The sequence below is a fragment of the Episyrphus balteatus genome, chromosome 2 (assembly GCF_945859705.1).
Source record: "Episyrphus balteatus chromosome 2, idEpiBalt1.1, whole genome shotgun sequence".
NCBI classification, from domain to species: domain Eukaryota; kingdom Metazoa; phylum Arthropoda; class Insecta; order Diptera; family Syrphidae; genus Episyrphus; species Episyrphus balteatus.
The window spans coordinates 101318034-101390122 of record NC_079135.1 but is presented as its reverse complement, the minus strand read 5'-3'; the positions used below and the strand labels follow the sequence as shown (position 1 = coordinate 101390122).

The window sequence follows — 72089 nt, the reverse complement described above, 5'->3', positions numbered from 1 at the left end:
AGGTAATAGATAGATGAATGAAATTTATACAGTAGATAGGTAATTGAATAATGATTATGATTGTGCAAAATTTCAATTAATTTCATATTCAAAATTCTGAAATAACGGTGAAAAGATTTTCTTTTTCTAAACACGTTATATCTTTTTATTTAGAGCACATAACAAATTTATTTAAGTTTAATACGCATGCTGATAATATTACCTTTCATTTAATATATCACACATAACGGTACGTGCTCTACAAGTTATATAATCTTTAATTGAAAAACTTGAAAAATACCTCAAAACACCTGTGAAGATTTGTTGCCGATGACCAGCCAGCAGTGGAAGAAGTACCGTAATCTCAGTTTGAAATTTCGACATGGTTGGCTTTAAAATATTCTAACTTTTTTTGTAGGCATGGTAGAAATATGATTGAAGCGTCATATAAAAGGTGAAATAATAATGATATCAAATTTGTTATAGGTTAAAAAATGGATTTAGTGGCGTTAGAAGAGAAAAGATATTGATTGTTTTGCTTTTTTTATGAAAACTAATTGGGTTAAACAAATTCTAGCTCTTTTTGTAGACGTCGCACAGGCATGGTCGATATAAATATTTTGAGCTGAAACAATAAGCTTTCAGATGGTATAAAATTTATTGTAGGTTGTCATATAAAAAAAAAGTGATGGAATAAAAAAAAAGTTATATTTTTTCGATTTTTTTAAAATTATTTTTAAGTTTTCACTTCAACCACGTGTGAATTGCAGAAATGATTTTTTTTTTAATAACTTTTTCTTGCCTGATAAACTTGTGATAATGATCATACGTAAAACATCATATTTCTGGTAACGTTTTAAACACTTTTTATTATTCAAAAAACTTTTTTAAAGTCATTGGATTTCTAAATGTGGAGCTACAAATAGTTTAGCAAAGTATTTGATTCCTTGCAAAATGCCATATACTCCAGACATTTTCAATCTCACAGACTTAAATGCATACATTCTCTTCTTTTTCTTCTTCTTCTTCTACATATAAATCCAAAGACCAGAGGAACGAACGACTCCAATGGAAACAATTTGTATATTGTTTTACCTTGATGTCATCTCTGGAAATCAGATTTGTATTCGCTTTTATTTTTTTTTTTGCTATATTTCTGCATTTTTCCCTTCAAGAATGCAAAACGAGAGACCAGAAGATAAAAGTTTATGATATTGAGTTTTCTGTATGCGCAATTGCTATATCCTTGGGCATAAAATTTTTTGATCCACTTGCCTTGTTATGCATGAGCAATTTGTATAGTATATGTATTTTTTTTTTTTTTTTATTTATATGTATGGTCTTTATATATAGTTCCGGAAAAATTCTAGTTGAAGTGTCAGGAAAAATGGAGAAAAGCATTTTGCAATGTAACCCCTTTGGCTGGGTTTTGTTTATAATATTTTATATTGTTTTTTTCCCTTGAATTTCTGGTTGTATACTGTACTTATATGATGGAGAATATGAGAAGGTGCTGAGGTGTAGTATAGTACTTTGGCATATCCTTCAATGCATATAGCAAAACGCACTTCATGTTTTTGAAAGTTATGCACGGCGGAAGGCCAGGTTAAAAGTCGAGGATTATTCAAGTGGTGTTTGAAAAGAATGACAATATATTATAGTGAATATAAATCTGCGAATGAAAAAGTAGTGACATTAGACGCGGATGTGAAGGAAATGAATGAATATTGTGTGAAAAATGAATTTCCTTTTCAGTTGGATTTAAATATATATTCAAAGTGTTTTCTTTTTGTCATTTTCATTCATCCCAAGTATACAAGTTGATGATTGGCTGTTTTAGACAACATTGCAGCTATTCAATTCATCATATCTTATGTTTTAGTCAGTCAGGATTCTTTTTCTGTCAAGATTTAAGGTTCGCAAAACTTCAGATATGTAAATATAATGCAAGTATGAATATGAAGAGGTTTTTGGAGAACGATGTTTTTACATTCTCTACAGATTTGAGGACAATATATAAACTTTAAAGAAATTATGTTGATGTTGGAGAATGCCTCTATATAAATTTTAAAGAAATTATGTTGATGTTGGAGAAGAGCCGAAACTTAGGGAAAAATATTACGCCTGCAAAGTGAGATATATCAACAAAAAAAAATCATGTGTAAAATTCACACGTGGTAAAAGTGAAACCTTAAAAAATAATTATTCTTGCAAAAAAAAAATCGAAAAAATCTACCTTTTTTTATTCCATCACCTTTAAATATATATTTTTTATATGACAACCTATAATAAATTTTATATCATATGAAAGCCCATTCTTTCAATTTTTATGTGACGCTTCAATCATATTTTTACCATGCTTACAAAAAAAATAAGATTTTTTTAAAGTCAACCATGTCAAAATTTCAAACTGAGATTACGGTACTTCCTACACTGGTTGCTGGAACGTACCGTTATGAGTGATATATCAAATGAGAGGTAATATAATTAGCATGCGTATTAAAGTTAAATAAAATTTGTATGTGTTCTAGATCAAATTATATAACGTGTTTAGAACAAAAACATCTTTTTACCGTTATGTCAAAATTTTGAATTGATTTTTCCTGTCACTGTTTCGTTTCATCTTGTTTCAAATCACCACGATACTATAGAGGTTTTCACTTCAAAAACAAAAAAAAACTTTCGGAATTCTATAAAAATCATCTGTACCAAACTTGAAGAAAATGCGTCCACGCGTTTAGGCATGGAGGGAATTTCTAGACCCACTTTTTCGGAATTCTCCATCATAGTAATAATGGTTTTGATTAAAACCTCAATTTTTTTCCACCCGAAACCAATACTAGTTAAAATAAGTTTGAAATAAGTACAAGAGTGCATATTAAATTAACTTTGTAGATAAAAAGTGGTTGTCTGTAAAGCCGGTTTACAGACGATGATTTTACGTGATAACGTAGTAAGAACACAGGTTGTATGCAAACAATCATAATTTACAAGAAAAATATAAAAAAATTAACTTTTTTTTTCTTTTCTCATTATATTATTTTTTTTTATTTGTAAATCTTACAAAAAAAATTATACCATTAAAAAGCAAAATATTTCTTCTAAAGAAAAAGTATTAAAATAATTTATTTAAAAAATCATTTCTTCTAAAAAAAAGTGAAAAAATCACTTCCATCCTATTATAAATTTTATACCATCTGAAAGCCTATTACTTCAGCTCAAAATATTTATATCGCCCATATCTGTGCGACGTCTACAAAAAGAGCTAGAATTTTTTTAACCCAATCAGTTTTCATCAAAAAAAAAGCAAAAATATCAATCTTTTTTATCTTCTCACACTATTAAATTAATTTTTTCTTTAACTGCCTATATTCAATTTTATATCATAAGAAAGCTTATTATTTCATTTTTCATATGACGCTTAAATCATATCTTTATGATGCCTACAAAAAAAGTTAGAATTTTTTAAAGCCAACCATGTCGAAATTTCAAACGGTACTTCCCACACTGGTGGATGTTCATGGACAACAGATCTCCACAGGTATTCTGAGGTATTTCTAAAGTTTTATAATTCAACATTGTGTATCTAGCTTGTAGTAAATGTACCGTTATGTGTGATATATCAAATGAAAGGTAATATTATCAGCATGCTCAATAAAGTTTTGTTAAATTTGTATCTGCTCCAGACCAAAAAAAAAGAACGTGTTGAAAAATAGAACTTTATGTTATCGTTATCTCAAAATTGTGACAGCAAAATTGATTGAAATTTTGCACATATACAGTGCTGCCTATTATCTATCTACAGTATAAATTTCATTTATTTATCTGCTGAAGAAAAATAGATAAAAATAAAAAACGGTTAAAAACGGTCAAAAAACTTGGAACAAAAATACTTGTTTTTCCTGTTATTCAGATATTTGTCAAAAATCATTTTAAAATACCAATGTTCTGCGCATGCATGCGCACGGTTATAAACTACATGTTTTATAAGCTTGCGATTATTTGAACGCTACGAAAAATTAAAAATAAATAAAAACTCACCCAAAAATACAATAAAAAAAGTAGGATTTAAAAAAATCTATATCAGACTCCATTACTCTTTTTTATAATTGTCTTTCGAATGACGTTTTTAAAATTTTCCAAAAAAATGTCCCCTACCTATAATAACTACCTACTTTGTAAAAGGTCTACCTCATGTTTTAGTTTTAAAAAACCATTTATTACTTGGTTTTAAATTTTTTCAAGATTTTTTCAATACTATTGTCAACCTTACAATAAATTTATCTATCGATTAAAAAAAAATTCAATTCGCGTTTAGAAAATAGCCACTTTGCAATTTCAAGTGCAACTGGAGAAAATGGCGTCACTTGTGCGTGGTGGCTGCCATGGTTCATCGATTTATAAGACACGTTATCACGTCAAAAGAACACCCTTTAAATTGATAATCTCTTCATAACGCAAACATGCAATTCAAAATTATAAAAACTTAGCTTTCAAAACCTATTTTTACTTTTGTAAATGTACCATGATAGGTACCCTATTTAAAACCAATTTTTACATTTTTTTTTGTTCAAGTTGATGTTAAACACTCATTTTCCATAGTGGAGATTTCTGTTTATTTACAATAAATATTGTTGGATAGTAACTTTGTTTAAAACAAAACAAAAAAAAAAAACATTTAATTGAAAAATTCCTCATCGATTTCATAATTAAACCATCAATTATGATTACAACACCAAAGTTGTGTTGGTTTTTATGTATTTTTTTTTTCTGTCTCGTTCTTTTTTTTTTTTGTCATTATTTTTATTTCGATACCTACTCGAAAGTATTTTTATTGAAAAATTTCCGGTCTTGTATAATTTTGCTGTGTTTTTTAAGTACAATAATTACAAAAGCAAAATGTCCACTTCAACCAACAGCTAAGTGTGGTTGTTGTTTTTTTTTTTGTAATTTTATAAATTCTTTTTTATGCACAAAATAAAAATCTTATCTCACAATGGGGCGATTCGTGACAAAAAAGAAAAATCAAGACAAAATTTCTGAAAATTACTTAAAAAAAACTTTTAATATAAATAAATAGTTGAATGAACTAACAGATAGTTGAAAGTATTTTTGATTTAATTTTATAATTTCAATATACTTGTAATGAATTGTCCTTTTTACTGACTTCCAAAAAGGAGGAGGTATTCAATTCGCCTGTGTTTTTTTTTTTTTTATGTTTGTTACCTCATAACTTTGGACTAAGTGAACCAATTTTGATAATTCTTTTTGTATTGGAAAGCTGGTCGCTGAAATATGGTTTTATTTCAATTTCGTTCCGTTATAGCCATATGAACTATTAGAAAAACCATAAAACCCAGTTTTGATCCATGGAAGTCGGTTTTGTTTTTTGATAAAAAAGATTATTACCATTTTATTTGTTTGCTTTAATTTTTGTTGAATATTTGGTACCACTGTTTTTTTTGCACTGTCATCAGAAATGCTATATAAAATGTGCTATGTCCTGGTGTAGAATGACATTGAACAAGAATGACGATAGGTAGTTCCTACATTTTTCGTTAATTTTTTTTTCTCCATCAAGGACGATGAACAAGAATCTCATTTAATTTTTAAAAAACAACGGCTCATATATTACATACATGACACCATTAATATGTTAATAAATGAATCGTATTTTCGATGTTTTTCTTTTTTTTTTTTTATATAAATTTGTTTTAAGTGGAACGTTCGTCCTCATCGTTGATTTTTTATGTTGGTAGGAAAATAACAATATTAACGAGAAAAATTGAATCATGAGTTGATAGTGTTTTTTTAATTTATTTTATTATAAGAGTGTCTCCAATTTTAACACATCCATATCATTAATTATTATTAAAAATTTAAAAAAAAAAATGAGATTTACAAAAAATTACTCTTAAAAACCTCTTGGAAAATTTTAACATTTCATATTTCTTGGAGGATATTTTAATTTATTATTTTAACACGAGTTTTTCTGAAAAAAGAAAAAACAGTAAGTCGGAATAATTTGAGGAATAACGAGAGGTAATTCGCAGTATCAGTCATTCCCATCAATGGTTGCTTGATTTTTAAGAACTTTTTATATAGAAATTATAAGTAAATGCAATTATTGTAGGATGTATGTATATAAAAAGAAAAAAACACAAAAATCGTTTTTCAAAATAATAAAACCACATCTTAAATCAAATTACCCTCCAAAAAAAGTATGTAATTTCATTTGTTTTATTAAGATCCATTAAAAAAGAAAAATTCAAAATCGTTAGAGCCGTTTTTTAAAAAAAAACTAATTTTTTATAAATGATTTTTTGGAAAAAAAGTTTTTAAATAAAATTGGTATGTCATTTTGTAGAAATCACTAATCAACATCTAAAACCAAAATTTCAAAAAATTCAATCTCCCGTTTTCCAATTTTTTTTTTTTTTATCCAAAAATAAATTTTTTCAAGATTTTATTTTTGGCTTATATTAAAATTATATAAATGCTTTCTTACAAAAAGTTTCGTTGAAATCGAATAAGTGGCTTCGGAGCAAATCGGACTAAAAAAAAGGTTCTATGGCAGGTACCGTTAATAATGATTTTCAAAATTTTTTTTTTACATTAAAAGATAGACCTTGTATAAAAACTTACATTTGAATTTATTAAACAAAATCGTTGGAGCCACTTTCGAGCAAATACAACTTTACTAAAATCGATATATGATTGGTACCGTTATTTTTAATCCAAAAAAATTGATTCCAAAAACTCCTCGGGAGAGTCGTTTGATGTTAATCGGTTAATCCGCTTAGGCTGTAGCTGTAGACAGACTGACTTTCGCGACCCACTTTTTTGGCATTCTCTATCATCGTAATGTCATTGAAATCGCACAGGTCGTTTGGGAGAAAATCAGATAGAAACCAAAATATAAAACTTTTCCCCAATAATTTTTAAAGAACGGTTTTTAATTTTTTTTTTTCGGAAGCACACATGCATTTTTGCATACAAATCTTAGGCAGGTTTTTTTTTAATAGAGAGTTTCAAAAAACAGTCAGTATCAAATTTGAAGTGGATCGGACCATAAACAACTTAATTTGGTAAAATGTGATTTCTATGCAATTCATAATTTATTCTAAAAGAAGTAGTACAAATCGACTAAAATAGCAAGTATACACCCGAATGAACAATTTTTATCATTAAGTTTTAGAGCTGACCGAGGAATTGTTTCACAAGATGATAATTTGTGTTAAATAAAAGATTATTTTGTATTGAAAATGCAAACATAGGATTGTTCCTAGATTTTAATAGACTCTAGTTGACTCGTATTTTTTATAGAATAATTTATTGTTTGTTTTAATTATTTTCTTTTTTCTTTTAAAAAATTAAAATGAAGACAATTCGTCTGACAAAAAAAAACTAGGACAGAAGAGATTAGAACAGCACAAGTTTGTTAATACTGTCCAGAACAAGAAAGAACAGAAAAGTTAAACTTCGTATTTAACAAGATGGACAGTTGTTGTCTAAATCAGTTGTAAAATTTTAATTTCAAAAATTATTTCTTGAAATGATTTCTATCTAAATAAATTATTTACTAGCACTTCTAATATTCCCATTATTTTTTTTTTATTTTTTATTAATCAAAAACTCTTAAGAAATTCACTATTTCAAATCTTATTTTCTCTTATTTTTTATCACAACCAAACAAACAGCTGACAATTGATACTTGCTCACCTGCTCTAACCCAAAAGTAAGATTAGAAAAACTTGAACTTTTCTGTGCTGAACAACTTCATGGAACATAAAATGACAGATTGTAGAACAAGTTGGGGCGAGTTATTTTTTTTAATGAAACACAAAAACTTGTACTTTTCGAATCTTTTCTGTGGGGATCTGATTCATTAAACAGACCTAATAATACCTACATTTTGTAGCAAAAATCTATCAACATTTAAAATCAAAATTTCAAAAAAAAAGTAATGGAAAAATTGAAAAACTTCTATTGTCAAATATAAAGGTTAGGGCGTTCGTTATTTTTGAATCAAGTTCCTAAGTAGAAAAACTGTTACTAAATAATAAAAAAAAATTCAGATTTTTATTTTGGCGCTAGATGGCCCTAAGAGGGTTAAATGCCCACTGATTTCAATACTTTTCTTATGGTCCGTATGCATTGCGACTTGGATTCGAATATCTTTTAAACGGTTAAAGCAACCAATTTGAGGCCAAAAACTTTTTTGTAGAACATTTAAGCCCCTACAATAATCCATCTTACTAATTTAATAATAATGACTTTTCAGTGAATTAGAAAATTTTGAAAAGTAAAAAAGTTTTTATATTTTTGTTTAACTTTGACCTCGAATATCTTTCAAATGGTTAGATTAATAAAAAAAGTTAATAAGACCTTTTTTGTGGAGCAATATGTTTCCTACAAGAATATGTCATGCGCGTTTGATTATTATAATTTTTCAATTTGTTACAAAATTAAGAACAAAAAACGAATTTTTAAAGATTTTCTCGATTTTTGGACCTCAAATATGTACTAAACGGTTAGATAATTCAAAAAAGTGTATTTAACCTTTTTTGTAGAGCGTTCAATTTTCTACAAGAATATGTAAAAAAAAATTGGCTAAAAATTCAATTAATAAAAAAAATATTTTTTTTTTTGTAGAAGCTTGATGTAAAAATGAAAAATTGAAAAAGCGGAGGACCTTCCCATTAAGATAAAGAGCTCATATTTGGTGAGTATATTCTAAAGGTGTCTAGCAATCGAGTTTTCAAGGTACCAAATCAAAAAAACGAATTTTCTATTTTTTTTTACCCACCCTAATACCCATACAGTATTGCCAAAAATGGTAAGAAGTTATGGTAAATTGAAAATACCTTAAGGATTTTTGGTATCATCAGTCACCTTGCTGAATCTCATAAAGCATGCCATAAAATAAAAAAAAAAACCTCTTAATTCATACATAATGGTCGCTTTCACTCGCCCTATTCCCCCCATTACACCTCTTCTTTACCTGAAAGACAATAGTAATTTGAATGAAATCTGACTGCAAAATTTAATTCCACTGTTGTCTCTGTCAAGCGATAGTAATTTATGTTCCCGTTTCCATTCCATTTCGATAATAAATCAATCATATATTTAGATTTATGCTCTTGACAAGAGTCCTTCATCCTACAGGACATTGGTATTCTAAGACAATACTCGCCTGGAGCGAGTATGTAATGTAAATAACACAGGTGTATGTTATGTAACTCGTGTCTCTATACACTGCACAATTCAATGATATTATTGAATCGATGTCATAATGATGGAAAAGGATTTAAAACTCATTGATGGGGTTGACATAAAAAAGATTGCAGGAGGGATTTTGAATCTGTCTACTACCTGTATACGTATTGAAAATGATTCTCTGCATTATATGTCATCTGGTTCGAATGCCATCAAATAAATCTTTAAAATGTCAATATACACGAGACAATGGATCGCATTACAACAAAAATAAATTTACAATAATTTAGGATAGTAGTTACCATGTCGGATATGACATTTTATTAAAAACTTCACTATCCGAGACTTTTACATAAGGAATTGTTTATGTGGGTATAATGGCAAAGAGATGTTTTATGGCAAGTTCATTTTTTGTGGAATGGTTTCTAAGTCCTTGCAATTTTTGCCAGAGTTCTCTGCTACTCAAATCTGCGACTCGAATCTGCGACTTGAATCTGTGAATCTTGAATCTGTGAATCGTAGATTCGATTCGCAGATTCGATTCGCAGATTTGAGGAGTCGCAGAATTCAGAAAATATTTTTTTAATTTTCAAACACTTTATTTTAAGATTAAATTTTTTGACGTGAATCCACGAAAAAGTGAAGCCGTTTTCTCCCGTTCCAATTGAAATTTTTAGCAGTGCGGCAAAAATTTCAAATCAAAATTAAAAATAAACTATTAAAGATACAAAAATCTTCTATAGCTTATTTGAAAGATATTAACCTAAAGTTAAATACAAATGAATGAATTTAAAAAATTCTGTCATTTAATAGGGTAAATAGGGGTAAAACAATATTGACTATTTTCTAAAAGCGACGTAATAGAAAGTAGAATTTTCTTAATCGATAGATAAATTTATTGTAAGGCTGACAATAGCATTGAAAAAATTCTTAAAAATTTCAAAACCAATATATAGATGGTTTTTTAAAACTAAAACATGAGGTAGATCTTTTTTTTTGGCAATTTAAAAAAATGCGATTCAAAAGATAATACAAAAGAAAGTTAGGGGTCTAATATGGATTTATTTAAAGTCTCTGCGTTTAGAAACATGAATTTTTGAAAAACACCTACTTTTTTTCGGGTATTTTCGGGTGAGTTTTTATTTTTTTAAATTTTTCTTAGCGTTAAAAAATCTCAAACTTATAGAACATGTAATCTATATCCGGTATTAAAAAAAAAATTTGACCGAATAACGGGAAAAACAAGTTTTTTTTTGTCCCAAGTTAACCGACCGTTTTTAACGTTTTTTTTTTTTTATTTTCATCTTTTTTTCTTCAACAGATAAATAAATGAAATTTATACTGTAGATAACAAGCAGTACTATATTTGAGCGAAATTTCAAAAAAAGAAAAAAATTGATTTAATGGCGTAAAAAGATAAAAAAGATTGATATTTTTGCTTTTTTTGATGGAAACTGATTGGGTTCAAAAAATTCTAGCTCATTTTGTAGATGTCGTGCAGACATGGTTGATATGAATATTTTGAGCTGAAACAATAGGCTTTCAGATGGTATAAAATTTATATAAAAAAATGGATTTTATGGTGTTAGAAGAAAAAAAGTTTGATTTTTTCACTTTTTTCATTAAAAATCATTGTTTTCAATAAATTATTTGTATACCTTTTACGCATTGTAAAAATCTAAATATGGCTTTATTCTTTACAAAAAATATTTAACTTTTTAATGGTGTAATTTTTTTGTAAGCTTTTCATATAAAAAAATTAATATAATGAGAAAAAAAAGAAAAAAGGTATTTGTATTAGCTTTTTCTTGTTAATTTATGATAGGATTCAAAAAGTTATTCGGTTTTTCTTCAAATCATACAGGTATAAATATGTTAGGTCATAATCTTTTAGCTTAAGTACTTTACTATAAGATTTATTATCTTATAATTTTTTTACAAGAAAGTTGAGAAATAAATAATTTTTAGATCATTTTTTTTTTTTTCAACAAAAGCACACGACCTTTACTATAACATTTATTATCTTATAATTTTTTTAAAAGAAAGTTGAGAAATAAATAATTTTTAGATCATTTTTTTTTTTCAACAAAAGCACACGACCTGTTTTCTTATGACGTTATCACGTATAATTATTATCGTCTGTACATCGGCTTTACAGACAAGCGTTTTTTTTTTTATTAAAATACCTTATGATCACGCAGAGTTTTTTTTTGACAGTTGCATGAAGAAGATTTAAGGCTTCCATGAATAAATTTGATGTGAAATTTTCTCCATACACCCCTGATACCCAAAAACGTAAAAATTAATTTCAAACTGTCCATTCACATTTCTGTGGAATTTTAATTTTCTGTAAACTGCGAAAATGCCATTTCATGTTACTTTCATAAATGAAATCTAGAGGTCGCCACCGGTCACAATACTGTACCAGAACCCAACTTCTCTAATATAATAACTCATTTTATTTGACATTTTGTAATTTCCTGACCGACCTCATTCCAGCAGAGCGGGAGGAAAGATCCATCGTTCACATAATATGAGAGACAGAAACTCCTCCAAACCGTATATACTGGTCCTTTTGGTGCAGTTAATGCGGTCTCTCCAATATATTCACACATACCAACAACAATACACTTGGCAGGCAATCACAATTCATTGCAGCGGAAAATCATAAAATATACCCGCACAAAACTTTCAAACCCGCAAAAACCCATAAAATATAAACTCTGCAATTGTATTCATTTAAAAAAAAAAAAAAATAAAACTGCCTGCCTGCCTTCATGATGCTTAATTCAACCAGAAAAATGTCAGATATGATATGCAACTTCGCGCGTAAAGTGCTGCAACTTGACCACAAACGCACCGCATCCTGTCCACGCAGTATATACAATCACGCTTCGGGGGGCCCCGGCCCAGTTCGGATTCGGACGGATATCGCATAGAGGTGCAGTTGCAAACTACTGACCAGGAGTGAAAAACGGAACTGATCACCTTTGAAACCACTGTGAAGCACTCCATTCTCTGGTTGCAGCGATAATACAATGTCATCAAGTTTTTCGCTGCCGACCATCCATCCCCAATTTTCAACTTCCTTCCAAATGACCCCCTACAAAAGTGATGTGGCAATACATTCGACTCGCCCCCCATTCAACCAATATTTTCCATTTTTCAATGAGTTCCGGGGGCAAAATGGGTTAAAAGTAGGAGCAAGTATATCAGCAGAGCCCCTCCTGCAGTACGTCAAGCTCTGTCAACCATGATGGCATGTGAATGTGACTTTTGAGCTTCCTCTGTGGCAATTGCAATTCACATTTTATGCACACTTAACCAAAGCAAAGTGTGGCGGTGCGGTGGCGGGTGTGGGGAAATGATGAAAATTCGATTCATTTAAATTTAATTATTTATATTAAAAATATATTCGAATGGAAATAATTTTGCAGGAGGGCGTAAAACTATTTTCAACTTTTCCATCAAACTCATGAGTGTTATTTTACTTTTTTTTTTTTAATTTTAATTTTCCCTCGGCTATAGACTTTTTTATGAGTAGTTATTCATTTGGAAACAATATATGTACATGTGAGTATTTTATGCATGTTTGTAAGTTTGTTTCAATTTTCAATTATGGTTATTAAATTAGCTGACTTGGTTTTAATTGATGAATATTGAAAAAAAAAACTCTGATAAAGTAGTTGAACATCGTTAAAATTATGTTTAGCATTTATTTTATGTTTATGAAATGATACATGTTGCATGTTACAAGCTTTATACGTGCATTTGTTATCTTTTTAATGGTGTAAATTCATGTGGAATAAATTTATTTTAATATGATATTATTTTGAAAATAATTGTAGTCATTGTCATTTTGTTAGATCAACAAACAAATTGAACTCAATATTTACTTTATCAAAAGATTTACACAAACAAAGCTTCGAAGAATTTAATTCGGAAAAACTTATAAAATTAAGTGTTATGGTATGTCTCAAGGTATACTGAAAGTCTACAATATATGGAAGGCTAAGAGCTGAAGTGAACCTAGTCACAACAAGTAAATTCGGAGATATAACGAGTTTTTGACGAAACTAATGACAGATCTTAATAGAGTTAAACCTTCCACAAGTTTTGGTGCTATATTCATTTTTTTGTTTGTTTGAATTAGAGAATTAGCTCCTTAGCTGACGTTTAGGGTTGGCGTAAATTTTTTTCTGATTTTAGTCCAATTCGGAATTCTTCAAATAATTTTTTTATTATTTTGACGTCGAATTACATCACCGTAAAATTTTGCAAAATTGCCTATGCAACCTCAAAACTGAGTATTTTATCGTCTTAAGTATATTTACTTTTTTTTTCAAAAATAATATTTTTCTCAAAGATATTGGAAATAGAAATTTTTGATATTCCAAAATTTTAGTGGTCATTCACTTGCCGGAAGTAAAATAAGGTGTTCTGCATTTTTTTACTCATTTACATTTTCTGATGGAATTCAATTCAATTTGTTTCTGTTTGTGAATTTGATACTTTTTTCAATGAATCTAACTTAACCTAATTCATTTTTCTTTTGAAATTTGCAATAATATCGCCCATGCTCTGCATTTCACATACATATTAGATTTGTCTCGCAAAATGTGTCTTCTAATTTTTTCTTTTAAATTTTACTTTTTTTCCAATAAAATTGCCAATAAAATTTCATCCATGCTCAAAGCCGAAGTAATTTCACTTTAGAAACAAAATAGAAATGGGTGATCTCAACTCCTTGTGGTAGCCGTTTCTGTGAAATGTTTGGAACTTTGAAAAAAAACAATAGGATCATTTAATATAAAAGGAGGAGACAGTAGTACGAAGCTGTCGAGAACAGTAAAATGCTACTATAACAGTTTCACTACCGCAGCACAGCGTTTCACTCGCGATCAAGAATGAATAAAAAAGACAGACAAATTTTACGTATAGGTAAATTTACCGTCTAAAAAATGTTTGAAACATTTTCCAGCCCCCTCCAAATTTTTTTCTGGCTGCAATGTGCTTAGAATTAATTTGTTGCTATCATTTTTGAATTATTCTAATTCAACCAGCTTTTGACTCAGACAAAATATTTATCATTTCATATCATTGTCCCTTAAAAAATCTCAATTTTTCTTTGTCGAAACGAAAAAGCTGAGCAGAAAACTTGATTAATTACTGAAACAGTTTTGTTTTTATTAAATATTAGTTTTAATAATAAATATAAATTAATTAAAGAATACACATAGTTGACAAACCTTAATTTTGTTTCCATTAAAATTTATAAGTAATATCTCTTACGACTTATTTAAGGTTATATAATTTTCAAAAAATTTGTTGATATTTCTGATCATTGTTTTGGTCTTCGACCTCGTGAGTCAATTACATACATAGGTGATATCAGTAAAAATAATTGTACATGAAGCATTTTAGCAATTATTACTTTAAAAGTTGGGAAAGAGTTTTCATAAAAAATATTTTTGGATTGTTTTTTTTTTTTAATAGAAAAAAAAAAGATATTTCGATTCCATATGTATTTCGACCGATAATTCTTAGCTAATTAGCTATACCTATAACAAATAATTTTTAAATTTATGTTTTCTAATTTTAACTACACATTTTATTTATAATAGCCGACCACGCCCTCGAAATTCGAGTGCCAATTTCTTTATTTTTTTATTTGCACAGTTTTAAACACAATTATACCAAAATACTTTCATTATTTTGTATAGTATTTGTTGTTGTTTTCTTGGGATTAACTACACTTTTTGAAGACAAAATACACTTATATATATAATATACATACTTTTTGATATTTTTTAAACCTGATTTAGATATTGTTGAACTACGTTTTAACTACGCTCAACTAAGTAAAAAAGTATCGAAAAAGAAAATGCAAAGTGTAATCGCTTTAATGTATTGTGTTTGCACCTTGCATTTTGCGATTCAATTCAACCTGTTTCATGTTCCATTCGTTCAAATTCCATCATTCAACCTCCACCAACTTCACTCAAATTTGTCATTCACACCATTGTATGTCTTTGTAGGTTCTCGTCTTAACTTAGCTTGTAGAAGTTTAAATTTCCGGAAAGGAGAGGGCGTTATTTATCCCACTTCAAGTTGAAATGATATTTGTGAAAATTTTAATGAATGCGTTCAGATATTAATAAGAGATTAAAGATAGGTTCACATTTATTAAAGGTGCGTTCAGGTGTTGATCTTCACAGTATACAGTAGTAAAAAGGTAATCCATGGCACTGTGTGGCAGTGAAGTTTTAAGCAAAACATCCCTTTGAAAGTTAGAATCGACATTTTTTAATCAAACAAATCAATTCTTAAGGCCTTACCATACCAACTGCGTCGCACGATAACGTTTTTTTATGTTAAAGCCACACCTACAATGACCTAAAAAGTGAAAAAGTGGGAAATTTACAAAATTAATTTTTTTATTTCTTTCTAGCGCTATTTGTTTTTGAAATAACTACAAAAAATTTGTTTGAAACCAAAAAATAAGCTTTTTGCATCATAATTTTTAATTTTGTGGTCGTAAAAACTGTCACAAATGAGTTTGAATTTCTATCACTTTTTGACTTTTTGCAAAAAATGGTTTTTTTCTCTTATTTTTATGTATAAATAAACTTATTTTAATTTAAACTTATTTTAAAAACAATTTGTTAACTCTTTTTTAAAATTACTCTAGCGAGAAAAAACTCATTTTTTGACAGTTTTTCTTACCTTAAAATCAAAAATAATGATGCAGAAAGCTTAATTTTTGCTTTAATAAACAAAAACAAATAGCGCTAGAAAGAAATAAAAAAAAATTAATATTGTAAATTTCATTTTTTTTTATTGTTATTGTAGATAAGAAACAAAAAAGACGTTTTTGTTAGTTTTCCCTGAACCTCATGAGAAAAACGCTTTGTCATGCGGCATTTGGTGTGCGATAAAATATTAGTGCCTTTTATGCAAAAATGTAAACGTCTAAAAGTGAAAACTTGGTAAAATGGTAAAGGAACTGTCAAATTCTCCCAAGTAACAATTTAGCTTTCATAAGGGTCAATGCAAGCTATTTGTTGGCTTTTATAACAAGAAGGACAGGTCTTATACAAATCATTTTGGCGCATTTTACCGAAATTGCATAGGACTTTCCTTCGCAGGTAATCCACAAGCTAATAGCTTGTGACAAACAGCTTAAAATTGCCTTACGAAGGTCTTCCTGCAGAGGGTTTATGTAATGCACAAACCGGATTACTTGCGTAGGATGTTATAATAAGGCCTTATAGAAGGTGTTGTAGAAAATGTTGTATTTATGCATAAAAAAAAAAGAATTTATTGAATTTTATTTAATTTTTTTTATTTTCTTTTGATTTTTTCTGTTTTGCATTTTCTACATTTATTATTTTATTTATTTTAATTTTTTCCTATTTTGTTTCTTTTCTTTTTTTGGAAACTCCACTGCTTTTTCTGTTGTTCTGAAATGATGAGAATATTATTTTAATTGAAAAAAAATACATTTTTTTATTTTCATCACATGGCCCGGCCAGGAATCGATCCGACGCACGTACCTCTGTATACCAAGCCAGCACCTTACCACTAGACCATGCTCGAATATAAAAGATGAGTGGAAAATTGGGAGCTAATTGAAACCTCACATTGAAATGCAATGTTTTTTTCTAAACAAACATTGCATATCTGCAGGATAAAAACTTTGCATACTTACAGGTGAAAACATTGCATACTTACAAGAACCTCTTGGAACAGGTCTTATAGAGGCCTTCTGTCACTTGAAAATACAAGGCTTCTTTAGAACGGTTCAAACAGGTCTTATAAAGGTCTTCTTTAACTGATATTTACAAGGCTTCTTCTGAACACTTCTAGATAGCCTTAAGGAGACCTCCTTTCTTTCCAAAATGGATGACTTGCGTAAAAAAATGGACCTTATGCAAGTAAAATTGTTACTTGGGCTTGTGTTCTTTCAAGAGAGAAAAGGACGAAGATAGATTTCATTTGTATCAAAAGTGTTTACAAAAGATTGGACCTTAGTATCCTACTAACAATTTTGCTTCTATAATGCTTTATAGATACAACAATGGCATCTGTAAAGCTTTATAGAACCAAAATTGTTTGTCGGGTAATAGACTCGATTTTAATAGAATTCGATTTTAACAAAAAAATTCATGGTAATAAAACAAACATCTTACTTCTAAACTTAGATAACTAAAACAATGAAGGTTAACCATAGTTAACATGCGATCTTAAAACAACGCACGAATGTGAAACCACCTTAATGTTTTTTTATTTTCGCTGAATGCTTTAATTCATTCATTCAGTCATGAATGACATTTCATTCCATTCGATTGGAAATTTTCCAACAGATATTCGTTGTTTTTGTTTTGGTTTTTTTTTTTATATCGAATTTTAATTTGTTTAATTTCAATATTTCGGTTTAAAAAAGTAAAAATATAAATAGATTCTGCACTTATAGAGGCCATTCTCTATCGTTCAGTGTATAATTTATGCCCCTTCGGTTTTTGTGGGCCCGGTATTTTGTACCACAAAAACCATGTTCGCCGTTTTATTATATGATGATTTTATTTTATTATTTTAAAAATAAATTAAAACTAGACCTTTGCATTAAGGCCTAATTTATTCACTCTCCATTATATTTAAATTCTCCATTAAAATATAGAAAACTGTTAAATCCCATATAATTTTAAGGATAGCCTCTCTAAGTGAGTACCTTAGATTTTAATGGAGTGTGAAAAATTTGGAAAAGCTTTTACATTGTAAGTAACTTTAAATCTTTGACTGTCAATTTTTTTAATGCTCTGATATTTCACATAAGGTGCCACCCAAAAATGATAACCATGGCAGCCAAAGGCTTCAGACTAAGTAAATTTGAGCTAAAAGTGCATTTTATTTGCTTTTGTTTTTGCACGCTAAAATGTAAACTAGGCATATAAGAGTTTTATTGCTTTAAGCAATGCACTTTTTTATATGTATATATATATTTTAAATCATAAAATATGTTATTTATTCAACAAGAACTTTCAAATAGCGGCATGCTTTGACCTCAGCATACATACTTTTATTCTTACTACGACTCACTTAAAATTTGCATTGTTGTTTGCAAAATATTTTAAAATGCAACAAGAGTAACAAACTTGATGTTTTTAAGTGATGGTTCATTCTTAAGTTCCATTCAAAGTACAAAGTGAATAAATTTCACATTATTCTGATTTAGTAAAAAAAAAAATATAATTAAAGCACAGAAATAGGTTGCATGTACTTGCTTTAATAAATTAAATTAACAAAAATGCATTGGTAAATAGGTTTTGTTTATAAATTAAAATACAAAACTTTTTGTATTTTATGACAGTTTGAGGGAAATTTAAACAAACTGAAAGAAATTTGAAAAAATTTTGTTTAAAGTAAAACTTCCCAAATTGTTTTTTTTTTCACATTTTTCCTATCTTACACAAAACCAATACTTGCTCCATAAAGTAAGTATAAAAAAAAAACTTAGCAACTTTCAGGTTGCGAGTTAAAAAATTCGCACCTTTTCTCTCCTTTTTGACACACAAAAGTGAATTCACGTATGCGCCATTTTATTTTATTAAAAATTCAACTACTTTTGTATAGCTTGATGCAGAAATGTGTCAGAGCATTAGTATTCCTGAATAAAAGGGGTTGCAAGTTGGGCAGGAAGTTGTGTTAAGAAAAAAAAAAAAAAAAAAACAAAAAGAAAAGAACTCAACTCAGAGTATATTTTTCTCGATGCTCTGATGATGATGATGACAGTCAACGTAGGAAATGATATGATATTCCTAATGCAGTGCGAAAAGTGGTTTCAAGAAAACTGCAAGCAAAAAAAAAAAAATTTGCTGAGATTGCTACGAGAAGGGCATAATATTCATGTTATTCATAGAGGGAATTCTATTATAATATAAAGGTGATGTGTTGTGTATTTGTGTAGAGTTTTGTATAGAAAATGTTATTCTTGAACTCATATTATATAAATGAAATGCATAGAATATAGAATAGGTATATAAAAGATATGGAAGAGTTCATAACCGACTTTAAAAAAAAGCTATTTACTCCATTCCTTGTGTTTTGTGTCATCCTTTAGGTTGCGATCGTATCATTCATGCTATGAAAGTGAATAGATATATTTTGAATTAATTTTTTTTTGTTTTTGGCTTGTCCATTTGCAAAATGGGTTCAATGATTTGAATGACTTGTTATACCATTAAAAAAAAAAAAATAATATCGAAAGTACAGAATTTTGAAAAATTCATGAAATTCTTTTAAGAAACTCAATTTAGTTTTTATAATTTAATCAAAAACTTTTAAAATGTGCTATATCATAATTGTCTAAGAGCTGACAAACAATGGGAATGGGGCTATGAGAAAATTTAAGTAAGTATTTCTTAGTCATTAGCGGCCTAGCAAAGGTATTTCACTTGTACCTGATGCTCTGACATTCTTTAGAATTGCATTCTGGTATCTTTTGTGTTGAAAAATAACATTTATAATGCAAAACTATTATTGTAATCGTCGAAACAACGCCAAAAAACAACAAATCTGCATTTTTGGACATTTTCACTTTAATGCGTCATTTAATTTGTTATCGGTCCCTCTATTCACTACAATCGATCCCAATTCTCCATCTGTTGTCTAGAAGCCTAAACTATCAATTTCCGTTGCACGAGCTTCCATAAGATTGCTCAAGTTTCCAAAATTTTGAAGTCGTTTTTCTCAAAACTACAATTTTGCAGATTCGTGGTTTTGGCTTTGTGCCCACGATAAGAGCTGAAGTGAACCAAGTCACAAAAAGTGAATTCGGAGATATAACGAGTTTAAGTTAATACAATACTATTGAATCTTATGGGCCATTTTTTTTTTTTTTTTCAACAAATGACAGTTTGACACACCGGCGGATCCAGGGGGGGGGGGGCACGGGGGCACGTGCCCCAATCCTAAAGAACTGGTTCATACTTAAATCAAATCAAATTATAAGAGTTGTTAAAATATATGAATAATAACTGAAAGAACTTGGGTGAAACTCTTGTCTATTTCTGGCTGAAAATGCGAATTTTATTGTTTGTTGCATCCCTTTCCATGAAAAGCTCCACCTCACAAATAAATAAACGACTATTTGTTGATGGGTAAACACGAATGTTTTTTTTTTTTCGATTTAAAAAAAAGTGAATTTTCTAAGTGTTTTTTTTTTAACTTCAAAGTGATTTTGGTGAAAAATTTTGATATGGACATCGACAATCAAGGTATGAATGGTATTCTAAAAAAAAAATTAAATATATATGCAACTCTATTTTTTTATACGGAGGGATTGAATTTCACACTTAAAAAATTTGCACTTTTTTCGTTTTTTTTTTTTAACATTAGTGTTTTTAAAATAGCGCAACACTCCACAACATTGCCTATATACTATCGAACTGCTGGATATGTAGAACAAACTTGCATTTCAGAAGTTTGCCCAAAATTGCACCCCAAAAATAAAGACCCCTTGAAAAAAAAACTCCCCAAAGCGACCCTTACTTATAGATTTTTATAAACATTATGTTATTGAAAAAATTTCTCCAGGGATACCTTTAAAAATATGTAAAAAAAATAGTGTTCCAAATTTCAAAAGAATCGGTGCATTAGTTTTGAAGTTATGAGGGGCACCGGCTTTGAAAACATTAGTTGTGGGGAGAACGAATTAAAGTTATGAACTCTGGACTAAAACGTTCGTAAGCAAAGTATTAAAATACCCATAACTTGGTCAATTTGGCTCCAATAGACCTACAATTTGAACACAATATTCTTGAGATATAAAAAAATTTTAATGCAAATAAAAAAAAAAAAAAAAACTGGGTTTCCCGGGGAAAAATTATGTTTCAGTTTTTTTTGTTATTCTTTTAGAACTTTAATATTTTTTTATTAGAATGAAGATTTAAGTATTTGACTAAAAACTACTAGGTCATTAAATAATGGTATAAATATGTCCATGATATTGCAAAATTTTATACAAAATCAATTAAAAAACGTAAACATTTTTTTTTTCTAAATTTTATCTTTAAAACTCAATTTCTCAAAAGCTATTTAGTGAAACAACTTAAGTCAAAAAATAAAATAAGGAATAGATGATCCCGGCTTATCAAGAGGTAAGTAGGTAAGCTTTTACTGTAACAAGAAAATGAAAATTTTTCCTTCCGAATAACTTTTTTGTCATTTGGTACTAGCCCAGTAATTTTAGGCATTTTTTACCCCAATCTACGGAAAAATTCCTACTGGGCTCGATTTTGGTATAGACCTTCGTTACGGCGTTGTTATGAAGATGTGAAAAATCGACATTGATATCGCGTCCGCGTTAGAAGTTATAGAGGTCAAAAGGTCACGAAAATCAGTTTTTCGCATATATCACGTGACCTGTTCCTTGGAGGTCAATAGGGGTCTATGGAAAATCTGTTCATCATAAAATTATCTACAAATATTGTCTTATGCATTTTTCTGTAAATCTAACCTTTTGTGACCTTTTGACCTCTATAACTTCTAACGCGGACGCGATATCAATGTCGATTTTTCACATCTTCATAACAACGCTGTAACGAAGGTCTATACCAAAATCGAGCCCAGTAGGAATTTTTCCGCAGATAGAACCTAAAATTACTGGACTATACCTATTTGATGTAGAAAATGTGCCAAAATATTTTTGACCAGGTTTTAGACCAAAATAGCGCACTGTGCGTCGTTAAAATTTGCTGCTTGTCAGTCAGTCGTCATTTTATTTCTAACTCTTATTGCTGATTTTTTTTTGCCAATCCGTCCCTTGTCTCTTACATATACATACAAAAAAAAAAAAACTCAACATTTAACATATTTCACTATCTTTAAGTTGAAGGAAATATTAAAAAGAGTAAGGGGTCAAAAATCCAATTTAAATTTTTTTGGTTGGTACTCCTGTAGGTACATGAGTTAATGCCATCAGGCTTACTAACTGTAGAATTACCGTGCAAACTGCAACTAAAGCTTAAGATGTTTTAAAGAAGTATAGTGTTAATGTTTTTTAACATTGATTCAATGATGAACGTGTTATATTTTACTTTGCTTTTTTTCCCTAACTGAGTATAAAAACATTTTTTTTGTTCTAAAAAATATTAAATTTATGTTATTTTTAAATTTATGTTCAGTTAAAAAAAAAAACTAAAACATTAGTAATTAATAAATTAGTACCAATAAATCAAGTTTTCTGCTCAGCTCTTTCGTTTTTTTTTATTGCTTAATGTTTCTATAAAAATATTATACAAATCGTTAAATAAGCAAGCATTAAAAAAATTAATTCGTGGAATTGTATGTTGGGTATCTTCGCAGAATTGCACACTCAATTTCAGTTGGATACAATTCAGAATCCCCAATGGCCAACATTTCTTTCCTTTTTGTATATGAAAGCCAGTTACATTCATATAAACAAATGAAGATTCGATAAATTAATTTACTACCACATTTCCTCGTAGCTCATAAATCAACTCGAAAATAATAATATTACAAAACTTATAGAGATATAAATTCTGATAACTATTTCAATCCACGAGTACTTCATAATAACACAAGTACCAGCCCAGCATAAAAAAAAATGCTAGCACTATTCAAAACGTTATTTAATGTCTTATACACATCAATTGAAAAATCTTTCAAAAAACTTTTATCCTTTTGAGTGTAACATAACAAAGATTACAAGCGCCTCGATAAGTAAGGTCAATAATTCAATAAAGTCTTCTGTTGAAAGTTATAGTAGTTATTCCCTTTCTTTATCAAAAACGAAATAGCAAAGCAGACATTTTGTGTAGAGGGCTTTTTACTTCTTCAAGAAATATACTACCTACTCTCTGGTATAGTTACAAAATACAAAGTGAACAAAAAAAAAAATAAAAGACCAAGAAAGAAAAAGGAAATTCTATAAGGACTTTAAAAAAAGTTCTTCTTTATTCTTACTTTACTATAAAACTGCTGTGCAAAAATTGCAATTCTGCAACATTCTTGAGTTCACATCAAATTTTCCATAAATTATTGTTCTTCTTCTCAATTCATGAGAAGTGTGTGTATGGTGTTATCGACCCTTGTGTGCCAAGTAAAAAACAAAAAGGAATCAGGCTTCTTGCTTGTAGCAACTTCCTCAATCTTTTCTCTCCATCAAAAGACCTCTCATCCAAATTTCGTCCATAATCGATTCATATTCAGTAAAATTGAAAATTCCTTGAACCTATGCCAACGTATGTAAGCCATAATGCTTTACAGCTACACGAAGAGGATATCCTGCAGAGTGCATAACAAGTTGCAAAGAAAAAAAATATTGTTTTTTTTTTACTTCAACGAGGAAAAAAGGTTAGAAAAAAAAAACTAGATAACCTTACCGAATGAAAAATAAGTTAAAAAAAAAGATTTTGAGGATATCTTCGAGAAAGGTACATATACACTCCGATTTCAAATGTAAGACACACCTTTGGTACCAAAACTGAGAAGTTTTTTTTTTACGGAGACGGACACAATACCGAAATTTTGAATCCAGAAAACCCAAAATCCCGAAAAATCCAGAATCCAAAAACCCAAAATCTCGAAAATCCAGAATTTCGAAAACCCAGAATCCCGAAAATCCAGAATCCCGAAAGCCCAGAATCCCGAAAACATATTGGAGATGAAAGGAACTTTTCTTAAAGAACCTTGATGGATAGGAAAACCGGTTGGGGTGAAAATCCCATAAACCGAAATCTCGAGCACCCGAAACCCCGGGAATCCAAAATCCCAAAAATCCAGAATCCCGAAAACCCAAAACCCCTAGAATACAGAATCCCAAAAACCCAGAATCCAGAAAATCCATAATCCCCAAAACCCAGAACCCCAATAATACATAGTCCCAAAAATTCTAAGTTCCGAATATCCAAAATCCCGAAAACCCAAAATCTCGAAAATCCAGAATCCCGATGAAATTAAATCCCAAAAACCAAAAATTCAGAATGACCAAAATCCCGAAAGTAAAACAGAAAAAGTTTAAAAAAAATCTTCAAAATCGTCTGAAACTGTTTGAAATCCCTAAAAATTATAAGTAATTTGTTCAAATTTTTCAATTTAAATAATTTTTTGAAATTTTGGGTTTTTGGGATTCTGACTTTTTTGGATTTTGGGTTTTCGGAATTTTGAAGTTTCGGGATTCTGGGTTTTCGGGATTTTGGATTTTCGGGATTTTGGACTTTCGAGATTTCGGGATTTTGACCCCAACCCTTTTTTCTATCCATTAAGGCTCTTTTAGAAAAGTTCCTCCCATCTCCAATATGTTAATACCTCCTTAAAATTTTCAAAAAATTCACTCAAATCCAATCAAATAACCCGCAGTGTATTCAATCATATATATAGCAATCTAAATAGGGAGAACCTGAAAATCTTGAAGAAAATTATAGCTGGGCTATGGAAGCGTATGATAATTTTCGGGATTTCCCAGGATATCGATTAATGCATATACTCGTAGCTATCTGGCTTCATTTGTTACAACTTATATACAAACACACAGTCTATAAGTTTGAAGAACGCGGTAAGAGCGCGAACAGTGTGGAACAAAACACACGCTATTGCTGCTACTGCTGCTACAGCTTGTTTGCTTGGCTTAAAATTATTGCCACATGAAAGGAGAGATATAAATTTTCGTGTCGGACGAAAAGTTTTGTTCTTACATGGGCAATTGGTCTTGTGCACTTTTGTGTGCATTATATCCTGGCCAGGATTTTCGGATAGCTCGAGGAAGGCAAATTTACATAGATTAATGACTTAAGGGGGTAAATTAAAATAGCTTCTCTAAAGATAGAAGAAAAGGAGATTGATATACACATTCAAAAAAGTGTGAGAGAGATGGAGTAAAGAATCAACAAATTTTCATTATAATAGTACTCTGGTTGTTACACACCAGCTTCAATGATGTCCTTGAACACATTTTATACTTATAGTACAACATCACATTGAAATTAATTTGACACAAAATTTCTATGGGAATGGCAATTTAGTAGGTGGCCATGGGAAGTGTCCTTAAAAGTGTTGTTAAGTGAATTGTGTAAGTTTTGGGCGGTGATAGTGGTGTGAAGTTTGGGGGTTGATTTGGCCTGAAGGGCAATAAGAGTGAAATCGAGCGACACCTAAAACCCAAACTATTGTTTGTTGTTTGACTATAGACGTGCAATGTTATGCACACACACACACACCACCTGGATGAACTTTGGGCTATTGCTATGGCTGATTGGTGTGTTGGAATTTGATCCTTTTCTTTTAAAGAGTTTTGCAAGCACAAATAACCTCGAGGCAATAAAGCTTTTAAGTCTTGCACTGATTGGTTTTTATCACCCAGTTTCCTGGTAAGTTTTTCAAGGCAACCAATATTAGAATGGGTTTTTTGTTCATTCATAAAAGTGGTAGGTTTTTTTCTTGTACCTGCTTTGGTTCGTGGATGATTCAACTTTCGAAATACGTAAAAGAAGTTTTTCGGGGAAATATTGATTTGGTGGGACTTTGGTTTGCCAAAATCAAACAGTGGATCCATCGTTTCCAGAAACTTCTGGGAAAGGATATACCAATGCTGGTCATCAAAGAAAAATCTATTGACTTTGTGAAAAAATCCCAGAATCTAGCTTTGTGGGCTTGTGTAACCAACGAATTTTCAAAGCGAACATTGGTCGTAAAACAAAAGTTTACACTTTGCGAGAAATTCAATAATAAACTGAAACAAATTAACAGAATTTTCATCAGGAGTGCTGATGAAGAAAAATTAGAATCCGAAGAATCTTCATCAAGCCAGTGGAAGATTGTCTTAATATGAACAATAAACAAATCTAATATCTGAATTAACACCGAAATAAGACTGAAAGAGATAAAATAATTTTTATGAAAAAAACTAAAACGATGGATAAATGGATCAAAACTGGGTTTCATGGTTTTTCTTATAGTTTTTACCAGCTTTTCAATACAAAAAGAATTATAAAAATTGGTTCACTCAGTCCAAAATTATGAGGTAACAAACATAAAAAAAAACAAACAAATTAAATACCTCCCCCTTTATGGAAGTCGGTAAATAAAAAACATAAAATATCAATTTTTATATGATTATCTAATATAGCCAATATAGGTGATATAATTATTGTTATGTTATTTTTTTCCAAACTATGTGAAGTAAAATCTTATTGCCGATCATACATTTGACTTCGAAAAAACACAAAGCGCCTTTAAATTAGTACACATTAAGAGTTTTTTATTTAATATTTATCAACAGTTTGGAATGAGGAATTGATATGAAAAATTGATAATAAAATATCAACAAAAATTTACAAAATGTGATATTTAAATATCATCCTGATAATAAAAATATTGTTTTGATATTTTAATTATCCTAAAACACATTTTATACAGCTTTTTTGTTGATATTTAAAAAATGTTAATTTGATATTTGAAAAATGTTAAATTGATATTGTTTTTTTTTTTTTTGGTGTAGCTTTCGTGACCTGTCCTATCTCACTGGTGAAAGTTATATAGTAAAGTCACCTGTGTCACTTTTAAAGAACGTTCAATTCTAAGTAATTTCATTTTAACTCGTTGAAATGGCATAACATTCAGCTCAGCTGTATAAATTAAAAAAAAACAAAACTTCGTTCAAACTTATGTGCATTTTGTATGGGAAATCTTCAAATGCGGAGGGCGAGTGCTGAATTGTAATTTAAGGGCCCAAATTTTTAGGGAATTTTTTGTTGGGTATTTCCAACTTAATTTTGAAATGAGAGTGACAAAAATCGACGGTCGCCTTAAAAAAAAGCACCCTAGGATGTATGTTTAGATTTTTAATAGAATTTCCATCATTACTTCTAAAATAAATATCGTAATTTTACAAATGGAGTATCGCTGGAATAGTCTCATTAACACAAATTAGGTGCCCTTCGGAGAGGCAACAATCATGAACTGTAGCTCTGAAAATATGAAATTATAACCAGAAAACCAGAAAAAACGACTTATGTCGACGACTTTAATCGAAGACTTTTGTTGACAACTTTTGTAGACGACTTTTGTCGACGACTTATGTCGACGACTTTTATCGACGACTTTTGTCGACGACTTTTGTAGACGACTTTTGTCGACGACTTTTGTCGACGACTTTTGTCGACGACTTTTGTCGACGACTTTTGTCGACGACTTTTGTCGACGACTTTTTTCGATGACTTTTGTCGATGACTTTTGTCGACGACTTTTGTCGACGACTTTTGTCGACGACTTTTGTCGATGACTTTTGTCAATGACTTTTGTCGACGACTTTTGTCGATGACTTTTGTCGATGACTTTTGTCGATGACTTTTGTCGATGACTTTTGTGGACGACTTTTGTCGACGACTTTTGTCGACGACTTTTGTCGACGACTTTTGTCGACGACTTTTGTCGACGACTTTTTTCGATGACTTTTGTCGACGACTTTTGTCGACGACTTTTGTCGACGACTTTTGTCGACGACTTTTGTCGACGACTTTTGTCGACGACTTTTGTCGACGACTTTTGTCGACGACTTTTGTCGACGACTTTTGTCGACGACTTTTGTCGACGACTTTTGTCGACGACTTTTGTCGACGACTTTTGTCGACGACTTTTGTCGACGACTTTTGTCGACGACTTTTTTCGATGACTTTTGTCGATGACTTTTGTCGACGACTTTTGTCGACGACTTTTGTCGACGACTTTTGTCGACGACTTTTGTCGACGACTTTTGTCGACGACTTTTGTCGACGACTTTTGTCGACGACTTTTGTCGACGACTTTTGTCGACGACTTTTGTCGACGACTTTTGTCGACGACTTTAGTCGAAGACTTTAGTCGACGACTTTTGTCGAAGACTTTTGTCGACGACTTTTGTCGACGACTTTTGTCGACGACTTTTGTCGACGACTTTTGTCGACGACTTTTATCGAAGACTTTAGTCGACGACTTTAGTCGAAGACTTTTGTCGACGACTTTTGTCGACGACTTTTGTCGACGACTTTTGTCGACGACTTTTGTCGACGACTTTTGTCGACGACTTTTATCGAAGACTTTAGTCGACGACTTTAGTCGACGACTTTAGTCGACGACTTTTGTCGAAGACTTTTGTCGACGACTTTTGTCGACGACTTTTGTCGACGACTTTTGTCGACGACTTTTGTCGACGACTTTTATCGAAGACTTTAGTCGACGACTTTAGTCGACGACTTTAGTCGACGACTTTTGTCGACGACCAATTCCCTTTGTAGGTATCTAGATATTTTAATTCAAATAATTTGTTATTGTAAAATGGGTTGGAAAGGAAAGGAGCTAGAAAACTTCTTTTGGATTCAATTTTCCATTCTGGCAACGCAAGCGGAAAAAATTTTTTTTTTGAAAACTGGAATAATAGTATATGTATAGTTGTATATACAATACAAATTACCTTTTGCCCTTCTGAATAACAATATTTAGCTATGGCATACAAAATTTAAATATATGTAAATTCACATTTTACGAAAAAGTTTGAAAAAATGTCGTATAAAATTTTGAGTCTTAGGACCATTAAAAAAAAAAACACTTTATTAAATTTATTTGATTTAAATTTAATGGTTAGCATTTCAAAAATGTGTATTTTAATATTGTTGTTATTGTCGTTGTGTTCAAAATATTTTTTAAATTAATTTGTGAGAAAATCTGTGGAAGATGCTCTCACTTCCTTTTTTTCCCTTATCATAATCTTTTGGTATCATTTCATTTATAAATTTTTTTTTTGTTCACAAAATCAATCGGCATGAGTCGTTACATTTGAAAGTTATTAAGTCACATTTTGCATTCTTTAGTTAAAAAAATGTCAATTTTTTCAATGAATCGTAATAATTTAACCACTTTCGGATACCACTCCAATGTCCAATGAGTGCAATTAACTATGAAGACTATTGGAAAAATTTCTTAGGAAATGCTTTGTAAGAAATCGAATGTACCTACTTAAATAAGAAAACATCAAATGAATGCTTAACAACGTTTTTTAAAGTTTAAAAAAAGTTAAACTAATGAACAAAACTTCTACCATCAGCTGAGTTTTTTAAATATGTCTGCGTTTTTTTTTTCAAATCCTGTACTAACAGTCTTTTTATACGTAAGAACAGGTGCAAAGGTGCACGAATACGTACATTCCTAAGTACCTTCGTCCTTGAAACGAATCAGGTAAACATTTTTCAAAATATATTTTCGAGTGTTAATTTTTATTTGTTTGCATTCAACAAAAATTATGAGAGTATTATCAAAGTCTTGAAACAATTGAAAAAAGAATTAAAGAAGGCAAGCAAAAACACCAAACCAAATTTTTCATAAGAAATATCCAGCTTAATATAAAATTAATCCTGCTGTTGTGTTCGAAGGCACGTAGGTAAATGAAAATTCCTTTATTTTGTCTGGAAACTTTTTTCATACAGTCGAAGAGTAATCGCTTTGTTTCTTGTGGAATTTAGGAATTTCAAAAAGAGTACACATCCTTAAATCATGTGCTGACAAATCCTATAGCTTTATCGATAAAAATGAAAAAATAACAACAGACGAAGAGTGCATTTCTTTGTTTAGTTAATTTATGTAGCTGGCACATCATAAAATGTTTAGACATGTTGGTATGAATTATTTATTAGTTACTTTAAAATTAATTATGAAACAATGCCGCCGGAGGAGTTGAAAATAAGAGGCGCAGGTGAAGGTCACCAGTCAGTAATCATAGACATGTATCGTTTACAAGATTTGGAGATTTGATGTCACTAGACAAGAGTTGATTCTTGTTGAACTGACAAATTTTCATAAGACTAAATCCATCTGAATTTATTTTGTTCAAATGGCGCCCAACAACAATCCTTGTTTACCCATTGAAAAGTTTAAAAATAACTTTGCTTTTAATTTTATTAAATACTTTAAAGTGTAATCTGTTGAACTCATTTACCTACACATTTCCCAAAGAGGTGTTGTAAACTACGATATTCACACTCAATTATATCAATTAACTAATTTTGAAACAACCAACACGTGGTTTGCATTACAAAGTCCCAAGAGTTTCTGCATTAATAATGTACCTACTACTTAAATGGCTCTGTTAACCAATAATGAATAAAATGCCTTTATAACACTGATTTTAAGTTTCAAGTTCATGATGGCTTCAATTTCGTATTTTAAGATCATTCGGATTCCTGTAAAATTCTACAAGACAATTAGTATACAGTCAAATAAGACAAAAATTCGGGGTACATCTCACAAATTTTGTTGTTATGTTATGTTTTTTTTTGAAGTTCTAGAATTAAGAAAGAATTAAGGTTATTCTAATCTAAAAGTTTAGTAATAAAATTACAAACTTTAGATACAATTTAGTAAAGATAAAACTAACTAATAAATTTGTAGGAAACCTTCCCTTTAAAAATGTTTCCCATTTTTACTTGCTCTATAGGGCAAGTATTGGTTTCGTGTAGAAAAAAAAATCGAGGTTTTAATCAAAACCAAAATTACGATGATGGAGAAGATCAAAAAAGTGGTTTTCGTCATGCCGTCCGTCGGTCTGTGCGTGTGTGCGTCTGTGCGTCTGTGCGTCCATCTGTACATCGAGCTAGGGCCTAAACGGGTGGATGGATTTGCTTGAAACTTGGTACAGATGATTTTTACGTAATTCCCTAGGTCCGTTTTTTTTATTTTTTTAATATCTCCAATTTAACGCATATCTCCCATATAACGTTTTCGAGGTATTTCAAATTTCTCGAAAACGGCTCTAACGATTTCATTTAAATTTGGTGTGCGCAGTACTCTTATTGATTCCAACAAAACTGCGTTTTTAGTTTTTCTCAAAAAATGCCAAGAGCGGAAATATGGCGTTGCCGTTTTTCAAAAATTGACATGTTTTTTAAGTTCATATATTTCATCAAAGCATAAGTCAATTTTTTCAAAATTTACAGACATCATAGGCATTGAAGTGTAAAATGTAAAAAAAAATTTAAAAAAAAAGTTTTTCAAAAAATTTTTAAAAAATTAAATTTTTTTAACTTTCGATTTTTTTTTTTGTTTTTATTTTTTTTTTTCACAAAATCTTAAATTTCCAATAAATATTTAAGATAAAGATGCTTTGAACTACAAGAGCAAGTACGTGCGACCCAGTCGTGCATTTTATTTAGTATTGGTATGAAAAAGAATGAGTTTAAGATAGCAGCTATATACTGCCCACCAAGGCGCTCCCCGACAGAAGATGACTATACAGATCTATTAAATCTTCTTGGGCATAACTTTCTTCTTTTTGGAGACTTCAATGCGAAACACACCCATTGGGGTTCAAGACTTATTTCAACAAAAGGCAAAAGACTTTTCCAAGCAGGCCGTAAATACAATTGCGAATTCTATTCCTCCAGGTCGCCTACTTACTGGCCTTCCGATACTAACAAAATACCAGACCTTATTGACTTTTTCGTAGCTAAAGGAATCAAACGAAATCACATTAGTGTCGAAGGTAATTATGACTTGTCATCAGATCATACTCCAGTGATTCTAACACTAAGTGAATCGGAAGTAATAGAAAAAAGTAATCCAAAGCAAAGTAAACTTTTTGCTTTGTGAAGTCCTAATTCGTCATGAAGACTTTTTTCCTTTTATTCATTCGCATCTTAAAAGAGGTCTTAAAGTCTTTTTTTTTTTGCTTCTTGCAATCCTTATTCGGCATGAAGACTTTTTTCCTTCATAAATTCGCACCTTAAAAGAAGTTTAGAGGTCATACTCCTTGCTTCGTGAAGTCCTAATTCGTCATGAAGACTTTTTTCTTTCATAAATTCGCATCTTAAAAGAATTTTTAAGGTCATACTCTTTGTTCGTGAACTTCTTTTTCGTCATGAAGACTTTTTTTTTCATAAATTAACATATTAAAAAAAGGGCTACATAATATGTAGCCCTTTTTTTAATATGTTAATTTATGAAAAAAAAAGTTTTCATATGATATTATCATACTTTTTGCTTACTGAAATCCGAATTCGTCATGAAGACTTTTTTCCATCATAAATTAGCAAAGAGGTCTTAAAGTCATACTTTTTGCTACGTGAAGTAATAATTCGTCATGAAGACTTTTTTCTTTCATGAATTTGCATCTTAAAAGAGGTATTAGGATCATAGTTTTTGTAAATCCATGGATGAATCCATCAACAATCGAACCTGACAAATCAAAGGGTTTTTGCTTAGCTAAAAACAACAGTCTTTATATGTACCTAGGTACAATTAGTATTTGAGGTAATCGTACGCTAAGTATTTTAGTAGAAAGGTATAGTATAAGGAAATGTAATGCTTACGAGCTTAAAAAATATTTAAAATGGAATATTGATATGGTTTGAAAGACCTCATACCCTCACTGAAATATTTGTTCCGTCTAAAAAAATCAAATCAAGGTAAAAAATTCGTTTTCTAAATGATTCCATATGAAATCGAAAAATATAAAAGTTATTTTTACTTTAAACGAAAACGATTTTATTAAATTCAAATTTTAATTCTATGCTCGGTTAAACAACACCCCAACATAAAAATTCCGTAAAATTTTTCAAAACTTTAAACAGATTTTAGAAGAAATTCAATAATTTCTGTCTAACGCTTCTATACACAAAAGTCAACAAGTCAACCCTGGGGTTGGAAAAAAAAACAAAAAATTCTTTGAAGATGAATTTTTTAAAGAAGTCCTTAAAGTCTCATGCAATGTGATTTTTGCAACATACGACTATAAAAAAAAAAGCTTGATCCTTTGCATACACTATACTGGTATGTAGGAATCTCTGTAAGGGGTAATATTGAAAGACTTTTATTCCGATGGGAGAAGTTTAACAAATACCTCCGCATGCTAAACCTGGGAAAAGTCAAACCAGAAACCAAATAGAGCACTTTTAATCCAGAAAGTATAGTATGGTATGTTAGTGTAACGCATATATAGTTTTTTGCATGTGTATAACTTTTTCAACATGTGTTGTGTATAGTGTATCCTTCAAAAGACTCTGGACCCCTTTCTGACTTTAAGCCCTATTTGCCGATTTCTTTGGTTTCTTTTTTTTTTTTTTTATTTTTTTTTTTGCATCCATTACCATTTACGTACATATCTCGAACTTAGGACGTGCAGTGTTCTACATATGCACGTATCCACCTGCTGCTGGCTGCTGGGGCATCTGTTTAATTACTGTAAACAAACACTGGTCATGCAGCACACCTTGTTTCTGGGGTTTCAATATTTTAACGAAGAGGTGTCCGTTTGAGCAAGCTACTATAACTTTGGATATATGCATGTATAGGATTCAAGTTGGGGTGCACTTTTACCTATAGAAGATTATTTTAATGGCACCATTGGTACCGTATGAATAAAGCAAGAGATTACATTGATGATGCTTTTCCATGAAGGATGCTAAAAGGGATCTGTGTTAAGACTGGATGCTGCAGGCTAAAAGGAAAGGAAGGTTAGAAAATTGACAAATGAAATTGGGTTTGGAATCAAATCTTTTCATACGATAGTATCAGAATCACAGCAATTTTTGTTAGAAAATTTGTGGTTTTTAGAGAATTGGTTTTGAAATAACTAAAAGACTGAATATGAAGTTACTTTGTAAAAAATATTCATTGGAACTGGTGTTTTTTTGTGGTATCCTGGTTGTTGCAGACATCAGGTCGTAGTTAAAATGATGAGAAAATGTTCTGAAAAGTATGAGATGAGAAAAGAGCAAATAATAATACAAAAGAAACAGGAAAGTTCAATTTTATTACGGAGATCTACGGAGATGTTATGCATTATGACGTTTTACCTTTTTACTCATTGCTTTATTTCCAGTTCCCAGCTTCGAATGTTCATATTTAAAATGTTGAAATCTTTTTAAATATCGAAATATCAGCTCTTCCATGGGCCTACGCCAGTTGCTGTTACATCAAAGGCAAAGCATTTATTTAGCTTATAACTACTTATCTTCTGAAAATGGTACCAAAGAGAGTGTTTCCACTTTTAAAATGGAAATGTCCATGCGGCAACCCTATTCAAAAGGAAAAATTATCAAATAACTAATTTTGTCACATCTTTGTAGTTCGATCAAACGTCAATTAAGAATATATGTTTAAATGCCAACAAAAACGTAAATAGTGAAAATAAAATGCACGATGTACATACTTGCTCTTATGATAAAAATTACTCTAATGTCAGAACTTTTTATTGAACAAAATTAGGGAAAATTTTATATTTTTAAGGAATTTTATAAGTAGTAAAAAAAAATTAAATCTGTTCTTATAATTAACTAAACACGCTTTTTAATGATGATTTTAAGCCTAGTATACCATTTGATTTCTTGTAGAAAAAAAGAATTTTTAGAAAAAAAAATTTCGAAATCGTTTAAATCGTTGCGATTAACGCAACTCTCGATTTACGCAACTCCTCGATTTGCGTAACTCCTCGATTTTCGCAACACCTCCATTTTTATCATTGTTGATGCATGTAATCGCAACTCTTCTACAAAAATTGACTCGATAAGTGCAACTTTCAATGCTAAAATTCGATGAACTGACCAGAACTTAACCCTTATTGAAAAAGTGTTGATTGTTCAAAAACTGAGAGATATGTCAATTTTAAAATCTATAGCAAACTACAAAATCCTAGCAAAAATGTCAAATTTATTCGAAATAAAATAATTAAAGTTGTATAAAGTACTTAACATACGTAATTACGTTACGTTGGTTTTCTGATAATTTCGCTTTTCGTTTCAAAATGAGCCTAAAATTTATTTACTCTGTCATTGCAACCAATTAGACCGGTTTTCAAAGGGCAAAAGTTGAAAAAATTATTAGCAGCATAAGGGTGGTTGAAAAAATTTAGGATAAATGGTATATGAAAGGGGAAAAATAAATTGCCCACAAACAAATTGGGGGAAAGGGAGTGGGTGGGCGTAAAAGTGGGGTGGGTGTCAAAAATCGTGGTTTTTTACGATTTCTGTCAAAAGTAGACCTCGTATCGAAAAAAGGTAAAAGCAAAGTTGTAGATAATATAAATGTCTACAACTTCTACTCAGACCATTTTTTTATATAACCTCAAAAATATGGAAAAAATGCAAAAATACGTTTTTTTTATTTTTTATTTTTATCTTTTACAAAAATGGTTGGATTTTAACAAAACTTGGTTTAAAGTTTTTTGAACGTAAAGAAAAATTCTATCGCATCACGTTTTTGAGATATTTACATGCCAAAACATCACAAAAATAGTGTTTTGGACATTCAAAATTCAATATCTCAAAAACTTTACACGTAAGAACTATTCTAATGCTAGATTCAAATTGAGAAGTTGAAAGACCATTAGAAAAGTATAATTTGGTTTCTATGGAAAATTATTTCTTGCCAATATTACTGCCTTGACGGAAAAATCAATCTTAAACATCGTTTTTTTTATTTTTTTCAATTTTTCTCAATATTTTCTAAAACAAAATTCCACAAAATCTTTAATAAAAGGTTTCAATCTAAATAATTTCATTCCAAACTTTTCAAAACTCAAAAATTTTTTCGGTAACTTTTTTGATTGAAAAATAGGCTATTTTTTTAAATTAATTTCGTCAAAAATCCAAAAATTAACTTTTTGCTCAAAAAAACATTTTAAATAGATAGAAAATAAAACAAAGTAACTTTAAACCAAGTTTTGTTAAAATCCAACCAGTTTTGTAAAAGATAAAAATAAAAAAAACGTATTTTTGCATTTTTTCCATATTTTTGAGGTTATATAAAAGTTGTAGACATTTAGAAATCGTAAAAAACCACAATTCTTGACACCCACCCCACTTTTTCGCCCACCCGCCTTCTTTCCCCCAATTTGTTTGTAAGCAATTTATGTTTCCCCTTTCATATACCATTTATCCTAAATTTTCCCACTGCTAATAATGTTCTTATTTTCAAAAATTATTGGCACTGGTCTAAATCTTGTTTTAATTAGTTGCGTTAATCGCACATTTGACGTACACAAAATGTAACTTAAAACGGTCTCCGAATTCTAAAAAAAAACGTTGAAAAAATGTTGTATACTTTGAGATTCAGTCCATAAAATCTACACCCAATTTAGTGCTTGAGCAAAATAAAGAAAATATTTTCAAAAAGAACGAGTACTCGTCTGTTTAAAACTGTAAGATAATCTGAAATTGACCAAAAATAACTGAGTAAAAAATCGTTGACGATAACTTGAAATTTTGAGGGTCCATGAAAAATTTCAAGTGCCGAAATATGATGTAGGTACTCAGTAATGCCTACAACCTCTGCTAGGTCACTTCTAAAGTAATTAACATGATTTTTATTTTGTAACACAGTATTATTATTTATTTATTTAATTTTTATATAATGATTTTTTTAACGTTTCTGTATAATTTTTTTTTTTTTTGAAATCGGCTTTGTTTACGAGAAATTCATAAATAAAAAAAAAAACGTTATATGAAAGGTACAAAAAATATAATTTTTATTTTAAAATAAGCTCTATAGTCCGGTCAAATTAGACTAAAATAAGGGGGTGAGGTTACATTAATTCCCAGCAAGCTGAAAATTGGTAGGATTGTTGGAAATACCATCATAAATTAAATCTAAAAAGTCCTCATCGATCCGAGGCGTGGAAAAAAATTTATGGGGGGTCAAAGGTCACAAAAACTGGTTTTTCACGATTTTCAGCAAAACGGTAAGTCTTGTCAAAAAATTTTCAATGCAAGAATTGTAGACCAGATCATTATATATAAAAAGTGTCATGACACTTTTTTTCCTAAGACCCACCGTTTCTTAGGTATAACGATTCAAAAAGTTGAAGTAGAGTAGTAATCGTCATAATCTGGCCTATTCTGAAAAAAGAACTCCCAACTGAAAAATTCTTGAAATTTCATTATTTTTTTAGCTTGAATTTCGTTCTTCGATGGTTAAGAATATGAGGAAAGCAAAAAAAAATGAAAATTTTCACCATTTTTCCGACTGGGGCCCTCCTCCCGAAACCATTTCTCTGGGATTTTTTGTTTAGAATAGGTCTGAATATATACAGGGTGTGCAATAGAGAATGGACAACCCTAAACCGGCCGATAGCTATACTTATGACTGTTCTAAAAACAGAAAGAAAAAAGTTCTATCGTAACCAGTTCATAAATTTTGGCTTTTTTTCGTTCAGTGTATTTTAAATTTTATCATCTTATGTTTTCGTTCACTGCAACCACGAATGAATGAATTTTTTTTATTTCTTTTTTTTTATAATTTTCTACACCAATTGTATGAGTACATAAACGCTTTAAAAACTGCATGGCTATTGCACATTTTCGTAAAAAAAATTTTGAAATCTGTTTTTTGATGCAAAATGTAAAAAATGTATTTTATGAAAAATTTTAAACACCTGTGGTATAAAATAAATCTATAGAAACCTAAGTGGCCAACTTTCTTAAAAATATTCCCCTTAGACGAGTATATTTTTAAGAAAGTTGGCCACTTAGGTTTCTATAGATTTATTTTATACCACAGGTGTTTAAAATTTTTCATAAAATACATTTTTTACATTTTGCATCAAAAAACAGATTTCAAAATTTTTTTTACGAAAATGTGCAATAGCCATGCAGTTTTTAAAGCGTTTATGTACTCATCCAATTGGTGTAGAAAATTATAAAAAAAAAGAAATAAAAAAAATTCATTCATTCGTGGTTGCAGTGAACGAAAACATAAGATGATAAAATTTAAAATACACTGAACGAAAAAAAGCCAAAATTTATGAACTGGTTACGATAGAACTTTTTTCTTTCTGTTTTTAGAACAGTCATAAGTATAGCTATCGGCCGGTTTAGGGTTGTCCATTCTCTATTGCACACCCTGTATATATTCAGACCTATTCTAAACAAAAAATCCCAGAGAAATGGTTTCGGGAGGAGGGCCCCAGTCGGAAAAATGGTGAAAATTTTCATTTTTTTTTGCTTTCCTCATATTCTTAACCATCGAAGAACGAAATTCAAGCTAAAAAAATAATGAAATTTCAAGAATTTTTCAGTTGGGAGTTCTTTTTTCAGAATAGGCCAGATTATGACGATTACTACTCTACTTCAACTTTTTGAATCGTTATACCTAAGAAACGGTGGGTCTTAGGAAAAAAAGTGTCATGACACTTTTTATATATAATGATCTGGTCTACAATTCTTGCATTGAAAATTTTTTGACAAGACTTACCGTTTTGCTGAAAATCGTGAAAAACCAGTTTTTGTGACCTTTGACCCCCCATACATTTTTTTCCACGCCTCGGATCGATGAGGACTTTTTAGATTTAATTTATGATGGTATTTCCAACAATCCTACCAATTTTCAGCTTGCTGGGAATTAATGTAACCTCGGATGTCTAAATTGACCGGACTACTACACACAAAAATTTTAATCAAAATCTTAAGAACCGTTTTTTAAAAAAAAGTTAACTTCACTATTTCCATTATATTATGTATAATATACACCATTTCCATTATTAGTTTAGGTCCTAAGAAAAAAAAATAATTTGTCCTTTAAAGAATCACTCAAAGCTGTCATGTCTGATTGTTATCTGGGAAAAAACACTACATAAAGATCATCTTTTTTTTTAAATAAGTATAATTTTTAACACACTAAAAGGCTAAAATATACAAATATCTTTAGCTGATACTATCTTTTTTTCTAAAAAATGTCATCTTTTATACTTAGGCTTCAAGGAATACCTAATAAAATACAAAACTAGACCTGTTAGTAAATTTTGTGATAACGAAAAGATCTGAAGTCACCTTTTTAATAAAAAAAAAAAATCATGTGTGCAATTCACACGTGGTAAAAGTGAAACCTTAAAAATTATTTTTTTTTTGCAAGAAATAAAAACGAAAAAATTTACCTTATTTTGTTCCATCATCTTTAAATCCATATCTTTCATATGACAACCTAATAACTTAAATAATAATTAAATTTTTATCATCTGCAAGCTTTTTATTTCACCATGTTTCTACCATGCCTACAAAAAAAGTAAGCATTTTTTAAAGCCCACCATCTCGAAATTTAATATTGAGATTACGGTTCTTCTTCTATTAAAACAAAAAAGTTATAATCAATTGATTGTTCCTGCCGCTTTTTCGTTTCATCTTGTTTCAAATCACTACGATACTAACAAAGTTTTCACTTCAAAAAATTACGATTAAAAGCTTATAAAATTTTCTGAAGAATAAAGCCATACTTAAATTTTTATAATGCACAAAAAGTATTAAAATAATTTATTGAAAACAATCATTTTCATCAAAAAAAGCGAAAAAACACGTAATTTTATCTTCTCACGCTATTAAATGCATTTTTTCCCTAACAACCTATAAAATATTTTATACCATCTGAAAGCTTATTGTTTCACCTTTCATATGACGTATCAATCTCATTTCAAAGATGCCTACAAGAGAAGTTAGAATTTTAAAGTCAACCATGTCGAATTTCCAGACTGAGATTACGGTACTTCCTACACTGGTGGCTGGTCATCGGCAACAGATCTCCACAGGTGTTTTGAGGTATTTTTCAATTTTTCCAATTTAAGATTGTGTAACTTGTAGAGCACGTACCGTTATGTGTTATATATCAAATAAAATTTTATGTTATCATCATGCGTATTAAAGTTAAATAAAATTTGTATGTGAACTAGATCAAAAGATATAACGTGTGTAGGAAAAGAACATCTTTTTACCGTTATCTCAGAATTTTGAATATGAAATTAAATGAAATTTTGTACAATTACAATTTATTTAATTACCTATCTACAGTAGACCAGTGCCGATGCCTTCAAAAACATTAAAAAGTACAAAAAAATCATAGTAGGATGAAACCCATTGGAAAAGGAGGTGAATATGATAAAAATGGAAGGAAAAATAAATTACGGGCGAACCAAGTTCAGGAAGTGGGTGGGTTGAGTTTTTAATGGTAAAAAATGGTATATCTCCATTTCCGGCAAAACTACAAATCCTATAGAAAAAAGTTGTATGGCAAAGTTGTAGGTAATAAAAAGATCTACAACATTTGTATGAACAATTTTTTCACATAACCTCAAAATTTATGTGAAAAATTAAAAAAACCGAGTTTTTGGTTTTTTATTTTTAAATTTTTCAAAAACAAAAATTTTTCTACGAAATTTGGTGAAAACTTACCTTATTATGTCCAAAATACACTGTAATTTATTTGATTTAAAATATTAATTTGTTTACCTTATTTTGACTTAATACCAAAAAAACACCCTAATTTTCAATTGAAAATTCACGTGTCAAAATATCAGCTTTTTTCAAAAAGTCGGTCTGCATTTCGTTCGTTAAAATGTCTATTTTCTGATGGTGTAAAAAAAATTTATATTAGTATACTATAGAACATGTTCTAGTAAAATTCAAAAAATGAAAAAAGCTTGAATTCGAAAAAAAATTTTTATCATTGTTTACAATTTTGGCCTATTTATTCAAATTTACACTTTAATTACTCAAAAAACGTAAGATTTCATGTTACATTGATAAATCTTACGTTTTTTGAGTAATTAAAGTGTAAATTTGAATAAATAGGCCAAAATTGTAAACAATGATAAAAATTTTTTTTCGAATTCAAGCTTTTTTCATTTTTTGAATTTGACTAGAACATGTTCTATAGTATACTAATGTAAATTTTTTTTACACCATCAGAAAATAGACATTTTAACGAACGAAATGCCCACCGACTTTTTGAAAAAAGCTGATATTTTGACACGTGAATTTTTAATTGAAAATTAGGGTGTTTTTTTGGTATTAAGTCAAAATAAGGTACAAAAATTAATATTTTAAATCAAATAAATTACATTGTATTATTTATTATTACATAATAAGGTAAGTTTTCACCAAATTTTGTAGAAAAATTTTTGTTTTTGAAAAATATAAAAATAAAAAACCAAAAACTCGGTTTTTTTAATTTTTCACATAAATTTTGAGGTTATGTGAAAAAATTGTTCATACAAATGTTGTAGATCTTTTTATTACCTTCAACTTTGCCATACAACTTTTTTCTATATAATTTGTAGTTTTGCCGGAAATCGAGATATACCATTTTTTACCATTAAAAACTCAACCCACCCACTTCCCGAACTCGGCTCGCCCGTAATTTATTTTTCCTTTAATTTTCACCATATTCACCTCCTTTTTCAATGGGTTTCATTCTACTATGATTTTTTTTGGTTTCAAAAATTATCGACCCTGGTCTACAGTACAAATTTAATTCATCTATCTATTAAAACAAAAAAGTTATAACAAGTTGAAGTCGTGTCGCGTTTTCGTTTCATCTTGTTTCAAATCACTACGATACTAAAGAAGTTTTCACTTCAAAAACATATCCTGAAAACCTCTCCAACACGGAATTCTGCATCCACTACTAAATTAATTACCTACATACATTTGAAAAATCCAGAAGCTTTTTAATGAAATTTTTTTATTGAGTTCACTTGACAATATCCTGTTCCAACTGCACATCCGAATTGAAAACTAAATTTAAATTTTTTTGTTTTCAAGAACAAAATTATTAAAGGAAACTAATACCTATAATAACATTTTCATTGAAAATTCAACACAATGCCCTCCTAACTTACATGTTTTTATACAAAAAAAAAAAAATCAATACTTGAACATCTCATCTGTGCTCCCAAGTAACAACACCTGTCCATGATCCAAAGAAAGAAATGTATTATTAAATATACTTCTTTTTTATTGCCAAATCAGTCAATCCGATACCAAAAAAAAAAGAAGCTATTCTAGAAACAGATGGACTGTCAATCAAATATCAAAAAAAAAAACAAAAACATAAAAAAAATTATTTCCCAGCTTTTCTCCTTTTTTTTCTCTCATTCTTCTTCAATTTAAAAGAGAGATATAGGAAGTTTCCTTCAGCGAAAGAAAAAAAAACTTTCTCAATATAAAAACCAGTTATTGGTACCTATCCCCAGCACAAACCATCAAAAAGAAATCAAACAGTTATTGCTAGCCATTTGAAAAAGAGAGCTATATAGGTACTATTGGGAAATGCCTCGTAAAATGAATAGATACCTATTCGTACTTCAGACTTAAATTACACCAAGAAGAAGAACTTTTTTGGTCTATAAGTCGATCAAAAAAGTTGAATGAATTTCTATTTTGTTTCGACTAAACGACCACAATAACAACAACAATAACAACCAAAAACCAGAAGTAGAAGAAATAAAAATCGATTTAACCTCAAAATCGAACATGAAATGCCTCTTTTATTAACATCCCAGGATTGATGTATTTCAAGTTAGTAAAGTGTCCTTGCTGCCCCCCTCAAAAGAACGACAAACAACAATCTATGCTTATCCACTCTCCAAACCCAACTATTTATCCATCTTGGATGCCTTGTCTTTATGGGCTAAAGACAATTCCGAATTGAATCGACTGTAGATGAAGATTTACGATCCACTGTTTTGAGTTTACAGGATTTTGTCGCTCTCGTTGGCTATGATACTGGCCCTCGATTTTAACTATAGATACGCACATATGAACTAACTGTTGTAATGTGCTGCAGCTTGAAAGGCTGATTCATATACAACTCTCTGCTAGGCCATCACGTCACCGAGTGACCGAGGAATAAGGAGCAAGCACACATCAGAGGAGAAGGACTAAAAGGACAAAAGCAAGAGCTAAATTCTATACTCATTCTATGCACATCATTTATTCAAGGAAGGCAAAAGCATCACCCTGTGAATTCCTAATATTGATGTCATGGTCAGACAGCCAACACAACAACCGCATCCTTTGCTCTTCTCTTCGTTCCATCCAGATCGCCCACCATTCACTCGTTTTACATATACCTACTCTGAAATCACCCTAGATCTGGTTCTAGAGATTCGAGATGGAGACACTGGCTTTGGATTATACTATAGCTGTGTCCTGTGTGTTGTTTTGTTTTGGAATTTTAAGGATATAACAAAACAAAAAATATAACAATGCATCTTCTTTGGGAAAAGTTCGAACTCATTCAGGTTCGATTCGGTTTGTCAAGTTGTCAAGGAGTAGAAGAGGGCTATACAACAACGACTGGTTTCCATAGTTTTCCAATCCAACCAACCGCTGTAAATAAGAAATGATGAATTATTGGTATGTCCTTGAGGGACGATTTGTCTTTGCCATTGCAAGAGTAAAAGAGGTTAATGCCAGGGTGAGAGAGAGAGAGATGCTGGCTGGTTGGATGTGTATGTGTGTACTCAAACTAATGATGCTGCATCAGCATTATGGGCATAAAGAAGCATGACGTTTTTCGTCCTGGCACAAAAGAATGCTTGTCATGTGGAGAGGAGTATATTTGGCAACAACGAGAGTTTGTATTTTTAATTTTCTGTTAAGGTCTTTTTACCCCCCATTTGACACCCATTAGAAGAAGTTAAAGTCATATTCACTCTGTCAACGAGTGGTCAGGATGTTTAGGGGCTTTTTTTATCAATTGGTATTTACCACATTCGAAATTTTTTTTTTTTTTTTCAGAATATGCAAAACAATGTTAACTGTTTTTGCATTGAATACATTTCTTGTAGGTCTTATATTATATTTGATGTATTACTTAAATAAAAGTTTGAAGGTTGGGATTTGGGAATAAGCTCGGAGGCCAATATCGAACATATTCGGACTCACGAGTTTCTGCTGGAACGAAATTCGCATTCCGTGATTTGTTAAGGAACTTTAGAATTCAATACATCTTTTGCAATATTTTTTTTTTTTTCAGGTCAATCTAGATAGAGTAGACCAATTCATCATTTCCTTAATACAGTGGAGGAATCAGTGGCGTAAGTTGAGTCGCCAGGGCCCCGGGGTAAGACTAAATTTTGGGGCCCCTTTGATATTTGGGGCCCCTTAGTTAAAAAAAATTACGTATACGCTATAGGTTTTTTTTGTATGGCTTATTTATTTTTAGGTTTATTTTAATGTTTTAATATGTTCGTAATGCACTTTGCTATACTTACTTAAAATGTCTCTCATAAAAGTAGTAAACACTTGCACTAGAGGCCCCCAAAATTAATTATTTAGAGAACCCTAAAATAAAATTTTTTTAGCTTAGAATTGATAGTTCTTGGGTCCTCTGTTCTGAAGTAATAAATACATATTTTATTTTCCATCATCAGATATATTTTTTTTTTATTTTGGGGCCTCTGAAAAATTATTTTTAGAGCCTCAAAATTAAGTGCTTAGAGGCCCCTAAAATATAATATACTTTTTTTGGAGCCAAGAATTAATGTGTAGGGGGGCCTCTGTTCTGAAGTAATATTCGGAATGCCACCAATAACGTAATGTTTTTATTTTGGGCCCTGATGTATTTATGTTGGGGCCCCTGAATTTATATTTAATTTTGAATTTGATTGTTTTGAACCACTTTTGAAGATTCTCAAATGATTTTTTTTTGCTTTTTTGGGGCCCCTAATGTATTATTTGTGGTGGCAAAGATTTTTCAAGTAATATTTTTTGGGGCCCCTGGGGTAACTTTTTTTAAAATCAATATACATATACATTAGACTGATTCAAAAAAAATTTTTTTTTCTTTTGTTCAAAGCATTGTTGAAAATATTGTTGGAAATGACGAAAAAAAAATACTGTAAAAGTTTCAGCCCTTAATGTTAACATTTAGTACCGCCGCATCGCAAATTTCTATTTCCCATACGATTTGTATGGGAAAGATTGTGTATTTGTGTTTAGAATTTTTTATCTTTTTACTGGTTCATCAAAAAGGCTAGATTTAATAATTTTCTTGTATAAAATTGAACGCATTTATAAAATTAAAAAAAAAAACCGACGCGAAAAATTAATTAAAATAATTTTTAGTTAAAAAAATGAATAATTCGAATTTATTGAAGAAATCTAATATGATAGTATTAGGGGTTTGAGAGTTATATTAAAGGATCTGTGAAACCAAAACACAACATAGAATACAAATATTCGAAAATTTTGCCAATTTTTTTGAAAAAAACTAATAAAATGAGAAAAAATTACTTTTTATATTTTAAAGTTGAATAACTTCGAAACGCGGGGGTAATTCAAAAAAATTATTAAGAGCTTTTTTGTAGAGCGAACAATTTTATAAAAGAAAATGATTTTGTCAAGCCTTTTGGATGAACCATTAAAAAGATAAAAAATTCTAAACACAAATACACAATCTTTCCCATACAAATCGTATGGGAAATAGAAATTTGCGATGCGGTGGTACTAAATGTTAACATTAAGGGCTGAAACTTTTACAGTATTTTTTTTTCGTCATTTCCAACAATATTTTCAACAATGCTTTGAACAAAAAAAAAAATAATTTTTTTTGAATCAGTCTAATATACATATTGTGTGGCTACCATCAATGCATTATACATTACACTGAATGACATAATTTGTCTCCCTGTTTACTTCGTAACTCAATTTATGCTAACAGTTTTTTTCCCTGCATTGTCTCCAGTGGGGGCCTTGGGGTCGGTCGGGGGCCCCGGGGCACCGCCCCGCTTGCCCCAAGGGAGTGTACGCATCTGGGAGGAATAATTAAGACTTAGGGTTTCATTCTTCCCGACATAATTAAAAAATTTAGTGATAAAAAATAGTGAAATCGGCCGAAAACCTAATTCAAACAATATGAGAACCAATGGATAAATTGATAAAGTTTTATATATTTAAGACATGCATTACGACTAATTTCAGACAAAAAAAGAGTTTGTCTGTAAGGCCGGTTTACGGACGATAATTTTACGTGATAACTAAGAACACAGGTGAGGTGCTTTTAAAATAGTCAATTGAAGCGTTTATTTAATTCAAACAATCATAATTTACAAGAAAAAGCTAAAAAAAAATTACCCTTTTTCTTTTCTCATTATATTAATTTTTTTATTTTAAAAGCTTACAAAAATAAATTGCACGACTGGGGTCGCACGTACTTGCTCTTGTGCTTAAAGTAACTATAATGTTAAAGCTTTTTATTCAAGAAATTTAAAATTTGATATTTTGAAGAAATTTCATAAGTAGTATAAAAAAATTAAATCTGTTTTTATAATTAATAAAACTCCGTTTTAAAATATCTTAAAAAAAAAAACAAATATGCCATTTTATTTCTCGTATAAAAAGGTATTTTAAGAAAAACAATTTTGAAAATTGTAGGAGCCGTTTTTTAAAAAAATAATTTTTTATATATAAAATTTTTTAACATTTTTCAAAAAAAAAGTTGGTATGCCATTTTGAAGAAATAATTAATTTACACATAAAAACTAAATTTCAAAATTTTTCATTGATCCGTTTTCAAAAAATTGATTTTTCAAAAAAAAATTTTGAAATATTTTTTAAAAAACCAAAATTGCGTTTTTTGAAAATTTTCTAAATTTTTAATATTATCTTTACTTACACACGTTTGTATAAAAATTTTCATTCAAATCGGGTTAATGTTGTACGAGATATTCAGAAACGAAAAAAACCGTTCTATGACAGGTGCCGTTAATAACGGTACAAAAAATATTTTTTTTATTTAAAAAGTTGGCTCTTATGTGTAGTACTACACACAAAAATTTTAATCAAAATCGTTAGAGCCGTTTTTGAAAAAAATTACCTTTTCTATTTCCGTTATATGGCAGGTACCGTTAGTTTTGGTCATAAAAAAAAATTTTAATTTCCCCTCTAGGGAATCACCAAAAACTGCTAACTACCAAGTTTGAAGAAAATCATTTCCATCAAGCAAAAATTCATTTTTTTTATAAGACAACCTATAATAAATTTTATAGCACCTAAAAGCTTATTGCTTCAGCTTAAAATATATATATCGACCATGTCTATTAGGCATCTACAAAAAGAGCTAGAATTTTTTGAACTCGATCAATTTTCATCAAAAAAAAGCAAAAAAACATTTAATTTTATGTTCTCACGCTATTGAATCGATTTTTTTTAGACAACCTATACAAAATTTTATATCATGTAAAAGCTTTTAATTTCACCTTTCATATGACGTTTCAATCTTATATCTGCGATGCTTAGAAAAAAAGTTAGAATTTTGTAAAGCCAACCATGTCGAAATTCCAAACTGAGATTACGGTACTTCCCACATTGGTGGCTGTTCATTATCAACACATCTCCACAGGTGTTTTGAGGTATTTCGCAAGTTTTTTTAATTTTACATTTTGTAGCTTGTAGTGAATGAACAGTTATGTGTGATATACCAAATGAAAGGTAACATCATCAGGATGCTCAATAAAGTTAAATCAAAATTGTATTTGCTTTAGATCAAAAGATAGAACCTGTTTAATAATAAAACTTTATTTTACCGTTATCTCAAAATTGTGACTGCAAATTGATTGAAATTTTGCACAGATATAGTCCTGTCTATCAACAGATAATAAACAGATATAGTCCTGTCTATTAACTATCTACAATCTTAGTTTTATTTATTTATCTGTTGAAGAAAAAAAAATATAAAAATAAAAATAGGTTAAAAAAGGTAAAAAAAAAACTTGGGACAAAAAAAGTAGTTTTTCCCGTTATTCGATCAAAAACCATTTTGAAATATCAATTTTTGGCTCATGCATGCGCACATTCATAGACTACATGGTCTATAAGCTTGGGATTTTTTGAATGCTACAAAAAATTTTAAAAAAAATAAAAACTCACCCAAAAATACCCCAAAATAAGTAGATGTTTTTCAAAAATTCATATTTCGAAACGCAGAGACTTAAAAAAAATACGTATCAGACCATTAACTTTTTTTTATTATCTTTCGAATGACGTTTTTCAAATTGTCAAAAAAAATTCCACTACCTATAATCACTACTTTGTCAAAGGTCTTCCTCATGTTTTAGAAAACCATTAATAGCTTAGTTTTGAAATTTTTTAGAATTTTTTCAATACCATTGTCAGTCTTGAAATAAATTGGTCTATTGATTAAAAAAAACATCAACTCTTTACATTGTCGCGTTTAGGAAATAGCCAATTTTTTGAAATTTTGTTTTACCCTATTAAAAGATAGATTTTTTTTAAATCCTTCAAATGTATGTAACGTTAGGTTATTTTTGTATCTCTAATAGTTTATTTTTAATTTTTAATTGAAATTTTTGCCGCACTGCGAAAGTGCGAGAGTGGAACGGGAGAATATTAATCACTTTTTTGTGGTGGCTGCCATGGTTCATCGATTTATAAGACGTTATCATATCAAAAAATGGAAGATGAAACAAATCCTCGCTTTCAGTGAGCAGATATATCGAAAAAAGCATTTTTTTTTTTGGGGTTCCGATACGTTTGGCCAAGGCTGTATTTTTGAGCAAAAAATAAATTTTTGGTTTTTTGACGAATTTATTTTGAAAAAATAGGCTATTTTTCAATCAAAAAGTTACGGAAAATTTTTTGATTTTTGAAAAGTTTGGAATGGAGTTATTTAGATTAAAACTTTTTATTTAAGATTGTGTGGAAAAACAATCCTTTTGTTTTAGAAAATATTGAGAAAAAAAAAACAAAAAAAAACGATTTTTAAGATCGATTTTTTAGTAAATAACAGTAATATTGGCGAGAAATATTTTTCCATAGAAACCAAATTATACTTTTCTAATGGCCTTTGACCTTTTTAATTTAAATCTAGCATAAGAATAGCTTTAACGTAAAAAGTTTTTGAGATATTGGATTTTGAACTAACAAAACACTATTTTTGTCATGTTTTGGAATGGTAATATCTCAAAAACGTGATGTGATAGAATTTTTCGGATTCAAAAAAAACTTTTTGACAAGTGAAATCGAGCAGGGCAGAAAAAAACATTGCGATCAAGGACTCGTCTGTTGGGTGTTTGGGGGCAGGTAAAATGTCTGTCATGGGTTTTTTAAAACTCGCCGTTAAAAAAAAAAATAATATACAGTTCAGATTCGGATTGGTTTTAAATCAACCAAATTTTGCATTAAATGACAAATAAAATGGAATATTTCTTATAACACTGGTCCGCAAGGAAATCCTCCTTTGATAAAACTATACTTTTCTAAAGTATAGTAAATTTTGGTAAGCTCTGGTTTGTGAGATATACACTTAGGAGCAAAAAAATGGAATCAAACTGGGTTTTGTAAAAACGGTAATTAATCAGGATGTAGTTGACACACATGAATGTTAATGGTACCATTGAAAAGCTTGAAATAAAAGCTTTAAGTAAATGAACTTAAAAATCTGTTCATTTTATAAAGATCCAATCAACATAAATGAATCATGTTAGGAAAAAAGACTGAAATTGAAACAGAGTGTACTTAATCTTTAAAATTTAACATTAAAAAAATGAAGTGCAATTTATTGACAGATAACGCTAATACTATCGTAAGGAAAAAAAGACTGCAATTTGAAACAGACAGTATCTGGAAAATTAACTTTAAAAAAAAAATTAAGTGCAATTTATTGGAAGATAGCGCTAATACTATCGTATGCATTTTTATATTTTCCCCAACAATTCAAAGTAAGAAATTCAAGCTTTAAAATGAGACCATGAGACTTTAAAGAAAAAATATTTTACCATTGGAATTTTTGTTTTTAATATAAGAATTTATTTGATTCCGTTTTTTTGCTCCTAAGTGTAGTAGTTTTTTTTTTTTAGATTTTCTAAGAAAAAAATTGATTTTGTGATACTTTAATGCGAATATCTCAAAATCCTGACGTGATAGAATTTTTTCTAACTCAGCACATCAAAAACTATAAAAAAAAGTATACTTTTGTTTCTAGGAGAAACAAATCTGAAGCTTTACGAGGCCGTTTATCCAATGGTTTATTACAAATAAGATATTTCTAAATAGAATAATAGTATATAAAATTACAAAACACGTAAAAATTTTGTTTAATGTATTTTATATGTCTTTCTTTACATATTTGACTTTTTAAATATAATGGGCGTTGATATTTTACATTTTCCTTTATTAAGGTGTTTTTGTTCATGTAGGATTTAGTAAAAACTGAAAGATTTCGATATTTCTGCTTTTTTTGTCAATCAGTATTTTAAAATATGAGTACATTTTAATGTAAAAGGACATATTTGGTGTTAATCGATAGGCCATATTATGACTAATAAGTCCTCAAAATTTGAGCTCAATGCTACAAATAGTTTTAATAGTTTTTTTTTTGCACAAGTTCAAATCTAAAAGGGTGATTTTTTAAAAACTACCCACATTTTTCAAAAATCATTTTTACAAAAATGGTACCTGATAGAATTTTTCTGAAATCATATTTAGGTTCAGGAAAGTCTAATCTTCCATAATTTCAAAAAATTATTTGAAGGAGAAAAAAAACGTTAAATTTTGCAGACCAGTGTAATACTAAAGAGATATAATTGCATCATAAAAAATACTAATAAGACTCAAAACAATTTTGTCATCATAAATAGAATTTTAATCACAATACGATTAAAATATTACACATACGCCACCGTGACCATGTAAATTTGATAAAAAATTTGTACCGCAACAGAAAAAAATTCATCTTTTTAGGATTTCTTGACTGTTCTTTGTTCAATTAATTGATATACTGTGTCTGTGTCGGTGACGCACGTAACTATTGCAAAACTTCAAATTAATTTTCAAATTTGTATTTCAGTAAAACTGACAAGAAAAGTTCAAAAACCGCACACCTCTAGTCGTCTCGTAGGTCTCTCACCCCATGAAAGAGAAAAATCCTTTAATACCAATGAAGTCATGTTAGCAGGTGTTTATCCACCTTCTAACAAATAAAAAAATATTTGATAAATAAAAATCCTAAATTCAATTTCATTTAAAAATACATAACTCGTCTTTTTCCATTTACCTTTCTCAAGTCAAAAAGGAAAGAAACTCATTCTTCTTCTCAAGGTTTTTGCATGATATTTTTTATTACTATTTATGGGATAAGTCTTCAAGTTGAATTTAAGTAGACATGATCCGGTCTATACACAGGCGCGCACATAATTTACCTCATGAAAATTTATACATATTTTTCGTTTTGTTGACATATTTCAAAGCCAAAAACTTGAATATGTCTTTTCGGTTTGGGAAAGTTTCTCTCATAGACCAAGTCATGTGTGGTAGATGATTTTTTTTTTTTTGTGTGTTATGATAATAAAAATAAATTAGGTTAGTGTCTAGACTTTCACATATAGCATAACAGGCATATGCTGCCATATCAAAATCCTTTCAAAGGCACTACTCTACACAATACCTATTCGTACATAACATCATCATCATTTATGCTAGCAAACTTGGCCTACAAATAAATTCAAAAGGAATAAAAGATGCAAAGAATCTTTAAGATGAAACCAACAAAATTTGTGAAAATAAAATACATAAATGTGGAATTTGCGGTTTAAGAATCCTTTTCCTTTCCTTTTTTATTTTATTGCCTTGTTGACTGTGTGACTATCATATCTGAATTTTCAGACTTTTCAACAGAGTCCTGACTCCAACGCACATGCATCAAATGGACAGCAAAAATGAAGTTGATATTGTTGATATAAAAACAATCTATTCTGTTTGGCTTATAAATTAAATTTTGGAAAATAAAAAAAGAAAACTGTCCAAACCACCAAGTGAGGGTGATTGTTTATTCTGTATATATTGCGGCTTGCGTGGTTGAGGGTTTTGTTTCTATTGTTTTGGGTGACCAACCATAAAAATGGGTTTTGTTTTTGTTTTAATTTTTAATGTTCAAGCTTGTTTACGCATCCTGATTCGACATGGCCAGCATATGGTTAGGTAAAGTGGTTAGGAAATTGTGTTTGAAGTGGTTGAATTAGGGAAAACGACATCTGGGCTGATATAAATATATGGTTTATACCTGTAGCTTAAATAATAAAGAACAAAAATCATTAAAAAAAAAAAAGAATTTTGAATCTGAAATGAAATTTTGAGACATTTCAATTTTTAAGTAAAACAACGTATTTATGTATATAGACAGACAACAATTTACACGTATACAAATTTTAAAAATGAAAATAAATTAAGTTTTTCAAGTTTTAATTGCTTTCAAGACACATCGAAACATTCATTTATTTGCAACATCATGCTAAGTAACGGTACATCTAAAACAGAAAAACAACATTTCTTAAATATCGAATTTCATTCAAAATTATTAAGTCAGTAAAAATTCTCAAGAAATATTTTTCACAATTTACGAATAGACTCAAAATGCCAAAAAGTAATAGAAAATACAAATTATTTTGAACTTAAAAACATGATTGTTCTGTTGTATACAAATGTGAAAAAAAAAATTGTTCCTAACGAAAAGTAGAGTAACTAAAGCAAATTATTATCGAACCCGGCAGCTCTGATTTTGACGATTTTTTTAATTATAAATAATTAATTAAAAATACTTTAAAGTATATAGATTAAAAATTGCCGATGTTGCCGTATTGTTTTTTTTTTTAATTAAAATTAAATTTTTTTTTAACAAAAGAATTTTTTTTTTTTGCTTAAATTTCATAAAACAAATGATAGCAAAAAAATTCTCTAGGTAATTTAATGAAAAAAAATATAAGGTAGTAAAGGACAATCTTCCATCCTTTAAGCGATAAATGCAATTTTCTCATAATCTGACTTCAAACACAAAAAAAAATATTTTGAAAACAACGGCAACACCTAAAATATTTTCAAATACATTTTTAAAAAGCCAGAAGCTCATTGCTATCTCTTAAATTTAAATCCACTAAATTTAATTAAGAGTTTTTGAAAAAATTGTCCTCAAACTCAGAATTAAAAAAAAAAAAATGTTATTACAAAAATTTAATATGACTCTTTTCCAAACTTTTTCCAATAAAATATGAATTTATTTTTAAAAAATTTATGGCCATAAATATTATCAGTTAAATTCCGAAGCAGAAAAGGTAATATATACTTTTGAAAAAAAAAAATTAAAAATTACTTCAATTACTTCATTGAAATAATTAACTTTCTCAATGACTTTGGCAAATAAGAACTTTAAACTTTTGCTATCTAACTTTCAACAATAAGGGTATTGAATGAATAAAAATAACTTAGTATTTAAATGTTGAATTTAAAAAAAAAATCATGTGTGCAATTAACACGTGGTAGAAGTGAAACCTTAAAAAATCATTTTTCTTGCAAAAAAAAAATAAAATAGAAAAAATCTACCTATTTTTATTCTATCACCTTCAAATCCAAGTTTTTTATATGACAAAATATATAAATTTTATATCATCTGATAGCTTGTTGTCTTAGCTCAAAATATATAAATCGATCAGGTCTATGAGACATCTACAAAAAGAGCTAGAATTTTTTGAACTCGATCAATTTCCATAAAAAAAAGCGAAAAAACACGTACTTTTATCTTCTCACGCTATTAAATGCATTTTTTACCTAACAACCTATAAAAATTTTTACACCATCTGAAAGCTTATTGTCTTAGCTCAAAATATCCAAAAAGCAAAAAAAACATTTATTTTTATGTTCTCATGCTATTAAATCAATTTTTTTGTTTGACATACTATAACAAATTTTATACCATGTGAAAGCTTATTGTTTCACCTTGTATAATGATGTATAAAACTTATTTCAAAGATGTCTACAAGAGAAGTTAGAATTTTTTAAAGTCAACCATGTCGAATTTCCAGACTGAGATTACGGTACTTCCTACACTGGTAGCTGGTCATCGCCAACAGATCTCCAAAGGTGTTTTGAAGTATTTTTCAATTTTTTCAATTTAAGATTGTGTAACTTTTCGTTTCGCGTTTTCGTTTCATCTTGTTTCAAATCACTACGATACTAAAGAAGTTTTCACTTCAAAAAAATAAGTTAAATTTTTTTCAAAACTTCTATTAACAAAAATTTCTTCGAAAATTAAATACTTTTTAATTTTTTTCATAAACCGTAATACATTTTGACATTTCCTTTTGTAATTTAAAATCATAATAAATGTGGCCAAAAAAATTAAAAAAAAAATTCATTTTATAATACCAAAAAAATTTTAATGTTAAATGTTAAAATTTTGTCCGTACCAAAAAAATTTTAAAAACGACATGTTTAAATTTTGTCAATAATTTTTTTTTTTTTTCAAAAATCTGAGTTCAATTACCATTCTTTCAAAAGCCCTTCATTCAATCAACTTAATTTTAATTTTACAAATATTTCTAAGCTTTTAACTTTTTAAAAATGTATATTTAAAAATTGTATGTGTTGCCGTTGTGTTCAAATATTTTTTTTTTGTGTTTGAAGTCCATTAATAAGAAAATTGCATCTATCGCTTGAACGATGTTTACGCTTTATGTTTTTTTTCCTTGAATTTCCTAGACAATCTTTTGGCATCAATTCATTTATGAAATTTAAATAAAATTTTTGAAAAAATATGTTTTTTGTTCACAAAAATTTTCAATTAAATTTATAAAATCAAAACGGCAACACCGGCAATTTTTAATCTATAGACTTTTAAGTATTTTTAATTACCTACGTTTCGTCACTTTTTGAAAACTGTGAAAACTATACACGTCATTTTGTGTGTAAGAAATTTGTGTGAAAGAAGTTTTTAATTTATTGCGGTCTGGTTGATGTTTTCAAGAGTATAAGTTGAGTATTGAAAACATAGAAATCTATACCAACGGTTGTATGCAACAAAAAATCACAATTTTATGTAGTTTTTAATTCGCTATCAATCGAAAAAAAAAACCTAAAAAAAAAAAATGCTCCATGTGACAAGTGCAATGCATCTAAAACTTTTATTTTTCTAATTTTTTAGTCCAGACTCAAATTTGCTTGAAATCAACTCATCTCTCACACATCACGAATTCTTTTTGCCTTCTCAAATATAAAACAGTGCAATACGAGGCGTAAAAATTGTCAGTAGTAGTCGTCGTATACAATCGTGAAATGATATTATTTTTCAACGACTGGGTCTTTAATTGAGTTTTAATTACTGACACACGAATGGTTTCACTTCCCAAAGAACTATCTCTCTGACGACACAATTTTCCATTCGAAACAGCACCACAAAACAACAAAAACAACAACAACGCCAACTGATATCCTAGACTTTATCTATTTTCTATCTAAAGAGAGTGTTGTTGTGTTGGGTATATGCGGATGAAATCCTTCGCCAAAGTTATCCGGTTCATTTTAAAATAGCAGTTGTGACCACTTGCAGGCGTACTTTAGTGAAAGAGGACACCCAAGTCACAAAATGTCAGAGATGCCCTAACAGATACAGTGGAATATACTGTATCCTTGAGGCAATGTGCTCTGGTGCTCTGTGCTGCTGCTGCTGCTGCTGCAAGCCAGACACTGAATTAACCGACTGTCTGAACTTTGATCCTTGGGTCAGATTGAATGTGGTTTGTTTGTCGAGATGATTCAATGAGAGAAATTGCAACTGAACATAATTTCATCAACGAAGAAATCAAATTAAAAGGACCAACAAATCCTGCTGATGTTCATCTCAAGTGAAATGTTTTTGTGATTTTTATCATCCAGTTTTCCGAGTTCTCGTTAAGTGTAAGCGGAGTTTAAAGGACTTTGAAGGTTAATGAACGATTGTATTTGTTTTGAATAAAAAAGATATAAAATATAACATTTTTCTTTGTCACAATCCACAATCTCATTATTCTTATGTTTTCAATAAAAATTATAATGAGAATCGACAATGACAATCTAGAAACAAAAAATCATTCATTCGTTCTCTTTTTGATCTCTCTTTTTTTTAAAAGAAATTTAAAGGACAATAGAGAAGGAAATTCATTATTTTTTTTTTTTCTTTTTAGTATGGATTTTATGGATTTGTGAGAAGGCATTAAGATTGAATTTAAATAATAACAAGTTGCACAGTATTATTTGTAGTAGGTACATTGTACTTACGATGAACCATGAAGGACGTGGAATTGAGATACAAGTAGAACCACGGAACTGTAAAAGGAAATAATAATGCCGCAACTTATTCTTGTTTAAAATATTCGACATTATTATTTCCTATTTAAAAAAAAAAAAAAAAAAAAAATGAGGGAACAATTTATTTCTGGCCTTTGTTAAGGTAAGTATAAGGGCTTTTGTTGTTATATTTTGTCTGCATTACAATCAACCTGCCAAAGACAGCAGTTTTGGAAGTTAAACAATATTTTTACCTATTGATATAATTTGATTGTTGTTGAAATATTGGTTCAAAGGGAGAAATGATGCAGATATGTAAGTAGAGAATGTCAGAGGATTTTTACAGAAAATTACAATAATGGAATCGGAATTAATTCAATAAAAGATATATAATTTCTGTGCTTTGCATTGCAAACTTTAACCTGGATATTTCTTTGTATGCTTGTATATTTTGTAATGTTTGTCTAAGAACTAAACATGTTTATCATTAATTAAGTATCAAAAAACTGTGAAAATAAATTGAAAAAAAGATACGTATACACCACAGTGAACAACCAAAACAGTTCGAATTTCGTTTGCCCTCGTTTTAGAATTTGCATTTTTTTTATAAAATAGCGGTATATTTTCTAAAAAAAAAAACGTAAGAATGCTTATTTTGATAGTTTTTCTTAATTGATTTCAAATATAAGAAAACATTTTTTTGAATGAAATTTTTAAATTGTAATTGAATTTTCTGTAAAGTGATCCGTTGTTGAGGTATTGAGAGCCAAAGTCAAGAGTATGGTTTCTGTTTTGATGACTGATGTTGCAGTCTAAAAAAAAAATTTTAAAGTCTGAAACAAAAAAAACTAAAAGCTCAGTAAATAACCTTTCTAAAAATAATAACACTGGTCGGCAACTAAAATAGAGCTAGAACCAAACTATGCTTTTCTAAAGGACTTTTTTACGCTGAGTCCGAATCCGAGGTCAAAATTTCACTGGCACGTCACATTTTTGAAATACTTGAATATAAACAGGTCAAAAACGCGTTTTTTGGGTACATTTGACGTCAAATTACACCACTGTAAAATATTTTTTTGCAAATCTTCTTATGCAATTTCAAAACGCAATATTTTATTGTCCTAAATATATTTTACATTTTTTCAAAATTAATTTTTTTCTCAAAGATATAGCAAAAAGACATTTATGATATCTCAAAACCTTAGTACATATCATAATGAATGGTTTTTTTGATCCAAATTCCAGTTTGCTGCTTCTGATTTGGATTTTAAAAAGCTAAATTTTAAGGAAAAATGTATTTTTTCGATTAAACATCAAAAAGAACTTCATTGAAAATTAGTTTTTGAGACTTAATAAAGAAAATAGAGATGAGTATAGCTCAAAAACCAGACGTGATAGAACAAAACTGTTAACAGTTTTGAATTCAGCACACAAAAATCACCTTATAAAGTTCTTGCTCCCGACTTTTTTTTTATTTTTGCCGACCAGTGTAATCACCAAAAATTTTCCCAAAATAAAAACAAAACAAAAATTGGAAAATTTTGGTTTTTGAACAGTTCCAATAATTTCGCTATTTTACCATTTGTAATAAAACATCAAATACTTAAATCCTAAAACTAAAAAGCTATCACATGCTTTTTGTTTTGTCATGATAGGATAATTTTTTACTGAGATACAGCCTATCGAAGATCACTAAAAAAAATTACGATTTTTTTTTGTTGTTCCTAGTGTATATTTGTTGATATGAAAATTCAAAATGGTATAATCGAATTTTATTGATTATATTTTACTAATTTATTGGTATTTTCATTTCATTCATTTTGAAAACTAGTCCACTAAACGCTATTAAAATAGTGGTGCTGAGTAGTTGAAATGCTCAATTCCGAAAAATTGAAGGAAGATTTTAAAGAGTTGAGGTCATAATTCTGTATTACCCTACAAAATATTAGGATGCTCAATAAAAGCATTTTGAAAAGCAGAATAGATTATGGATTAACAGAATTTTTAAACACAGAAGAATGTACATAGGTATCACATAATTATGTTCAGATATTTTGATGCAAATACTTAATATTGGCCATAAAGAATTTTGGAATAATTCTGTATTCCGACTCGACTCGTTCCCCATTTACAAAAAATGATCACATTGATATTGAAAGGTTCACTTTTCTTGTTTTAAAATCTTATGACAATGTATTTATTTTTCAGGTGAGGTTATTACACAATAGCAAGAATTATCACGACACAAACATTTTCAAAGAAGTGGTTTTAGCAATACGATTTCGATAAAATTTATTATATTACATAATACGAGTATTTCAAGTGATTTTAAACAAAACTGTGTTCTTGGTTTTTCTTTTAAAAAAATCGCAGTATAAAAATATGGCCTTGTCGTTTTTTTCTCAAAATGACGTAATTCAGGTTAATCGCATAAATACATCCTTTATGGTAGAACTAATTTTACAGACATATATTTTTATGATTTTTAGGGATAAAATTTACATACATTTTTCAGAAAAAGTTTTCGGACAAAAATTTTTCATTTTATATTTCTGATAACTTAACTTAATCTTAAATTTCCTTTGGTAAGCTAACATAAAGGTACAAGAGCAAATTTGTGCTTCCCAGCCACGTGCATTTTGTATTTTAAAATTATGAAAGATTTGACTTTCCTGAATCTAAATCTGTTTTCAGAAAAATTCTAGCACTTACCATTTTTTTAAAAATGATTTTTGAAAAATATGAGTAGTTTGTAGAAAATAACCCTTTTAGATTCGGTTGACCTAGTACAAAAATAAAACTAATATTCGTAGTCAGCTCAAATTTGGAGGACTTATTTCTCATAATATGATCTAACATATGACACCAAATTTGTATTTATAAATTAAAGTTTACAATCCGAGGTCAAAAAGAATCTAGCACGTCAGGATTTTGAGGAATACACGTTAGAGAATGACAAAATCAAGTTTTTAGTTAGAAAATCATATATCTCAAAAACAATAGCTGATCGAAATTTTTTGAATTCGGATTCTAAATTAGAATAGTAAAATCTATTAGAGGAGTATACTTTTGTTCTTTTGAGAAAGAAATATGAATTTTAAATGATCAGTTTCTTTATGGTAAGATATGCCAAAACTACTTAACTTACTTAAATTTAAATATCTCGGATAAGAAAAGAGATATTGAGAAATGATTGAAACTGAATTTGAAAGAAAAAACTTAGTTTTTTTATAAACCGTGACAAGTTTAGTTGAAAAAGTTTACATTACGCCAAAATATTGCTTCGAAAACAGCAAAAAAATGTGTTCTCGAGATTTTCTAACAGGAATATGTAAAAAAACGTGACGTGCTAGACTAATTTTGACTTCGAATTCGTAATCAGCACACAAGGAGGATTTCCTTGCAGGCCAGTGCTATTTTATAAAAATTTGGGAATACAAAAATTAATAGCTATATCGACAATTTTTCGTTTTTTTTTTTTTCGTTTTGTTAACTTTTTTTTGGGTCAAAAAAAACTTTAGGTACCAAAGAAAACAAAACAAAACTTTTACCAACTTCGATTGTGTTCATGAACGATGAACCTTCTTAAATCAAATCTCCAATGAAAACAAAATCGGACACTTCATCCCACAAAATGTTTAAAAAAGCTATCATCTTTAAAGCCCTTTCCATGGATAAAAATACAAAAACAAAAAAAACAAAAAATTCATTACATTATAAAAGTTTTTCGTTGGCTGCTTAGCGGGCTGCGGGCTGGATGTTTCTGCAGCAATCAATCGGATTTCCTTTTTCGCAAAGGCTACTCTCTCACTATATTATATTCTTACCTTTTGCACAAACCAAAGACGCGCAACGTAAACCTTCCTTTCAACTTGCTGCCCCAACAGACGAAATGCTCTCGTCATCATGGGAATAAAATGTAATCTTCATCCATCTGATCTGAAAGTTTTTGATTCGTGTTTTACTTTTTTGTCTGATGGTGGTGGTTCTTACTTTTTTTCTTTTTCTTGAGTCGTAGAGGGAGTAGAACAAAACAAATAGAAAGTAGAAAGTGTTAGAGTCAAGAAAATAAAAAAAAAACAAAAAAAATACAAGAAAGAAAGAAAAAGTACCAAGAAAATCTAAGGTGATTCGCTTTGGTTCAGGTAATCTTAAATAAAGACAAAGACGTGCATCAAGATTTGGGTATGGGGGGACTTGTTCCTTAAAACCTCTTTTTATAGTTTTAATAAATCAAATGGTTTTGTTTATGATTTGTACGTTCAACCTTCAAAATCTTTTGTCTTAAAAGTCTAAACAAACCATGACCCTTGAATTTTTTTTTCAAATTTATTTAGAACATCCTTGAAGGTACACTTGGAATTTAAAAATTAAATTTTAGCTACGGCCCTGTGTGGGACGGCATTAGTGCTACCTTTTCCCACCTGATATGAATTGTAATTAGCTAATGCAGTCATTTCTTAGATCTTAGTGCGAGTTCCTTTTTCTTATTTCTTTTTTTTTTTTGTTTTTAAGTAAGAGAATGGTGTCTTTAACTCGTTCAGTCCTTGGGCTTTGCTTGTACATATTTGTACAAAAACACACTTTCATTACTTTAAGGTGTTAAACAATTTAATGGATCTTTAAATTAATTAATGTTGAAAGCTGAAGTTAATTTGAAAAATTTTTGACCAGAACATCTTAGCTGAAAACATATTTAGTTTAAATGTTCACATAAAATGTTGAAGATATTAAATTTAGGGAACATTTTAAATGTCATTGCTTCGATATTATAATTAGGGTGTTGAAATGAGGGTTTAAGTGTATTTATTTATGTTTTTTTTTGTGTGTTTTCTTTTCTCAGAAAAAAAAAAACTTGATTCCATTGATACCAATCAATCATCATTATTTTTTTTTTTTTTTTCATTTTTTCTAAGTGATATTAATTTGATGTTTTTGATAAAACTAAGCTGACAACTTTAATCTTGAGAAATTTACTTGAATCTTTTTATTTCTAGTAAATTGAGCATGGGTTTGATTGTTCAGTTGATGATGTGATGAAGAAGATTTAACTTGTCAATATGCCCACATCGGATGAACGAAAAATATAAAGAATATGAAGGAAACATTTTCATAGATTGAAAAAAAAAATATGAGAGAATAGGTTATTTTCACATTTTTAAGAAAAATAAAAACAATTTAGTATTGTTGAAATTCTTTTTTCTTAACCAAATTCTTCAAAAATGTTGGTTTAAATTTTCAATAAGAATATCTATAAATACTTTTCATTATGTGTATCTATGTAGTTGTACATTTTAATATTTTGAATTCGAATCCAAAATCAAAATAAAATGCACGACTGGGTCGCACGAACTTGCTCTTAGAGTTAAAGTTGCTTAAATTTTTAAGACTTTTTATAAGAAATTTGGAAAAAAAATAAAATTCGTTTAAAAAAAAAAAATAAAATAAAATCTAAAATTAAATTGCCCTCCAAAACAAGTATGCAGTTTTGATTAATATATTAAGATGCATTTTTAGAAAAAAAATTTCAAAATCGTTAGAGCCGTTTTTTAAAAAACTAATTTTTTATAAATAATTTTTTGGAAAAAAAAGTTTTAAAATAAAATTGGTATGCCATTCTGTAGAAATCACTAATCAACATCTAAAAACAAAATTTCAAAAAAATTCAATGTCCCGTTTTCGAAAATTTGATTTAAAAAAAAAAAAAATTTGTATTCTTGGTTTATATTTAAATTATATAAATGCTTCTTCACAAAAAGTTTCGTTGAAATCGAATAAGCAGTTTCGGAGATAATCATATTTGAAAAAAAAAAACGGTTCTATGGCAGGTACCGTTAATAATGATTTTCAAAAAAAAAAATTTTCATTGCACCGAAAAAAAAAACCAATATCAATTTAACATTTTAAAAATATCAAATTAACATTTATCAAATATCAGCCAAAAATGCTCTATAAAATGTGTTTTATGATATTTAAAATGTTAAAACAACATTTTTATTATCAGGATTATATTTAAATGTCACATTTTGGAAATTTTTTTTGATATTTTAATATCATTTTTCCATATCAATTTCTCATTCCAAATTATTGAAAAATATTACCTAAATAAAAAATTCTTAATGTACAGTAAAACCCGGATAAGTGCCTCTCGCTTAAGTGCCTAACCCGCATAAGTACCTTTGTTTTCTTAGAACCAACATTTTAAGCATTTTTTCACATAAAATTGATCTTTTAAGTACCTTTCGCTTAACTACCTTCCCCGCTTAATTGCCTGGCTTTTCAAATTTTATAATTGAATTTACTTGCAAAAAATTCTTTTAAGTACACATTTGAAACAAATTTGAACTGTAAGAAAAACTTCGTTTTCTAAACCGCTTTAAAATTCTAAAATTCTACCATAGGTAGAAATTGGGAACCCGTCAAAAGTGTGAAAACAAAAAGTGTTCACGACTTTTAGTATTAGGTAGGAAAGTATGAACAGATAAAAGTATTCAAGGAAAAAAGTATGCGCGACAAAAGTTCGAAAAATGGAAAACTATTATTTTGACTGGGTTTTGATCTGGCAATAGTTACAAAGAGAAATGAGAATTTGCGAACACAAATGTGGCGATGGACAATTCTGATTGGTCAAAAAAGAATAAATAGACGAATTTATTGTTAGATAGGGCTGGGGTCTCAGAAAAAAAGAGAGTATATAGATATTCATAAGGATAGGAGTAGGAGGTCTAAATTTAATTTTCAGTCTCGCAGCTGCGATGAGCGAGGCAAGGTTAAGAGTGCGCTCGATTATTTTTTTTTAATTAGGGAGAGTGGAGTATTTGTATGGAAGGTGGACGTCCCGCGGCCAATATATTGTTATTTATTAAGTTAGTTAAGTTAAAATGCAATTTTATATTTATGTATTTTGTATATGTAGGTATGTAGGTACGTTGAATCACAAGGTATGTAATGTATGTTCTAAAAAGATAGTGCATGTAGGTCGGGTTGGGACAAGAAAAAATTCGTAGAGGAGAGGGAGAGTTCTATTCCCTTATACTTTTCAAAAACATGGCTTAGCTTGGAAAAAAACATTATTAAAAATCAACGGTTATACTCACAACGACGTGCTATCACTTCTTGTAAAGCCAATAAATTTTTAATTCATTTTGTTATTAAATAAAACTGTTTTCAGGAATGATTTTTGAAAAAAAAAAAAAATAGTTTTCCAAGTTATAACATAAAAAAAGAACAAAGTTCTATGTAAGTTCTAATTTTGTTTTCAAAATAGAAAACCGAATCCAAAAATGTTTTGTCTTATTCGAAAAAGATAAAAACAAAACTAGTTTTTTTGTAAGAAAATCTTTTATTTTTGGTGTATCTATCTGCATGGTTGATACCAATTAGCGATTTAAGAAAATACTTAATTTGGTATAGGGTGTTTTCATAAACGTCTGCCTAACTTGGCCTGCGTTAGTCGTGTTCATAAAGTAAGATCTGCTATCGAACTAACTTAGTCCAACTGCAGTACTGCTGTTCATGAACGTCATTTATGTCGTCAACGTCCGTCGGGCATATTGCGCAGCCAAAATTGTATGGCTGCAGATCTCCCCAAGAAGTTTATTTTGCTCTTGATTCCATGTTTTTATTGTTAAAAAATGTAAATATCTATTGTAAAAAAAAATTGAAAGGCAAACATATACCTATTAGAGTGGTGCAAAAAATGTTACTTTTTTCATTTTTCGAAGAATTTAAATTTTAATGAAACAGAAAATTTCTAAATTCTGTTTTTTGATACAATGAGTTTAAATTAATTTTTTTTGTATTAGGGTGGCTCTAAAAAATGTTATCTTCTACAGTTGCTCGTGGAATACGAAAAAATTCAACGTGGATATTATTTTGACCAAATTATCGAAGAAAAAAAATTTCCTGGCGAAAAGTTATTCACATTCTGCAATCTCCTTGTATTTTCAACATTTTTCAGGTAATTTGTCAGGCATTCGACGGCTCTTCACTCACTTAAATTTTGGTGCCGAACAAGAAACCAGTTAAGCGGAAAATCTAAATTCCCTTCGGGTGAAACTCAATTTTAAATTCCGGGCGAACAAAAATATTCCGGGCGGAAAACATTTCACGTGAAACTCACAATAGGGCAAAGTATATTTTACATTTACTCTTGGAATTCAACCAAAACCGATTTAATTATTAAATTAAAATATTGCTATAGCAAACAAACAAACTTTCTGTGCACTAAAACTAATTTTTTTTTTTTTCAAACTCAAAACAAAATTTTTTTGAACACCCAAATTAAAATTATTTTTTTCCATTCAATAATTTGTTTCAAACCATTGTTTTTTTTATTCCGCTAATAAAAGTAGAAGAAAATATGTATTTTTAATTAAAGGAGTGAATATTGACAAATAACCAAACTGCGGGTTGAATTAGAATTTCCAATTAAATTTTGCGAGCAATGTCAATGTGTAAATCAAGCCAATAAACGCAAAAACCTGAACAATAACCTTTTTATTCAATATAATGCATTTTTTAAGAGATCGCCACAAAATCCTCATGTTGTATAATAGGTTTTAATACAAATTTAAATTTATTTAAACTTCGCTTAGTTTTTGAGTTACTAAAAAAGGCTATTAAAAAGTTGGATGTTTATATATAGTACGTGTCATTTTGTGTTGCAGCTCTTTTGTAAAATGGAAATCTAAAATCGCCGGAATTCCTTCGATTATAAAACGATTAATTTAATTTAATTTTATCTAATTTAACATTCAATTCTCACCTAGCATAGAAACTAAATCCAGTTTACTAAAAATTATTTCGTTCCCACGGAGCGAGAACTAACTCTAACTCTCTAAGTGGAATTAGTTCCCTGCTACGCCAAAGGGATTAATAACTCCAACCCTTGAATCATTTCCAGTTCCAAACTTTAATTTTTTTTGTCGATTCAATAATTTTTTTTATTTTTAAAACAGAAACCAGACTTTATATTGGAGAGGATTAGGTTCATATTCCTTACCAACTAATAGCCTGTTGCTTTGAACTCCTGTGTTGAGCTTGGAACCTTTTGGGACTTTATGGCTAAAAGCGCAATTCGCCGTCAGAAGCTTGCAGAAAATATTTTTTCAAATACCTACCGTGAACTGGTATTCTTTGCAGGTTATTGTTAATGTACTCATGAAGTTAAATTTTTCCTTTCCTCTTTCAATACGTTTGGACCTCTCTATAGTCTCAATGGCGAGTCGTTTTTTTTTCGTTTTGATTTCACGGTGCTCTTATTGCAATCATTCTTGCGTTGTCAATTTTCAATTATTATCCTTTCCAATTTGATTTTAGGCATGTACTTGAACTAGAATATAATATTTTTAATTAATATACATATTAAAACAATATTTTAATATTTCCAAATCCAACGATATATTTTTCAAGAAAATCGGTTGAAAATTGGCTAAGAAATGAATTTTTAACGACTTCCCACAGGCAGAAACACGAAAATTTCATATTTAACGTTTTTTTGCTTCTCATACACATTTTAAAAATTTTCCATACCATAACACCATATTCATAAATTTTGGCTCAAATTGAAAAACAAAAAAACATTGCAAAAATTGACAGCATACAGAAAAAAATATTCTAAAATAAATAGTACAGGAAAGATAGACTTTTTGGTGGAACGAAATACAGGACGGCTGAATTTTTCAAATCTGAAAGAGGGGTATTAGAAAAGCTTAAGTCCTGGTTTTCGGGACGCCACCCCCCTGGCGAAATCCGCCATTTTGGAAAACGCGAATCGCTCTATATCTCCAAAACTATGGGTCCTACAGAAATGGTTATCAGACCAAAGTTATTGGAAATTTAATTATCTTTTTGTTTGTAATACATTATTTTTCTGACCGGGCAACAGTTTTGAGGTTATGTTGTTTTAATTTATTTTTTTTTTTTTCGGTTTTTTAAGATTTTATCATTCCCGGTATTAGTTACAAAATTTTTAAGTAGTAAAAGTTGTAGACCACCAAATTTCCAATAATTTGGTATATTTTTGAAAGTCATGCGATGTATGAGTCGAAAGTTATTGATCTGAAAACTATAATCTAAGTGCAGGAAAGTTAGTAAAAAAACAGGCATTTTGTGGAACGAAATACAGGACGGCTGATTTTTTCAAGTCTGAAAGAAGGGTATTAGAAAAGCTTAAGTCCTGGTTTTCGGGACGCGAACCACCTGACGAAATCCGCCATTTTGAAAAACGTGATTTGGTCTATATTTACTACACTATTGGCTTGACCGAATAAGTTACTTAACAAAAGTTGTAGGTAATATAAATATCTTTCCTTGTGCCTTCATTTTTTTCAGTGAGGATAACACATTTATGTTGTGACGTTGTTATATTTTTAATTTTTTTCTTTTTTTTTTTTTAATTTTTCTCAGTCTCTATGATAGAAACAAAATTTTTGAGCATCATAAAAGTTGGATATTTGACTTAAAACAAAATATGTGTACCACAATATTGTAAGTTTTACCACCTTACCCACCTTAATAAATCCCTCTCATATCATATTTTTCTTGTTTTTACATTACGTAGGTACACGATTTAGCTTTTTTTCATACCTTATGCAAAAGCATATTAGTAGGTATATTTTTTGAAAATATTGAGAGAGATTGCTCTTAAAGTTCCCTATTTTTGGTTTTAAAAGTCATATAATCTTCAAAAGTATACCTAATTAATGGAAATTTGATGTTCTACAACTTTAATGGTGCTTATGTTTCTATCATAGAGACTGAGAAAAATTTAAAAAAAAACGAAAAAATAAAAAATATAACAACATAACCTCAAAAGTGTTGTCCTTTTTGAAAAACAGTGCATGCTCAAGAAAAGATATTTGTATCACCTTCAACTTTTGTTAAGTAACTTATTCGGTCAAGCCAATAGTGTAGTAAATATAGACCAAATCACGTTTTTCAAAATGGCGGATTTCGTCAGGTGGTTCGCGTCCCGAAAACCAGGACTTAAGCTTTTCTAATACCCTTCTTTCAGACTTGAAAAAATCAGCCGTCCTGTATTTCGTTCCACAAAATGCCTGTTTTTTTACTAACTTTCCTGCACTTAGATTATAGTTTTCAGATCAATAACTTTCGACTCATACATCGCATGACTTTCAAAAATATACCAAATTATTGGAAATTTGGTGGTCTACAACTTTTACTATTTAAAAATTTTGCAACTAATACCGGGAATGATAAAATCTTAAAAAACCGAAAAAAAAAAAATAAATTAAAACAACATAACCTCAAAACTATTGCTCGGTCAGAAAAATAATGTATTACAAAGAAAAAGATATTTAAATTTCCAATAACTTTGGTCTGTTCTATAGAACCCATAGTTTTGGCGATATAGAGCGATTCGCGTTTTCCAAAATGGCGGGTTTCGCCAGGGGGGTGGCGTCCCGAAAACCAGGACTTAAGCTTTTCTAATACCCCTCTTTCAGATTTGAAAAATTCAGCCGTCCTGTATTTCGTTCCACAAAATGCCTGTTTTTTTACTAACTTTCCTGTACTAAAAGTCAAATTAAAAAAAAATATTCTTTTCAGCCTGAGATTTGAACAAGTAGTCTTCAGCTATGCAGATTTGGAGAAAAATGGGATCGCAGTTATCTAAATCTCACCATTTAATTTTACCAATACTCATTAATACCAAATATACTAATCTCCGGACATTTCCTACCCGTCTGTTACTTTCTAACATACTCATAACAGATATAATCAACGTAATTTCATTTCCCTAAACAGATGAGATTTATCTAACTGCCCAACAGACCCCTATCAGGTGGAGCGTCAATTCTGACTCTGATTCGTCCGGGCTCGAAAAAAAATCTGTGAATTGTAAAATGTGTGAAGTGTAAAATTGGGTACAATTTGAAAATTTTTGTTTTGGAGAGGGGGAGGGAGCTTTTAAAAGAAAGCTCTTTCAAGTTCTAAAAGTTCGGTTGACTGTTAAATAACAGATTGACAGAATTGACAGCATTGACAGCCAGACCATACATTGGGAGCTTTCGAGGGAGCTTCGAAGGGAGAGCTTTTCAATTTAGTTTTGGAAACAAATGTGGATGGTAGGGTGCGTTCTAAAAGTTCGGTTGACTGTTAAATAACACATTGACAGAATTTAGACGGAATTGACAGGCAGACCATAGATTGGTAAATTTTTGACAATTAAATGTCACATTTGACAAATTCAAGACAAATTTAACAGACCAGCTTCACAAATCGGAAAATATACCTTTAATGACCTCAGAACACAGTGAATGACACCGCGGCAAAACCGTGGAACACGGCGTAAGACCGCGGAATTAACCGTGGACCACCGCGAATGATCGCGGAAAAAACCGTGGAACACCGTGACTGACCGCGGAAAAACCGCGGAACATCGCGAAAAAACGCGGTAAAAACCGCGAAAAAACCGCGGGTTCGCGGTTTTTTTTTCCGGTCGATTAAGATGTTCCGCGGTTTTTTTCGCGGTTTTTTCTCTGGTCATTCCCGGTGGTCCGCGTTTTTTTTCGCGGTTTTTACCTGGGTCATTCACGGTGTTCCACAGTTTTTGCCGTGGTCATTCGCGGTGGTCCACGGTTTTTCCCGCGATCGTTCGCGATGTTCTGTGGTTTTTTCGCGGTCAGTCACGGTGTTCCACGGTTTTTTCCGCGATCGTTCGCGGTGTTCTGTGGTTTTTTCGCGGTCAGTCACGGTGTTCCACGGTTTTTTCCGCGATCATTCGCGGTGGTCCACGGTTAATTCCGCGGTCTTACGCCGTGTTCCACGGTTTTGCCGCGGTGTCATTCACTGTGTTCTGAGGTCATTAAAGGTATATTTTCCGATTTGTGAAGCTGGTCTGTTAAATTTGTCTTGAATTTGTCAAATGTGACATTTAATTGTCAAAAATTTACCAATCTATGGTCTGCCTGTCAATTCCGTCTAAATTCTGTCAATGTGTTATTTAACAGTCAACCGAACTTTTAGAACGCACCCTACCATCCACATTTGTTTCCAAAACTAAATTGAAAAGCTCTCCCTTCGAAGCTCCCTCGAAAGCTCCCAATCTATGGTCTGGCTGTCAATGCTGTCAATTCTGTCAATCTGTTATTTAACAGTCAACCGAACTTTTAGAACTTGAAAGAGCTTTCTTTTAAAAGCTCCCTCCCCCTCTCCAAAACAAAAATTTTCAAATTGTACCCAATTTTACACTTCACACATTTTACAATTCACAGATTTTTTTTCGAGCCCGGACGAATCAGAGTCAGAATTGACGCTCCACCTGATAGGGGTCTGTTGGGCAGTTAGATAAATCTCATCTGTTTAGGGAAATGAAATTACGTTGATTATATCTGTTATGAGTATGTTAGAAAGTAACAGACGGGTAGGAAATGTCCGGAGATTAGTATATTTGGTATTAATGAGTATTGGTAAAATTAAATGGTGAGATTTAGATAACTGCGATCCCATTTTTCTCCAAATCTGCATAGCTGAAGACTACTTGTTCAAATCTCAGGCTGAAAAGAATATTTTTTTTTAATTTGACTTTATTTTAGAATATTTTTTTCTGTATGCTGTCAATTTTTGCAATGTTTTTTTGTTTTTCAATTTGAGCCAAAATTTATGAATATGGTGTTATGGTATGGAAAATTTTTAAAATGTGTATGAGAAGCAAAAAAACGTTAAATATGAAATTTTCGTGTTTCTGCCTGTGGGAAGTCGTTAAAAATTCATTTCTTAGCCAATTTTCAACCGATTTTCTTGAAAAATATATCGTTGGATTTGGAAATATTAAAATATTGTTTTAATATGTATATTAATTAAAAATATTATATTCTAGTTCAAGTACATGCCTAAAATCAAATTGGAAAGGATAATAATTGAAAATTGACAACGCAAGAATGATTGCAATAAGAGCACCGTGAAATCAAAACGAAAAAAAAACGACTCGCCATTGAGACTATAGAGAGGTCCAAACGTATTGAAAGAGGAAAGGAAAAATTTAACTTCATGAGTACATTAACAATAACCTGCAAAGAATACCAGTTCACGGTAGGTATTTGAAAAAATATTTTCTGCAAGCTTCTGACGGCGAATTGCGCTTTTAGCCATAAAGTCCCAAAAGGTTCCAAGCTCAACACAGGAGTTCAAAGCAACAGGCTATTAGTTGGTAAGGAATATGAACCTAATCCTCTCCAATATAAAGTCTGGTTTCTGTTTTAAAAATAAAAAAAATTATTGAATCGACAAAAAAAATTAAAGTTTGGAACTGGAAATGATTCAAGGGTTGGAGTTATTAATCCCTTTGGCGTAGCAGGGAACTAATTCCACTTAGAGAGTTAGAGTTAGTTCTCGCTCCGTGGGAACGAAATAATTTTTAGTAAACTGGATTTAGTTTCTATGCTAGGTGAGAATTGAATGTTAAATTAGATAAAATTAAATTAAATTAATCGTTTTATAATCGAAGGAATTCCGGCGATTTTAGATTTCCATTTTACAAAAGAGCTGCAACACAAAATGACACGTACTATATATAAACATCCAACTTTTTAATAGCCTTTTTTAGTAACTCAAAAACTAAGCGAAGTTTAAATAAATTTAAATTTGTATTAAAACCTATTATACAACATGAGGATTTTGTGGCGATCTCTTAAAAAATGCATTATATTGAATAAAAAGGTTATTGTTCAGGTTTTTGCGTTTATTGGCTTGATTTACACATTGACATTGCTCGCAAAATTTAATTGGAAATTCTAATTCAACCCGCAGTTTGGTTATTTGTCAATATTCACTCCTTTAATTAAAAATACATATTTTCTTCTACTTTTATTAGCGGAATAAAAAAAACAATGGTTTGAAACAAATTATTGAATGGAAAAAAATAATTTTAATTTGGGTGTTCAAAAAAATTTTGTTGAGTTTGAAAAAAAAAAAATTAGTTTTAGTGCACAGAAAGTTTGTTTGTTTGCTATAGCAATATTTTAATTTAATAATTAAATCGGTTTTGGTTGAATTCCAAGAGTAAATGTAAAATATACTTTGCCCTATTGTGAGTTTCACGTGAAATGTTTTCCGCCCGGAATATTTTTGTTCGCCCGGAATTTAAAATTGAGTTTCACCCGAAGGGAATTTAGATTTTCCGCTTAACTGGTTTCTTGTTCGGCACCAAAATTTAAGTGAGTGAAGAGCCGTCGAATGCCTGACAAATTACCTGAAAAATGTTGAAAATACAAGGAGATTGCAGAATGTGAATAACTTTTCGCCAGGAAATCCCAATGCAAAATTTTTTTTCTTCGATAATTTGGTCAAAATAATATCCACGTTGAATTTTTTCGTATTCCACGAGCAACTGTAGAAGATAACATTTTTTAGAGCCACCCTAATACAAAAAAAATTAATTTAAACTCATTGTATCAAAAAACAGAATTTAGAAATTTTCTGTTTCATTAAAATTTAAATTCTTCGAAAAATGAAAAAAGTAACATTTTTTGCACCACTCTAATAGGTATATGTTTGCCTTTCAATTTTTTTTTACAATAGATATTTACATTTTTTAACAATAAAAACATGGAATCAAGAGCAAAATAAACTTCTTGGGGAGATCTGCAGCCATACAATTTTGGCTGCGCAATATGCCCGACGGACGTTGACGACATAAATGACGTTCATGAACAGCAGTACTGCAGTTGGACTAAGTTAGTTCGATAGCAGATCTTACTTTATGAACACGACTAACGCAGGCCAAGTTAGGCAGACGTTTATGAAAACACCCTATACCAAATTAAGTATTTTCTTAAATCGCTAATTGGTATCAACCATGCAGATAGATACACCAAAAATAAAAGATTTTCTTACAAAAAAACTAGTTTTGTTTTTATCTTTTTCGAATAAGACAAAACATTTTTGGATTCGGTTTTCTATTTTGAAAACAAAATTAGAACTTACATAGAACTTTGTTCTTTTTTTATGTTATAACTTGGAAAAATATTTTTTTTTTTTTCAAAAATCATTCCTGAAAACAGTTTTATT

At 29.8% G+C, this 72089-nt stretch overlaps 2 long non-coding RNA genes across 4 annotated transcripts; one reads left to right on the top strand and one right to left on the bottom strand.

Moving 5' to 3' along the window:
- Positions 1-64404: 64404 nt before the first annotated feature.
- LOC129910531 (uncharacterized) lies at positions 64405-65685 on the bottom strand. Of its 2 annotated transcripts, none has more exons than XR_008771520.1 (4): positions 65592-65685; positions 65180-65391; positions 64825-65123; positions 64405-64764 (listed from the first exon to the last, which is right to left on the bottom strand). It is a non-coding gene; the product is annotated as an uncharacterized LOC129910531 (long non-coding RNA). The 2 variants fall into 2 exon arrangements; XR_008771519.1 differs by having other exon boundaries at positions 65521-65665.
- Positions 65686-69292: 3607 nt separating this feature from the next.
- On the top strand, positions 69293-70887 carry LOC129911714 (uncharacterized). Of its 2 annotated transcripts, none has more exons than XR_008771689.1 (4): positions 69293-69771; positions 69901-70112; positions 70169-70467; positions 70528-70887. It is a non-coding gene; the product is annotated as an uncharacterized LOC129911714 (long non-coding RNA). The 2 variants fall into 2 exon arrangements; XR_008771690.1 differs by having other exon boundaries at positions 69295-69700; positions 70528-70886.
- Positions 70888-72089: the final 1202 nt, after the last annotated feature.